We start from the raw sequence: 60,948 nt of genomic DNA, 5'->3' as shown, positions 1-60,948 counted from the left end.
CCCGTTATGTTTACCCTTGTTCTATCAGTTCATGTGCCCGCCCCGTCCTGTTTACCCTTGTTCAATCAATTCATGTGCCCACTCCGTCCTGTTTACCCTTGTTCTATCAGTTCCAGTGCCCACACCGTCCTGTTTACCTTTGTTCTATCAGTTCCTGTGCCCACCCCGTCCTGTTTACCCTTGTTCAATCAATTCATGTGCCCACTCCGTCCTGTTTACCCTTGTTCTATCAGTTCCAGTGCCCACCCCGTCCTGTTCACCTTTGTTCTATCAGTTCCTGTGCCCACCCCGTCCTGTTTACCCTTGTTCAATCAGTTCATGTGCCCACTCCGTCCTCTTTACCCTTGTTCTATCAATTCCAGTGCCCACCCCGTCCTGTTTACTCTTGTTCAATCAATTCATGTGCCCACTCCGCCCTAGTTACCCTTGTTCTATCAGTTCCAGTGCCTACCCGTCCTGTTTACCCTTGTTCAATCAATTCATGTGCCCACCCCGTCCTGTTTACCCTTGTACTATCAGTTCCAGTGCCCACCCGTCCTGTTTACCCTTGTTCTATCAGTTCCCATGATGTCTTTAATTCTCCTGTTCTATCAGTCTCAGCCGTTTGCAAACCGATTCATCGCAGACTAGCAATATGTAACATGTATGACGTTGTGTGAATATACGAGCAATGTACATGAGAATATGATCAAACTTTATGGGATACAACTGTCTTCATGTCGTGAGTGCGACATTACAGATTCTTGTACCGTTGTCAAAACAAGTTGTTATCCATAAAGTTTGCCTATATTGTAATTCCAAATTTCCAAAATGAGAATGCTGTAACACAATATTTACAGAAACATGCAGATGAAGTTATCCTAGACCCTGACCGCAGCCTCTGTCCTGTTTACAACCGCCGCCTGACATATAACGAATGTTGTAGTGGTGTTTCAAATAGAAGCGACAAAAGCTTTTCACTCCCCGAACAAGATCAGTTCTCGACTGTACAATTTCGACTAAAAGATGTGAATGCTATAATACGTTTGTCATGTAAATTAGTTCCTCTGATACGGGATTGACACCTGGGCCTAGATTTTCGAAGCTCTCTTAGCGCTAAGATAGTCGTAAGTTAATGTTAATGAATGGCACTTACGACTATCTTAGCGCTAAGAGAGCTTCGAGATCAATCTAGAACCAGTCCGTTCCTCAAAGCGATCGTAGCGCTACGACAGTCGTAACTCTATTTTAAAGTATGGGAGTTACGACTGTCGTAGCGCTACGATCGCTTTGAGGAACGGGGACCAGGACCCTAGTTCAAAACAGTGGTCATAGAGTTACGACTGTCGCAAGTCTGTTTTAAAGCGTGGGTGTTATGATCACTTAAGCGATCTGCAACGGGACCAACGTTTGTTTGTTAATAGTTACAATGATACTGTAACCATGGAGATGCAGGTAATATTGGATCTTCAGTAACCCATGCTTGTCGTAAGAGGCGACGAACTGGATCGGGTGGGCCAGGCGTGGTGGTTGACACATGTCATCGTATCCCCATCGCGTAGATCGATGCTCTTACTGTAGATCACTGGATTGTCTAGTCCAGACACGATTATTTACAGACCGCCGTCATATAGCTGGAATATTGCTGAGTGCGGCGTAAAACAATAACAAATAATTTAGTTTATAATAATATATGATACTCCTTTGTGTCGAGCTCGGTAATGGGTTCTGAATTATTGAATGTCTGCTGAGTACATTTTTTTGAGCTGCGGACAGTTTCAGTACAGAAAAATGAAAATACCTTGCCGGTATGTACATTCCAGCACTGAAGCGAGAGAGTGAGTACGATTTTTAAGCTGTCTTTTAGCAATATTCAAGCATTATCACGGCGGAGAACACCATAGATGGGCCTCACACATTGTACCCATGTAGGGAATCGAACCCGGGTCTTCGGCGTGACGAGCCAACACATAATCACCGGGCTACCCCACTGCTCCTCAGTTATAACGAACTCGAGGGGACCGCTGATATAAGTTCGTTAAAAGTATTTTAAATTAACATGCAACAAATGGCAGATCCCTTAAAAACAGTTCCATATATCCAGAGATTGTTATAAGTGTAGTGTATTGAATGTATGATGTAGTTCTTTGTTGCGAAAATTGTGAGAACGCACAAACGAATATAACATATATAGCTCTTTCATGAAGTATAAATAAACTTTCATTTATTACAAAATAATATTGACAAGTGTACAAGAGGCCGCTTGTGAGCAACACAAAGGCAGTAACTGGGATTGAAGGTAGAGTTGTTCATGACGTTTCGAAAAGTGTTGATGGCGTCACTTCTATAACTAACGGACTGGCAGTGTTGTCAAGGATTCTGGCTGTAGCCTCGTTTTCGGCCACCAATCAGGGGTTCTGTGCAGTGGGCAGTGAGATGGACGGAATAAGGAAACGAAATTATTACAAAGGAAAATCTACACCAGGTAATGTTTGTTATCTAAATCTTATAAAATGAAGGTCTTTTGTGTCGGCAGTGACGGTTTGAGATATAATTTTCTTCTTCTGTTGCCGTGCTAATTAGAACACCGAATCAAAGTTCCAGATAAGGCAATACGGCCTACTCCCTGAGCATAGACACAAACGCCTATGCTCCGTAAAACCGAAATCATTTCCCCATGCTGAGTTGCTTAGTCCCTGTTACAAACGGAGATTTAATTCCTTGATGATGTCATAATCCTATGAGCTTACGATCCAACGAAACAATGCAGCCTTCATATTTTTTTAGGACACTACCGACAAGCAGTGAATTGATGAAAGTTTTGCCAAAAGGTTTTAACCCCCCTAGAAATGCCTTTTCATGGCCAAATATTTCAATATATTCATCATGACCTTATCATCTTGCTTGCAAGCTGTCCACAGACTTCGGAGCAACACTTAAACGAACAGATCACTTTGAAAAGAAAGACACCTAAATCGAAATAACTGAAATTCTACGCCACATGTGAGGTCTGTGACGTCATTCCTTCATGATCATCCGCTTCTTGCCAAAGGTCATGCCCTTGGCAGAGGCACCCTTATTGGAGCCGTATTGAAGGTTGATGATAGTATTTCCAGCATTGAGAACCTCTTCTGAGAAATTCCTTGGGTTCGCTTCTGCTTTGCGGGGCCACCATCGCATGCCGGTGAAAGATGGGCGGGACTCGAACTGAAAATAACAAGCAAACAATTCATGAAAAAAATAATGTTTCTGTAAAATGAACAATCTGATGAGTGAGTGAGTGAGTTGGGTTTTAAGCCGCATTTAGCAATATCCAAGCAATATCACGACAGGGGACACCGGAAATGGGCTTCACACACTGTACCCATGTAGGGAATCGAACTCGGGTCTTCGGTGTGAGAAGCGAACGGTTTAACCACTAGGCTACCCCACCACCCCTTTTGTCTTTATGTGGCAAATGAACAATCTGATGAGTGAGTGAGTGAGTTGGGTTTTAAGCCGCATTTAGCAATATCCAAGCAATATCACGACAGGGGACACCGGAAATGGGCTTCACACACTGTACCCATGTGGGGAATAGAACTCGGGTCTTCGGTGTGAGAAGCGAACGGTTTAACCACTAGGCTACCCCACCGCCCCTCTTGTCTTTATGTGGCAATGTACTTAATATACAGTCGTATAATGGTGTTACAGTCATTTGTTTTTAAAATTCAGTACAGAGCAGTGATGTTACATTAAGCCTGGGAGTACAGCGTAATCGGGAAGTTTTTGGAAAATCAAGACTAGTTCGTGACTTATACTCCCTGTATTAGATTTGACAAAAAGAAATGTGTACCTCTGTTCCTAATGCCCTGATGCTGGCAGCCACCTGCCAAAGGTTGGTTCTCTCATAAAGGCAGTCCACTAAGAAGCAGTTGTCTGGTGAGACCCCGAAATCCTCCAGTTTTCTGTTAAATAGTTCAATTCTTTCCCTATCTCTTGCCGCTTGGAACTGAGGGTTCGCTGAAGGTCTAAACGTTGGTGCGTTGAAGTTGCACTTCAAATGATCAGGCACGACAACATTCAGTACCCTGGAAGAAATGAAAGAATTGGCTAAAAATTAAATACATACTTACTACAAATAATTTGGATATTCATGTGGCATCATTTAAATTGTTTTCCTTGGGCTAAGGTATTATGCGTGTTTTCATATCCACGTTAGAGTGTCCATACATGTATACCCTTGTCCCGAGAAGGAATAACAAGTCTCTGCTCGAAGACATAGGTTTGACCTTGAGGAAAGACCAAAATCAGCAAAGGTACATCGGCCATTAGCGCAGAGTATTAACAATTACAATCGATCTTGTACAGTTCAGTCACCTTTATCATCACCATACGGCAATACAATTGTCTTTCTCCGCGAATGTACGACAACATGGATTTGAGATTGGGATCTTAACTAAGGTGGAGGTACGAATTTCTTAAACTTGACTTCTGTCTATTTGTCTGCAAGCGCTCATAGCATGCTGCCCAAACCTACACACAGCACATATCTCCCTCCATCGTAACTAGCAAAGTCATGCAAATATTCTAAGGAAACGAAGATAGCATATATTTTGCTACATCGTAATTAGGAACCGTGCGTTTTATGCCGCAACCAGAGAAATACCGAACCCATGTTTAATGGAAATTTTGAAATACGAATATATACATGAATATATTTGGGTCTAGATTTTTTGACACTATAATTATGAAATTGAAAATACATGTATATGATATCAACGCTATTTCAGTTATAGCATAGCAAATAAATGTATGAATTGCCAATGGCTGTCAATAACAAATTTCAAGTGCCTTGTCATGTGTATTTGCCTGTTTGATGAATACTTGTATATATTTATAATCTATATAATAAAATCCCTCGTCTTTTGTCCACTTGTATGTACTAGATTGTGAAATACACAATGCCATATTAGAAAGTGGTTAAACGTAACGTATGTTATATTTGGGATTACACTTTCTTAGTAAAGTACGGATTCTAGTACTTTTGGGGGGGTTGAGTCCCATCCGGGATTCGAACCCACACCCTTAGAGTCAGGCACCTAATCGCCAGCACACAAAGTCAGACGCCTCGACCGCTCAGCCACCGCGGCTTCCACAAAAATGGAAGTCGGACAACTGGTAGTATAGACTGCGGACTTTATGTACATTTCCTTATTTTCTTAAACTACTAGAATCTGTACTTTACTAAGAAAGTGTAATCCCATAATACAACATACGTTACGTTTGACAACTTTCTAAAATGTCATTGTCTATTTCATAGCTTTCGGCCGTAGGAGCCGTGCCCATTAACACTTATCAGAGCAGGAGTGGTCACTCTTTGTTTTCCACCTCTGGGACAACTTGGCTCGATATGAAACGGGTATATCGATGTCATAATCGCGATATCGTGCTCTGGTTGATGTTGAAGTGTTTTGTGACGGCAGATCCGATCCGACGTGCTTCCATACGTCCAATGGCGGTATTTTGGTCAGTAGCATTCAATCTTGGCATACGTTATCTTCGTTTACGTCGTAAATTTCGTAATGAATTAATGAATGGTTTGGCCTTTTATAATCGATGTCCCTACTCATGTTTCCGTTACACTGCAAGTGCATTATGTGGAAAACTTTTTCTGCATGCACTTTTCATGTATTGTTTTTCTTTTTATGACAAACGTTTACAAACACATTTTGGGATGCGTTTGCGTGAAACACACAACTATCAGCACATGGCGAACGGGATTCATAGAAATTGTCTTAATAACGATTGCTGTCACAATATATCGAAATGAACTGCTGAAAACGCCTATGCGTTTCTTTCTTTTGAAGAGTTTATTTACATGATGCACATCGGAATCGGCCGTATGAATATCCCTTAATATTTATGTTTCAAACTCACGATTTACATTACATTATGTCTACAGTTGTCTGCAACTTTGTTTGTTTAATTTGTAGTTGTTTAACGCAGCACTCAGCACTAATTCCAGAAAAATGGCAGCGGTCTGTTATCAATCGCGTCAAGATCAGACCATGAGCATCTTGGGGGCTTCGATAGCAGCCGCAATATTCCAGCGCATTCTGAGTTTCACAAAAGGTAATTTTAGAACATAACTGTGAATTGTATTACATGTTTTTGTTTTTGTCAAATTTGTCTGGCTGATTTATAGTTTTAACAAGACATGATGGTTAATCTCGACACGGTGATATACATGACAGAAATTTGACTTTTAGTCTCTGATACCATTGACTTTGTGTACGCATTCGACCCGTGAAGATCCAGGTTAGAATTGATCTTCAGCAACCGATGCTTGTAGTAAGAGGCGACTAACGGGATCGGGTGGTCAGGCTCGCTGACTTGGTTGACACATGTCATCGTATCCCAGTTGCGTAGATCGATGCTCATGATGTGGATCACTGATTTGTCTAGTCCAGACTCAATTATTTACAGACCACCACCATATAGTTGGAATGTTGCTGAGTGCGGCGTTAAACAACAAACCAAGCTGTCATACAGTCAATGCAGTCATACAGATAGTAGTCCTGCAGTATTTAATTACATACTTGCAGAGTAAGAATCCATCGCGAAGCACTTTATAGAAGTTCTCCACTACTCTATATTTCTCGGGGCCCGCGTCTGTGACGAAATTCTCGCCAGTAAGTTCTCTGATCCACTCCAAACATTTCCTGCCTTCAACCGGGTCGAATGCGGCATCAATCTAAAACAGGAAGAATAAATGTTAAGGAACTTGATTTCAAGGTAAAATCATTCGACATCTACACCGTAGAATCGCCCTGTACATGTATGCCACGTGGCTTCTGAACTGCCGTAGATGACATCTGTTCTGCCTTATTATTAGACAAAGAAACAATCGTGCCTGCAAGAAATCGGTCGAATTAAGGTACAATGCTGAAAAATGAATATCCCTACGACTCCGATTATTTTTTTTGCTGATCTGTTTGAAAGCAAATATTCAGAAGACCGTGCCTTTTTGTCAGCCTGGTGGTGGTGACACCAAACTGATTTGAAAGTTTCTGGATATTTTGTAAACAGTGATCTCTAGTACCTAGGGGTCGGTGGGATAGACTTGTGGTTAAAGTGTTTGCTCGTCACAGCGAAGGTCCGGGTTCAATTCCCCACATGGGTACAATGTGAGAAACCTATCATGAGGAACATGGTTGGGCAAATGTGCCATCAACGGAATCTTTTCCAGATGTCCACGTGTAGTTTCATGATTAAATACGATTTAGTCAACTTTGTATTATAATAGAAATAGTTAATATCATAAGAGGATTTCACTTGAGCTCTGTTGCATCGCTCAGTCTTGTTTGCAGAAGGTTAACAGTCAAATCACAGTTCAGCCTGTTTGTGAATCTTTCTTTGTCAGCATGGTACACATGCTCGTGGTTTCCACTGTTAATATTACAACAAGGGTCAGTCCTTCATACCTCAATCCGCAGTGGTCCCAGATAAAGTGTTTAAAGTGGCCTACACAACAATCACACTACGTGACTCCATGTTCTAGAATTACCTACGTTAAATCTCCACAACTCGGTCAAAGATCAGACACCCGCGTGATGCGTGTCACAGAAAGTGAGTGAGTGAGTTTATTTTACGCCGCACTCAGCACTATTCCAGCTATATGGCGGCGGTCTGTAAATAATCGAGTGTGGACCAGAGATCCAGAGATCAACAGCATGAACATCGATCTACGCAACTGGGATACGATGACATGTATCAACCCAGTCAGCGAGCCCGACCACCCGATCTCGTTAGTCACCTCTTACTACAAGCATGGGTTACTGAAGATCAATTCTAAACCGGAACTTCACGGGTCATAAAGTTCATAAGGTTCATTTGATGCTATTCTGTTTCCTTAGCAAAATCTTCCAAATAACATACACCGCAACGAGACACATTCCTAAATGATAAGACCGGCAAGGAACCAAATCACAGACGAAATTTCACCAATAGTCTGTGGAAATATATAAACATAAACGACAAAGTCACTTCCCTAATCACAGGAAATCTGTCCAAAAAGAAGAGTTCATTACACGAGATCGGTTCATGAACGTATCTGTATAAATCACTATACTATGAATCACTGTGTCGAAAAATCATATTTCGATAATCATTATCGATATGCAGTTATGATTTCAGTTTTCCTAATCTGAAATTGCAATACCTCTGATACAACTTTCTTTGCTATCAGCGCCTCCTGTGGCGAAGCCGTTTTTTCTTTGACGTTAGGTAGCGCTCAGCAGAGTGGAGTCATTACCCATCACGTGATACTGTAAAACCCTAGACTTATCGTGAACGAGCTACTGCAGGGAAATTTGCGAGTTGGAAACATCGCTACAATTATCCGTTGCCTTCTAACACTTGAAAGAAAGAACGCATTCGAAAGGCAAGGAATCTTTAGTGCGAACAAACATTCCTTCCCATATAAAGCATGAGTGTCGCTAGTTAGTCTAGTCAAGTGACGTCAAGAGAATGATAGATAAAATATGTTCTAAAGTGGTTGGGATGAAGCAGAAATCACTAAAGCTGGCGAGAAGATGACTATGTTGTTGGATAATTAGCGAAAAAGCCGTGGCGGAATTGCCAGAGAATAAAGGTGTTTATTTTTGCTTTTGGCTTATTAGATCCGAAAGGTCTTTCTCTAGTCTCAACCCGACCATTTAACAACCATATGTTGCAGTGGCAGAATTTCAAGCGATTTCATGCAACGTCAGCAACTCTATCAGTCCTTTCAGAAGCTCAATGCACATTTCTGGGTACAATTACCAATGTAAAGACTTTGCTGAAAGTAGTTTCCAGGAAATATCATTTCCAGATGCAAACACAAGTAAGGAACATACAAAAGGAAGATGTTGATGTTTCGAGACTATGTTCCAGTTAAAGTCTTTACCTCCATGCTGATTCTTGTTGGTTGTTTTTTTGTTTAACGCCGCACTCAGCAATATTACAGCTATATGGCGGTTGTCTGTGAATAATCCAGCCTGGACCAGACAGTCCAGTGACAAACAGCATTATCATCAATATGGACGATATGTGCAAACCAACTCAGCCAGTCTGGATACCCGATCCCGTTAGTCGCCTTTTATAACAAGCATGGGTTGCTGAAGACCAATTCTAACTCGCGTCTTCATGGGTCCTATTTGTGTACACAGTAACGGTAAGGCCTGTCTACAGTCAGTAAGCACTGACAATAGATAGTAGGGACAGATACCAGGCAGTAAGGCCTGTCTACAGTCAGTAGGCACTGACAATAGACAGTAGGGACAGATACCAGGCAGTTAGGCCTGTCTACAGTCAGTAGGTACTGACGATAGATAGTAGGGACAGATACCAGGCAGTAAGGCCTGTCTACAGTCAGTAGGCACTGACAATAGACAGTAGGGATAGATACCAGGCATTAAGGCCTGTCTACAGTCAGTAGGCACTGACAAAAGACAGTAGGGACAGATACCAGGCATTAAGGCCTGTCTACAGTCAGTAGGCACTAACAATAGACAGTAGGGACAGATACCAGGCATTAAGGCCTGTCTACAGTCAGTAGGTAGGGATCGACAGAAAAGGACTGACACTGAACACGTTCCAGCTTGTAATTCTAGAACTGGGTACAATGACTGAAGCCTAAACTAAGGCTTAGTCTCTGAATATATATAATTTTGATAGTAACAAACAAGCCCATTTTAATTGAAAAGGAGACCTAGGTAGACCAGAGATTCAGAACCTGGGGAAATCTAGACTTGCTTTATTTGGGGCTTGAGCACTGCAGAGAGGGCTTGGCAGGGGGAAAAATAAAGTGGTTCAGGGACTGTGAGACAGACTAACTGAAGCCCATCGCTGGTGCCCAGGGACAGGAAAACGTTGAAAAACGCTAAACCAACTCAGCCAAGATAACCGTAAACATTTTGGGGTAATTAATGACAACTGCACATGTTGTGGTTTATACGTCAAGATACAGCATGATTAGATTACCTTCGCTACATGTATCGCAACAGGGTTCGCACAGTTGAAGCTTAAAGGTCTTCAACCGTTAACAACTAGATGGAATTTCTGTATATGATTGTACTACAATATGCTGATGGTACAATAATGGTTTTATAGGTGAAAACGAGCAAGCCTTGCACCAAGGATGTGCTGAATGATATGTTCTGGATGAATAATAGCGCCATTCCTATAGCAGGCAAGTCTACATCAGCGGGCAGTGCGCCAGTCTTTTCTAGGAACAACCTGATTTTTGTGTTTCTGTAGTGCACTAAGTATGATTTATACTAATTAATAATCATTGCTTTTGACACATTTCCAAGCCTGACGGAGAATCAGCTCATATATCTTTGTATACACGATTAACGTGACCTTATACTAACGCTTAGTCTCTGAATACATATAATTTTGGAAGTAAGAAATTATATTGAATTATTTATATTGAAAAGGAACCCCAGTGAGATATGAGATACAGAACCTGAGGAAATCTAGACTTGCTTCCTTTAGGGAGTTAGCATTGCAGGGAGGGCTAGGCATTAGGGAAAATATGGTCATCCAGGGACTATGAGACAGACTAATGTTACCTTGACGTTTCCGTTAATTTTAAACCGGAGTGTTGATATATCCGGCTTTGGTCCAGCTTTGGCCAATCCTGACAGATTTAACAGACACGAATTCCCTCTCCACCAAACACGCGCCTAGCGTGATACATCGCCCTAATCTAAGTGACATGCTGCTAGCCGGCAATCTGTTTATCACTTTTCAGTCTCAACCCATTACCTCCCAACATTCTGGCTTCATGAAAATACCTGCTGTCTACTAGGAATTTTCAAGCCTCATTTGCAAGAATGGACATAGAACTGACCCCTTGCTGATGGTCAAGAATCCCCGATGCGTGCAAGCATGACATCGCACTAATGGTATCCTCTGGTATCTATTAGCCACCTCGACTGTCTTTCATTAAATTGGATGAACAGCTGTCCACAGGCATTTTTAACACGGAGGAAAATACCGTTATAACGGAAACGGCATCACTGACTTATATATAGCATGTGGAGGATGCATATACAGCAAGAGAAAGGGACTACAAAATCCAGATCTACCCGTGAAAGTCCGGGTTAGAATATTGATCTTCAGTAACCGATGCTAGTCGTACGAGGCGAGTAACGGGATCGGGTGGTCAGGCTCGCTGACTTGGTTGACACATGTCACCGGTTCCCAATTGCGCAGATCGATGCTTATGCTGCTGAACACAGGATTGTCTGGTCCAGACTCGATTATTTACAGACCGCCGTCATATAGTTGGAATATTGCTGAGTGCGGCGTACAACTAAACTCACTCACTCACAAAGTCCAGTACGTTAAAAACGTAGTTTAACTCAACCCATTTATCATCCTGCTTCTTGGATTGGTCTTCAGCAACTCATGCTCGTTGTAAAGGGCGAATGCCGATTAAGCTGACACATTGCGCAGGCTGATGCTCATGATGTCACTTGTTTATGAGGTCCAGACTCGATTATTTACAGACTACGGTCATAAAGTTGGAATATTGCTGATGCAACGTTACAAAACAAAAAAAATCCCCACGATAGTTAAGAGATTAAGAGTTACATACAACCTGGAGAAAATTTCGATTCCTATGTAGGAGTGGATTTTGTTGCGATATTAGTTTTAATCTTTTGCACTCTTTAACAAATAACAGTATACGATATTTCTTTGTAAATGAATATTTTACGTGGACTTGCTATACACTTAATTGTATTGATCGCCACTTATCGTAATGAGCAAGGTTTAGTTGACTTAGAAAATGTTGCTTGATTCATATCAAATGTATTTTAGCTTTTTGTAGCCTATTTGTGAATGGCATTCTTGTGACGACAATGGACTTTTAAACTCTCTCTGACATGTAGTATAAAGACACACCCCGTAATATCGAGGCCAGCGACACAGCAGTATAATTTGGAGATATCGGGACATTTACATGTATTTCTTCAAATATGGAGATGCATCCTCTCCTACTAAATCCATTAACTAAAGCCATGAATACTCATGTCCTCTGCAACAAAATATCGACCGTCAGCTAGAAACAAATTCCACTACTTTACTTTCCTATATAATTTTTCTGAATACTACGGTTATGACGAACTCAATGGTTTACTAATTGTACATCGTTATACCCGTAGCTAGTGCATTTGTTCCCTGATACGCTCTTGAAATGATTTTGATGTACAATGCAAGTGGGCACTTACATCACTTCAAATAAAATGTCGGTAATATAGTTTAGCCTCCAGCCTGGTACCTGTTCTCACATGTTGCTAACATGTTATCCAAATATGTAAACAACTGACTCAACCAAGTTTCATCAAAACATATGAGTCACGGACGACGACTTTCATTAAATAGTCAAGGGTATCATTTGACTTGCAAATGAAACTACAAAGTATCCAGGGTAATACTATTAATGAATGAATCACTTATGTCCTAAAGACTAACGTTCTTAGAATGGTGCTGAAATGTATTCTAAGACTTAAATACAAACTTAGTATACACACGTCAATATCAACACTGACTCACATCTTTCTTTAGAGATAAGCTGGCTTCTGTGGTGGTGACGTGTCTGATTAACACTGCTATCTTTTATTCTTGATGCCTACTTCAAAGGTTGGTTAGTTCAAGGTTGCCCTTAACTGTCAGAGTGAGGTCAGTATCTATCCAGTTGTCATGGCAACACACCGTTATTTGGAATGGAGTTTGTTACATGATAGGGGCATATCAGTGAAGTCAACGGAAACTTCCAGATACCAAGGAAGCGTCACTCAGATTCTCAAGGAAACTTTCTCCTCCCGAGATTTTACATTTACCTTCAATACAATATTTGTTGATTTAACAACGTAATACACCCGAAGCTTACATTACTAAACGACATTTGGAATCGGAATATGAATATTTTGTCATTTACTGATGAGCCTGAGCAGAAAGGACTACGCGACGTAACACCATCTCTCATTGTATTTGTTTCGATGCTGATGAGCCGCATTTTGCAGCGTCAGTGTCTTGCTTACAATCTTTTAAGACAACTTGTAAACAGGTGCTTGCGATGCTCTGATATGTCATGCATCACCTGTCATGTAATTCCATGATACTTGAACGCTCTGGAATGTGACAAATGCATGTTACATTGGAACTCTGCAATTTCAATCATAGAGTTCAATCCATTTACTGCAATTTACTGAGTTGGGTTTACTTTTAGTGAGTATGATTTTACTCTGATTTTAGCAACATTCCAGGAATGTCTCGGAGGGGGACACCATAAATAGGCTTTTCACGTTTACCCATGTGCGGAATCGAACCAGGGTCTTCGGCTTGACGAGCAAACGCTTTAACCACTAGGCTTCACAAGTGCCCATTGAGAAGTTGAAAGCTGACAAATGTTACTGTAATACCTAAACCAGTAGACGACCACTCAGCCTTTCCATAACAAATCATGACTGACATTTAGACACACTATTCGTCAATAATATAAGACATAGTTTTTCTAATATGTTTCTTGCCAAAGGCCTTTTCATCCCAATATAACTATTTGGTAATCTGCAACCGTATAATGTATGTCAATTAGTATGGTTGAAAACAAATCTGATCCAGATTTCCCTGGCCACCGTAGGGAAAGATGAACCTCAAGAAGCTGCTTCAGGTCTCCCTATGCACTGTGTATCAACAACAAGCACAAGCTAGATATTTTCCAGTTGACATTTAGAGTGGTCCAGGAACAGCCTTGAATCTATCTCACACAAACGCCCCGTTTCCTCATCCTTTAACTGCCCCCACACGTTCTGGAAGGGCAGAACTCGCGGCAAAGGTAAGCAAGGCTCGCCGCTTGTTTTGGAACATGATCTGGAAACTGAGAATCTACAGGTATTAACAACTAGCTGAGTAAACAGCTTCATGTCTTCTTAGATCCACCGAGCGTGTGGCGTTCTTTGAACACGGGAAAGGAACGGTTAGGAAGGACAATTTCTTTTTTAAGAATGATGTTTTGTCAGTAAATTGTAGTTATCAAACTGCGTCATTATTCCATGAGCGGATTCAGGTTGCCAAAGGAAAAGCTGACACGTATTTCTTCTTATCAGTGCACCCCATGTTACATGTATGTCTAGGAGAGCTCGTCGTGTGTATGCCTACCCAAATATAGGTGTTGCGTTATGGGATGTCATTGCAAGAAATACTTCTCATTTTATATTACAATGTCATGATGATCTCGATAACACACATACTTTGTGTTTGTATTGTTCTGAAATTATATCACAGTGTTTTAATTCCTCTTAAAGTTGTCATTTTTGGATGGAAACAAAACGATTTCATTGTTCTCGCAATAATTATGTGTCAGGTTCATAAAACTCATCACTGCAATTGCCATACTCTGACATCACTCAGGAGCACCAGTCGCACGACTTCAGCAGTTAAAGCAATTGGTCCTTTTAAGATTTTGAACAGTTGCTCAACGCATCGCAACAGCTGGGTCTGGACAGTTGCCTCTGCGTACTTTCGTTATAATATTATAATTAGACACATGCCGGGAATGTTATTTGGAAATAGTGTTGATCCACGCCATCTTACTTTGGCAGTTGCCATACTTAACGTCCCCAAAACACCTCTCGTTTATATAAACACTGCCATCGTTGTGAGGTTATGTTGGCTTGGGACTCCTTAACCCGTACCATATGTGTAAATACACCAAGATATACAAACAGCATCGGTGGCCTTCATCCTCTCATGCAAGATGAGTAAAGCTTTCTTGCCGAACCAGCATCGAACCATGACGCATAGGTGCCACATTTGGTCATTTGGTCTTAGACAGCTCAGCTTGCTTGACAGAGTTGCGTCCCTTACCTGTCAGGATCCACAGTTTTGGTTCGAAGGCATATTTCATTGTCATCCATGAACTGTCAACAAATACACATTTCAACTGCATCAATTCATGGACTCATTCCAGCGTTTATATTCTAACGTTTACATTGATTTTCTATTCATTGGATCCACTGTGATCTATTGAGAGATCTAACGGAATGCATCTTCTGTTTGTGAAGAAGCTATAGACTTGCATAACTCTATAAGGTCATAATTAATAGTTTAAATGATAATTTCTAATATATATATATGTATCCCTCTCACAGACTGGCGTCCTTAGATGTACTGTCCGCCTATCTGGATTTGCCTCTTTAAAGGACAGAATTACTGTACATCCATGGGCTTAGCCTTCAGTACAGCCTTGGAGCAAGGCTAAAGAAGCTATTACCCCTTCGTATGAACACTGTCGGACATGTACATTTACACGTACAGTGGAAGTACATTTACAAGACATTTCATCAAACATATAGAAACGTTTCACACAATTAATACAATGTACTCACATTTCAAAATATGTTACCCAATTTCTGTGTAGAAAACATACAACTTGTAAAAAAAATAAACTGAAGGAACCCATTTAGGAGAATTCAGGCGGAGTAAAGATGGACTTGTGCTCATGCTGATGATCAATGGCCGACACAACGTTATGCGTTATTATCCATAACTGTACATGCACATACATGTTTATATTTTCACAATATAAGTAAAATACATCTCATGTTCGGTCATTACGCAAGCTAATATTGACTATTCTTCACCTTTCAATATAATTAATTTAAGTTCAATATTAATATTTCAAGTATAAATATTGCTTAAGAACACACATTTTAGAAATGAGGTATGTATGATTGCTAATATAAATAACAACCCTTTAGTTCATATGTTCCCTGATATCGCTTCACGTAATAGAATCTGAGCGTTACATTTCCATTAATTTCCTTTTCAACAAATCATGCTTCCTTTATCTCTGAAACTGCTCACCAACAACTAGTCTGGAATATAAATCACCGCTGGCGACCTCGCCTTGGCTGCAGAGTGATTTCAACATAGATGTACAGTCTATTTTAAGAAGCGTGTTTGTTAATGTGCGCAAAGACAGCGGGAGTCCCTGCCTATGATAAGCCGCGCCGCCTGTCGGTCCAGCAGCTGTCGGCGATGCTGCATGCCATCCTTCAAAGTACATCGAAATATCAGATTTCATGAAGTAAAAACATTGTATGAAAGCATTGTAAACATGCATTTTGTTGAAAATAATATGCTCCTGGAAGTTATTTTAAGCTTCACGTACGCTCAGGTCCTTACCAGAGGTCTTAAAGATTATACGTCCAAGGGCATACATTATGTATAATTCTTAATATGGAACCTCAGATTATTATCAAACCGCCTGTTAGAAATGTATTTATAACGTGAAACTATAATGTCGCGAATAAACATACTAAAGCGATATTGCAAATGACTCTAAAGTAGTTTATCCTGTCTGATTACGAATTTGGATAGTGGAATGATTTGAAAATATGATTTTGTCAGGAAGTATAATGGTTACCGGCCAGAATGTTCAAATGGCAACGGTGGCCAACAATTATAACAATTCTCGTTCTTAATAATGCATGCTATAACAATGTAAGTAATGTGCAAGCCTGAACAAATTGAGACATCGTCAAATATTTGAAAGAAAGTAAGATCATGAGCCTTAATTATTCCGTGAAAATGTGCTTAAATTTAAACTTTAATTTAACCGGTGCAAATTCTTCTGTTAATCCTCACAAAAAACTATCAACCTGTCACCAGTTACGACTGGCTCAAAATTAGTTCACCTTGAAATGGAAACTCGACAATATGGCTCTTTGCCAAACAAGATCGTAAGAATTTAAAACATTCCTAGGTTTTGTTCTTCAACAAACCGGATCGGGTTCCAGACAGTTACCTGGTGCTCTCGGTTAATGGAAGGCAGTCGCTACACTCAAAATACTCGAGGAGGCTGCGAAACTTTAACCAGTTTAGTCTTACTTGGGACTCTTCCAAGGTTACGTGAGATGCTGAAATGCGATTTCAATTCGCCTTGCGTCAGCAAAGCTCCTTTTGAGGATACAGACAGAGTGTACTACAATGGTCCTTCGTAAGACGTTTTGAGCTAAGTTTAAAACGGGTGTTTTTTTACAAATTGTGCAGATCTGTATGGATCAATCTGAAGGTGCTTCTTATCAAAACAATATTCAGAAACTTCAATGTGTTATCATTCTTCATAAAATTAACGATGGATTACAAAATAAGCAACACTGATATCTACACAATCTTGGACGATATTTATTTTCAGCTGTCCATGGTTTTGATTAAACACCAACTTTATTAATTATACACATCACGTGCGCATCTTGATGGCATTAAAGTAGGTTGAAGAAAACATGTAAGAGTTTCTGAAAGTAGCAGTCGCCATGACTACCGTTTTTATTAATTTTTACAACCACAGAGCGCCGTTGGTGGGCGTTTGGGGTTTGTTGGAGGCATACAGATATACAGTATCACATATCTTCCTCTCGTGCGGGTTATCATGATAATCCAGCGCACCCAGGCAATCCTTCACGTACACCATCCCGCCAGTATCATATTACAGCAACGAACATCTGTATTTGGTGAAAGTTTTTTACAGGACTCGCAAATATACAGTTACCTTCGTCGTAAACGAGTTATTACATCTCACCTCGTATCCTGATGAGACCACGGAAGGGAATCGTGATAACTTTCATATAGGCACGGACTCGTGTTAATCTGTGTCTAGCCTTGCTCCAGGCTGTACTGAATGCTGAGCTCATGAATATATATAATTCCATCCCTCGAAGAGGCAAGTCTAGATAAGCGGACAGTACATCTTAGGACTCCAGGCTGATATTTATTATTGTTTAGAAATTATTATACAAACTATTAACTTTTACCTTAGAGACTTTTGCAAGTCTAATCTGTCATGAAAACTTCCGGGAAAATAACTGACATATATTTACATCACTATACCACAAATATATTATGGATTTATATACGTATGCATAGCGTATACGTACGTATTTGCACTATTTGGAAATTGGTTTAATGAATCCTAATTTGCATATGTAGGAGAACTGATGAAGACGAGGACAATAGGCTCTATGGCTGTGTGTAGTACCTGTAATTCACATTCACGGTGTATTAGTTTCAGCAGCTGATGCCTAAGCACCTATGTAACCCGATGCAAATCTACATGAGAGTAATCTTTAAAAAAACAATTAATGCAACATCTGCACATAATTCTCTTTTCATTCGCAAAGAAACGAAAACGATAAAGGTGATCAAAACATCAACAGGTTATTGAAAACAATTCATAACATCTTCACAACGCACATAATTATTGCAAAACATATAGGCGCTGTATCCGCTAGAGTTGAAAGAAACGTTCATCACGCGTTGAGAGGCGCCATGCCATGATCGACCTCACAATAAACACCATCATCAACATTTTTGGTAACAGCTTAATGTACGCTTCATTATATGACACCCTCGGTGGTAAGCATACAAGAAATGCCTGTCATCCATATCGTGCATACCCTGACAGTCGGGGTGGCATCTGTGTGATGGGAGTCAGCGAACGTGAAGATTAATCGCCTCAAACAACATGGCTGCTTGCTGCTGATAAAGATGAAGACGAGGCACAGACTGGCTCTAATTGTCTCCGCGCTGTCGTGAATGAGGATACTGTCTACATGGAGTGGATGAATGAAACATTACTGTAACGTTGATGGTAAATGCACACATATGAGCAGACAAAGAACAGGGACGATTAAATCTATTTGTGGTTACATTGGATTTGCATTTCATTTGGTTCCTTCAGTTTGGGAGTGGATAAAGAAGTATAAATGAAAAGTCTGTATCTTAGGGCTACGGAGTTTGGCAAGCTACAAGAGCGAAATACGAAACGATCAATGTATATGAATGACATCCCTTTACCTAATACACCTTTTACAACGTTCGGAATTATCCTGGAAAGGAAGAAGTTAGTCTTCGGTTGAAATTCAATTGGACATGTTATACTTTCTATAGTCTACTCTAAGAGTTATGAGTGAGATAAATTGAACCTCTCATGGACAGTATTTAAGCCATATCGTGTTTGTAGAGCTTTTTTATTAATCCCGCAAATAGTTATACGACATAAAAGTCTGTTTGTAAAGATCAGTAAAATGACTAGAACATCACAGACATATAGAACTATTATGGGACTAAATCGATGATGGCTCTATGCATGATTATGTATAAATTGACATAGACAATGGTTCACCATTAAACAATATTCGGCCATCTCACTGGGGAACAAACCCGTGAAGATCCGGGATAGAAATGATATTCAGTAACCCATGCTTGTCGTAAGAGGCGACGAACGGGACGGGCGACGGGTGGTCAGGTTCGCTGACTTGGTTGCCACAATTGTATCCCATTTGCATAGATCGATGTTCATGCTGTTGGTCACTGGATTATCTGGTCCAGACTCGATAATTTACAAACCGCCACCATATAGCTGGAATATTGCTGAGTACGGCGTAAAACTAAACTCATTCACACTCTAGGGAACGCATAGTACATTTACTACTTTCATTTCTCAGCAGGATTTACCCCATCCCGCTGGTTGCTGGCGATTATCAGGAAGTTCAGCAAAATCAAAACTCGCAATTATACTACGATTAGGAAAGGAGGAATAAACGTGCTTTGAACGGATTGCTCTCAGGTTGAGAATCATTATCCGTTTCTTTAAGCCTATTTAACTATAACGACTATGAGTACCAATAAATGGTTTCTAAACGTATAATCATCAGTATTTTTACATGCATTATTAGTGAAGAAAAGACAAAACCGGTCACAGTGAAGATGGGGAACAACACCTCCACTGTGGATCGCCTGTTGTATCGTTTCAGTCAGCTTCTTGACACGGAAATCTAAACCTCCGCCTGTACAACCTTGCGAAACCATTATCTCCTTCCAAACCAAATAATTGCTATAACCTATGCGTCCCGAGTCCATTAAATACATTTGAATGTGGAGTACTACGTGATTAGTTCTGCACATTGCCCAAACATCAGAGAGTCATGTTCGACATTTCTGGATGGACGTACTGGATGTCCAGTGTCAAGTCGGACCATGGTCAATGGAGGTGCATTGACCCGTGCCATGGCAGTTATTGAAGTGATTTATGTTTGACCGCTTGATTTCAAATATAGCTAGGTGCAGCAAGCTAAACACGAATCTGCTTCCAAGCGTGTATGCATTCTCTTATGACATACTGCGAAAAGACATTATACAGCTATTTCTGTAATTTGTCTGTCAGCCTGTCCGTATGTTTGTCCCTCTTTGTCCACTTTGTCCACCTCTATGTGCTATATTAGTATCAAACTGTCTTTCCGATCACATTCTCTCAACCTCTCTTTCTTTTTTGTCTTCCTGTTTCTCTCTATGGGACTCTCCCTCTCTCTCTCCCCCTATCTCTCTGTGAGTCTTGTCGCTCAAGAATTTACCTATCTCCCCTCCTCTCGCTCTGTAACACACTCTCGTTTTATACCCCATTAATATATCGTTCTATATGACACTTTCTTTGTTTTGCTACCTAGAATATTCCATTCTCTTGCCCCCATCCCAATTCTTTCTCTGTCCATACCTCTCTCGTATAGCACAGGCGATGAAAGTAGTTCATGTACATCTGGCTAGGCAGGGATTGATAAAACAGAAATGTGATATAATATCTACCTATTTCTTTACCAATTCCACAGAAGAATCGATGTTTGAAATGCTTACCATTTTAAACACACATTTAGTTTGTCGATGAGCAAGACCGAACATTTATTGACGTCACATGTAACCTGCAGCCAGTAAATCAGTGTCATAGTAGTTAGTTCATGCCCAAATATACACGTAACCGGTGGCGGCACGTGACTCGTGACGTCATTCAACTTCTAAGGCATTCCGACATTGCGGAAATGTTCACGTAAACACATTATGAAATGGAGAACAAAACTGTATGATAAGCAGTTTTTTTTCTCACGAACCATCTTCCTCTAGTTAGTTGTAATCAGTACACTCTCCGCGATTAAGATAACAAGATCTTGACACTGGTTCATGTATGTACAATGGAAGTTACTGATACGTTGTTTCTTCAAATTAATGGGTTTTGCAAACAGTACAACTTTCAAAAGTAGTGGTTATACTTCTAGGTGTGTATAATAAAAACAAACTATCAACAAAAACGACAAAAAGATCCCATTTCCACAAAACCGCATTTCCTATGGAATCAAAATGTTATCTCTATAGATTAATTATCGCAGATAAAACGTGATAATCACCCGTTTGAGCCAAGATGGTTTATCACTTCAACGTACGGTTACTCTAACCTTCTCAGTACTCCCTAGAAACCTTATCTAGAAGTAGCGAAGCCACTTTTCCGATCCCCCTACTTAATGCAATTCAACTTTCTAACACGACAGATTCATTCCTTCAATAACCTATCTTCAAATAAAAGCACATAGCAAAGAAACACTGGCATTTTGAATCTAATTAACTTCCCGACCAAAAATCGATTTATTCTGCCATGTCTTACACAAACAGCTGAGTAGGTGAGAAATGGGATAGTCGTGCTTGTCTTGCAAATTTCCGGATTCTTAAACGTGAAATAAAACATATGGAAAGAGAGGTCCGCTTTAAAGTTGCTTTATACATTGAGAAAGTTAAATTGCACTTACTCTCATTTGTGCATCCCTGGCACAGCCAGCTCTAGGTGCTCGGAGTCCCGACATCGTTAGTTTAAATCCAGCTGAGGGAATATACTGACTAGCTTTTAACAGAGCACAGACCCCTATGCTGTCGCTCCTTTAGATCTCCCACCGATTGCCCATATCAAATTACGCCTCAGTCAAACGAGTGCCGTAATTTGCATACCACGTGACGCGTTCAAATGATGTGATTGGCTGCATCGTGATTCACCATTCCTTGTGGCTCTGGGACTATACTTCCCTAAAGCATCTCCAAGTTTGGTAAGCCCCAACACATACTATGCTCTCCGAGCGGCACAAAACAGTACATTCTTTTGTGTAGAATGCCCAAGCGAAAAAGCCGGCTTCAAATTAGAACATCTCTTTAATCTATTTCCAGCACAAGCTGAAACGTTTACGTCTATGAGTTCAGGCTTGTAAGCGCACTTGGTTCAACGGGCCAGTTAGCAAAGTTTCATCTCGCCTCTGACTACTTCCGTATTGAGACAGGGAAATGCTGAGTTAAGACTTCGAGGTCAGATTTGCTTATACCAGGCTGTGAAATCCCTGGATGTATATTCCGTGGTTTCCTTCTTCAGCAGCCTACAGTGAAAGAATGCGGAAATGGTAGCCGCAAATGTGTAGGGGAGAAGTTCAAAACTACATCCGATAAAAGCTTAGCAAAGCGACTTTGTTCATGAAGAAACGTCCGATTAAATATCACTAGTGGTTATATATACTTTATGAATCATCGTGTTTGAACAGTGGTTTTGCGGTAAACAAGAGGAAATATACAGATGCAAGTTAATGTATCACTGGGCGATTGTATTCATATCTCGTAGCATTGTTAGAAAATGAATTAGTGAAGATAGTTGATAATGTATACATGATAAGACTACGAGACTGTAGAACTTTGCGCATGCACTTGGGGATGCTCAACAAGAAATTCAATGTAACTTGATACGTGAAGATTGCATCACGAACGTAATAGCCTTGCAGCTAGCAAATGAAAACGCTATACACATTTGCTGCTTGTTGATAAGATTGTAGCCTGTAATGGTATGGACATATCTTCAACGCACGCTGTATTCTCAGGTGAGAGGATACGTTATAAACTGTCAATTGCAGAGTAATGGACTGACAGCTACTCTGTGAAATATAGATATCAAAAAGAGATTTCATTGAGAAATGGAAACTTATTTCAACAGATGTTTGATTTAACATTGCAGGGTGAGTTTTTAAGTCATCATGATACGGTTGAGTCACAACTGGTCGTGATGTTTTGATTAAGACGTCGTCTGTGCATCATGTTTCATGAAGATGATTTTGAATGCAGTTTTATATTTTACATAAGAAGAAACAGGTGCCAACAGGTAAATTTCATCACTTCCATCACATTCCGCAGGCAAGTACGTGCACGGGTGTAACATTATTCCGTCTGGCCTCGGCGTATCTCGGGGTAACTTAAATATGGACAATTGAACAACCAGCCCAATACAAACCATCCACATCACAGAAAACCTGCGGGTAAGAATAGGTCTTCAGTACCATTCGTGGCGACTCATTGAATAGAGTGGTCTAGGCTCAATCATCTATATAGCTGGAGTACTGTTGGTGCGGCGGTGTACAACTAATACATCACCTACATGACATATGTACCAGAAGTAAACAATCTCTTGTCACGTCGCAGTCCCGGGTTCGATTCCCAACAAGGGTACATTGCGTGCAGCTCATTCACGTCGTCCCCGCCGTAATATTAATATTGCTGGAATAGTGCTACGAGCGACGTAAAACCACATTCACGCACAGTAAGGAATGTAATGAATAGCTCCGGTCCATTAACATTAAAAACTGTCCAGTCGGGACTCATTCTAAATTTAAAGCAAATAATTAGTAATAAGAATACACACATCTGTTCATGTATTGCTTATTATATTTAAAAATGTACAGCCAAAAGACGTAATAAGCCAGATCCTGGGAGGCAAAACCTATGGTTTATTGTGCAAATACAGCACTATCTGTTGCAAACATTTGAAACCCTGATGGAAACAAAGATATCATGGAAAACAACGAACGTTATAAAAAACAAGATATTGTATTTGAGTACACATGTGTGAACAGTTTACATGATATGTTTATTTGTGTGAGAGGCATTCTAGAAGTTGTAAGTGATAGGAATGACAAGTGTTTATGGATGATCAACTACAATAGCGACGTTTCGGTATAGATACTTTTACCGTTTTCAAGCATGTGGTTGTAAATACATACAGCAATATATATGTTTACCGTATGGAGAACGTTTTTCTTTGTAATAGCGTGTTTGGTATAGCTTGCCTTGTACAAACGCAAGAAAGTAAATTCAGGACCATTATTTAGGTTTTAAGTTGCCTTTTGTTGCATGAGTGAGTATACCTTTACGACTCTTTAAGCAATATTCCAAAAATATAGCAGGAGTTTATACTAGAAATATGCTTCACACATTCTAACAATACTGAGATTTGAACTTGGGGCTTCGTGGTAATGGGCGAACACTTTTACCATTGACTAATTGAGCTACTCCACCGCCATTTATTTTCGTTGGTAAAGACCAACAGTTTTATATTAGAGCATCTGTGAATCTATTGATGCATCGTAATATCTCAAATGGCATATATACATACACGATCACGTTTCTGGCGTTCTCAGAGGATGCAACTCTGAAACTATGACCCAAAGCAGCCGCAGAACAAACAGATCTTCTGTTAGCCTGGCCTCGGGATACAATAAGGCTTATATGACTCGGCATCCTCCTTTCGTACAGTGTGTATCGAGACACGGATACACATAGAACATGAGGTTACCCTATAAATGTGAATGAAAGTGTAACTGCATGAACAAAGCCTCTCCAACAGACCGCAGTCAGGTTGAAGTACAACCATAGAACCGGAAGTTGATGATAAGCCACTTAAGATTATATTGGCCATGACTTCGCTACGCAAGTTCAACGCTCCCGACATTATTACCTTGGTCAACGGATGAGTAATATATATTCAAATGGCATTTTCAAAGAAAGAAGACAGAGCATATAACACCTGTTCTGATGACATTGCACTGGTTACCCATCCGACAACGTATCCATTACAAAATATTGGTATTGATGTTCAAAGCCTTGCACAACACGGCACCAGTTTATCTCTCAGACCTTGTGCAAGAATATCAACCAACACGCCATCTGAGGTCATCACAACAACACATGTGCCGGACTGTAGTCAGCCGGACCAAGACATTTCGTGAAAGGTCTTTTCAGGTTATCGGCCCAGCTTTGTGCAACAAATTACCCTCTCTCTTCGATCAGTACAGACATTCAGTACTTTCAAATCCAGATTAAAAACTCCTTTGTTCAGCATTGCATACGGAGTTCAGCAGCGCTCTTGAGCAGTCTTCTCAAGACTGGATATTAGCGCTATATAAATGTATATCAATGTAATGTAATGTAATTTTCAGCTTCGTGAGGAGTATGGACTTACCAGTAAGTCGCTAGAAGGTATTGTTTTGTTCGTGGAGATATCACTTGTCCCAGTTAATGTTACATTTACGCTTACTTCGTCGAGAGATTGTCGGTCTTACTTAATGGTCGTTAATTATTGGTACATATATTATGTCAGAGGATTTGTTTTGCATGCTTAGCCTTTTCGCCATCACCTGGTTTACCCTTATCTACGCTGGTCCATTCATATGATTTTCACATCTATTTTGACATTTACGCCAAATAGAATCTTGGATTGCCAAGTCTGGTTATTCATCTGCATTAACTTTTTATATTTAGCTATTAGTTACTGTTACGTTCAAGATGAATTTTCGCGAAGAGGTTGACCCGTAAAATCCGGGTTAGAACTGATCTTCAGCATCCCATGCTTGTTGTAAGAGGCGACTAACGGGATCGGGTGGCCAGGCTCGCTGACTTGGTTGACACCTGTCATCCAATCCTAATTGCGAAGATCGATGATGATGCTGTTGATCACTGGATGGTCTGGTCGTGACTCGATTATTTACAGACCGCCGCCATATAGCTGGGATATTGCTGAGTGCGGCGTAAAACAACAGACCAACAATACAGAAACATCATGACGTGAAACAATCTTTTAGCTTAGCAATTGTTTCAGATATTTGGGTCGAACGCTTCAAAGTGTCGGACACATACAAAACCATCTGATATAATAGAATAGTATTAAACGGCAGAATATTTTAAGAACTCACTGTCGGTCTTTTTCAGGTTCATCACTAAAGTCATCTCTATATATGTACAGACACATAGCACAATACACGCTGTTAGGTATGCTGACTGACTGCACTAAGCTATCCCCCAGGGCCACTCAGTGATCAACAACCTCCATCTCGTAGAGACTTGGGCTAACTTTATGGCGTTTGTCTAACAGGTACTGGAACAATACTTATCTCGGAGCTCCAGATAAACACGTTCATGATATATCACCTTGCTGAACTAGCAGCTTATTTTGACGAAGATGTATTTGTTCATAGGGTTATGTTTTTGTTGTAAGTACAGGGAAAGAATAAGTGAGCGACTGAGGCTATATCACTCCGGGAGAAAAAAAACGAGCTTCACACATACCGCCCATGTGGGGAAGCGAACACGGGTCATCAGCATGACGAGCGGACACTTCATCCACTGGCCGACCCAACCGCCCATCTTACCAAGACTAATGTTCTGTATGCCTGAACAAAATGTTCCACTTTTGGATAACCCTGAAGCAGATTGGATATCTAAGTCAGATTGAGAGAGGTGAGATTCTGAGGTAGATAGAGAATGAGGGAGAGAGAAGGAAAGAGTGGGGGAGGGTGACGGACTGACATACAGAGAGAGGTGATTTCTAGGGGAGATCGACTCCGGAAACAGAAATATCTCCGACTGTGTGATGTCGCATGGCAGAATATCTCAAAACAACACATACACGCTTGGCACCAAATTCCTATTCAGTTTGGTTTTGTCTATTTCTACAAGGCTGTCAGTGGTATAAACGTATCGGGTCACACAATGTTTTATGCAGCACATCCCACCATGTGTCCTTCAGAAACATGAGTGATCTCATAGCCCTCGCTAATGATATCACCAATGTTCGGACGAGACATGGGCGCCTGTGGACTTCAGCGGAAGATGAACCCACGAACACAGGAAAAACGAAACACGAATGACCCCGACCCCAACTTCAAAGATGCCGGACCAGTAGGTAACAATCAATTCCCTACACTGGATGCAGGAAACAACGTTTAAAGAGCAATGGATCGCGTACTGATGCACGTTTCCACAATCTTAAAGACAGATGGAAATGAGACTCGATGCATGCTTTGGTGTTTTGGAAGCATGCTTAATGTTACGGCTTTGTATTTTTGTGTTACGTCGATGGCGAAAGCAGTAGACGGTGATATTTAGCACGTTTGAAGTTACCAACAACGAGGTTAAAATATCGCGGTTTTTATCCACGTTAGTGTTATGGAAGGTAACGAGGTTTTCCTTGCTATTGTAAGGGAAGCTGGATGATGATATGTTCAATATGCGGAGGGAGAAATCATATATAATTATCTCTATCAATGAATCTTTACACTGTCGTGTTCGTGGGTACATGTAACCTGGCTGAATCATCTAGCACTTTTTGGAACATTTCATAGAGTTGCAACAGGTCAAATTATGTCTGAAGTTCGGATACAAAGTCAATGTTGCGTGAAAAGAGGCATATTTCGAGCACGCACACACGCACGCACGCTTTGTCTACGTGGCAACTGAGGTAAACCTCGGCATCAAGTTGAGGATGTAATCTGTGGGTTGACCCCATGCCAAGCTTCATGAAAAATAAGAAGCTAGAATTGCTTTTAGTGTTCTCACTATGCCCTGACCTTTGTTACTGTCAAACGTCATGAAACAGGCATGTCATAAAACATATTATTGTATATTTCTACGTTCTTAAATCGAATATGTGCTTGAAGTGTGCAGGAAGTCGGTGTTTACATATTGGTCTCAAGTCATCTTTTCACAAGCAGATAAGACTCACGTAATATCGAATAAAAAAGGTTCTACTCGGCCTCTTTGTGCACTCAAATTGATGCCAAATTTGGTAATTGTATTGATTCGTTTACTGAAACGCGTCGCATGGTTATTGTGAAGACATTTGACGTTTCAGCACGTTTGAAGTCATCGACGGCGTGAAAACGTCGCGGTTTGCTTCAACGTTGTGATAAGTTCTGGCAATTTCAAAGCTGCAATATTTAAGTGCACATAACGCAAGGGTATAACAATATTCTTCACCCATGCTCATGACGTTAATAATTGGATTGTTTACATGCCGCCGTCATATAGGAAAAACATGTCTATGTGCGGAGGAAAAAAAAAGTATTCTTCAGTAAGAAAATTCCGCAACAACAATTGAAATTTTACGAGACCTTCAATTACTTACTGCCCATTACCGCTCATTAACCAAACATCCCTTCTGTCCCGCTTTCAATACTCTTGTGCTCAGAATTCGTAGAGCTCACGAAATCAGTTGGTCACAGAGTATTGTAACCGTAGACAAATCTTCTGTTCAACTGACTATTACCATCTCAGTGTACATCATCTATTGTATAAACTCATTCTGCATATTGTTTTAATCACTATCACTCTGTACATCAACTTACTCTGCTCAAATCACTAATTCGCAATCCAATGTATATCAACCAATGTATATACTCACCATGCAGCTATGTATATATTCTCCATGTTACAACTCTTTGTATCACGTGCTTAATAACGGTGTTAGTGCCTACACCGAAACGTCGCACTCATTGCAATAAAGAAGTTGACTATCCATAGAACTTGGATTTCCTAAATTTTCTGTTATAGCTGAGAGGGGAAGAGAACGGGAAAAATGGTGAGAGGTAACAAAATGTAAGGGGAAGCCAAGACGATGTGTGGCGTGATTTATATACAGGGACAAGAGGAACACGAGGTGAGCGTGAGTGGTCGGAGAAAGGTGTTAACAGTACTTCCGAAGTCGTTAAGGGCAGGCTGAGAGTAGGAGATCAGATGGAGTATCGGGAGAGGCTGAGGTACAAAGTTAGGTATAGAGGTGGGTGTGGGTTTGAATCCCGGATGGGACTCAACCCAAAAAGTACTAGAATCCCAAATCTAACATACGTTACATTTGACCACTTTTTAAAATGGCATTGTGTATTTCAGAGGTGGGGAAGTTTGTTTTGGAAGTTTGGAGAAGAAGGGACAAGGTGACAAAATGCATTTTGTGATTTCAATGGAAAGATGCCCATAGGCTTTCTTCATTGCCTGAAACTGATAATCTAGACTTGCCACATATTCTAGACTTGTCTGGGCTTTCTTGGGTATATTTGTTGCAAGGTAATATATGTATGACAGACTAGGTGAGCGAGTGTTTTGGTTTCAGAGCTAATTTAATGCGGACAGCATTTCGATTTCATAATAGCGTAACACTATACATTTGTTTAGGGGAAGACACAACAACTTTTTCCGCTTTGGTAAACACAGAATCGCAGTGGAGCAGTCGTTTAACATAGTGGATAGAGCGTTCGCTCGCAACTCCGAAAACACAGGTTTATTTCCCCTCTTGGCTGCCATGTATAAAGCCCACTTGTGAAGGCGTAATTAAGCCACTCCTCACTCACTCCCTCAGGATGAAAGTTTCAGCTTGTTGGTGTCGAATCCTTCATCAGCCCTCGACAACTGGGGCACACTCGCCCACAGGGTGATTTAGAAACTTGTCACTGTGTATGAAGATGATGTTCGAACATAAGAAGGGTAGAAGATACCACAGAGTGCCATGAAAACATTTTGAAGGGAATTTAAAACAATGGGAGCGGGATCAGGGAATGCATTGCAAACACATGAGATTCTCAAGAATACGTAAAACGACAAGAACGTCGGGTTAAGGTAAAGAAGGAGGTGAGGTGAGGTGAGGTGAGGTGAAATTGGGTTTTACGTCGTGCTTGAGAATATTTCGCTCATATGACGACGTGCATACGTGTGTATGTGTATGTGCGGCTGCTTGTACTAGCCCAGACTTAAGCTGGTTTTATAGTGCTAGCCCACTGAGATACCATGCCGCAGTGAAGCATGAATACCCCACTCAGACACATTATAATGACTCCGAGCCAACCAGTCCTTGTTGTACCCAGTAATGCCGAGTGCCAGGCAGGGACCAACAAGTACCATATTTTAACGTGTTTTGGTATGACACGGTCGGGGATCGAACCCGTGACCTTCCGCTCTCCAGGCGGGCGCTCTAACCACTACACCACGGAGGCGGTCAGGTAAAGAAGGAAGGTATATACCAAAAATGAAACAACAAATAGAACGGAATGTGATGCATGAAGAGCACTGATTGAGGAAACGGCATGTGAGAAATACATCGAGGTATTGGGCATCCAGTTGCTGACAATATAAGAATCGAAGACCATAGTAGAGCCGGACTTCTGTCGACTACATTGGAAGATTTCATTTGGTTTTGACCAACTTACTTGTTCAGCTCTCGACAGCATTTGATCATCTATTTCCAGATTTGGTTTGCAGGTATGATAAAGCAGGAACCAATTTTAACTTGGAAAAACGGAAAGGAGAAAGTAAGAGCGAAAAAAGAACATCTTGGAAGAGGAATGAAAGCTCAGCAAAACAGTTCAAGGTATACAGATTACTTGCAGCTGGCAATGAAGTCGTAAACAACAATAACTGGAGAGTCTGTTCCACACCTGGAGGAGTAGATAGCGTAAACAATTTGATGAACTGCTTTATAACTAGCCAACGTATTAGAAATTGCTGAGTCATGCGGAAAATATGAGGAGTGAGTGAGTTTAGTTTTAAGCCGCACTCAGCATTATTACAGTCGGTCTGTAAATAATTGAGTGTGGACCAGGCAATCCAGTGATCAACAGCATGAGCATCGATCTGCGCAATTGGGAACCGGAATTGGGAACCGATGACATGTGTCAACCAAGTCAGCGAGCCTGACCACCCGACCCCGTTAGTCGCCTCTTACGACAAGCATGGGTTACTGAAGATCAATATTCTAACCCGGATCTTCACGGGTCGGAAAGTATGAAGAATGCACATGATCACAAACTGTGGTAATTATGTTTGGTTAAGTTTTCGTATCAAACTTATTTTGTTTACGTCCTGTAACCATTTCTGAACGGATGTGATCGGATTAGGTTTTACCTGTGTGTACAGGTGTAATTACAATAGGGCCTGTAAGTCTCGCGAGGCGCTACTCTCCGGTTCCCTTTGCGATATATGCCCATGTTTGCCAACTTTCGACGGGCCTAGCTTACTTCTGGTACCAGATTTCCGGTGACAAGCGTGTATTCAAGAACCAGTCCTGGTTCCAAATTGCGCGAAAGCTAAATATGACTTTACTAGACCGGGCCAAGTGTATGTTGTTGTCACCGGGAATACTAAGGTCTCGCGAAGTGCCGTGACCTACTTACGGGCCCTGTAGCTAATAATCGTTATGGAAATCAGTCTAATATACATAATAATTACTATAGTACTACTACCACGGTAAATATCAGTCGGAATATCGTCACATCGTCATAGTATACTAGGGCTACATAAACTGAGATTAACCACCCTCTATTATGCGGCCGAGTATCCCATAGTTTGTGAGCGAGTGAGCATAGTTTTATGCCGCTTTTATGACTATTCCAGCAATAACACGGTATCAAAATCGGATCATACGCTTAACGGGACGGTGGGGTAGCCTAGTGGTTAAAGCGTTCGCTCGTCACGCTGGAGACCCGCGTTCGATTCCCCACATGGGTACAATGTGTGAAGCCCATTTCTGGTGTCTCCCGCCGTGATATTGCTGGAATATTGCTAAAAAAACCAAACTCACTCACTCATACGTCTTTACAGCAAAACTGTCCCAATCCGGAAGCAAGTCTTGTGTTCCTATTACGTTTTGAATCTCGCATGTACCTGGGGTTCCGTTTCAATTTAAAAGATCTTTTTGTTTCTATAAAATCACATATATTCTAACTAAGCGTTAGTCTACAAGGTGTTCGCAGACAGGTGAGCCTACCCAACCCAACCACTGGCAATCGTCACAAAGGCAAGTCAGTTGTTAACCTGTAAAAACACCTGACCAAAAGGTACGAGTCAAAATATGGAACGGCCTGATAAAGTCCCCTGCTTAGTAAACACCGTTAAGTGGATCGCGGTCACGTACGAGGATCCGTGTAACGTGACATGCGGGACAGCGGAAATACTGTTAAACCGGAGTCACTCATTCATTCACTCACTCACTCAAAACATAGACGTGGAATCATATTCCCTGACATAATATTCTTTAGTAACTCCAGACCCGCCGGGAACGTTGTGTCAGATCAAATTACCCCACACTTGCAGAGTGAGGAAAGTTTCAGGTACCCCATAATATTTCAACCTCAACTGAACTGTTCCATCTGGGGTTATTTTGGATACAATGAAAACAGTTCTCCGTGTAACTACCTTAGGTGCTTCACAAATAATTGCTCGTCAATCCCGGTTCACACAGTGGTGTCAACTGACCCGTGGAGCCGAATTGTTTAACACCTGTCTATCTTGGGCTGAAGTACTGCAAACCAGTACCGTTAAGTTACTAAGTCCTGTACACACCTTGCCAGTAATAACATTCACCCAGATTTGTACTCGGTTAAAACAGCCACGTTTGTACAACGTAACAGACCAAGGTATTCCCAAAATAGCTGCGGGGAAAGCAGTTTCATGACATAACTATTGGTTTACAAATTGTGCAACATGACTAATAAAAACAACGCGGAGGATTCAAATAAACAAGCGAAGTGAGCAAACACCATACTTGCTTATCCTACAGCGTGTGGAGAACTATAGCTTTGGCTTCCTCAGCGCAACAGGCGCCATGGCAGCTAAACATTCCATTCTAAATGCTTTCAGGTGCAAAGGAAATCAGAAAGATGGTGTTATTATAAATATTAATCATGGTTCCGATAGTATCAGTGCATCATTAAATATAAGGTTCATTTACATAATTTTGTTTGAAGATTTAAGCGGTTTCAGTTGTATTTATCAAACCAACATAGATATACGAGCTAGTGCATGAGTTTCCTCACCATAATGCGATGGGGTGTGACATTTGTGAACTGAGGATGATTGTATAACCTAATTTGAAGAACGCATGAGTCAGCAACTTCATCAATCCCTTGTAGAGTTGAGCTGTGGATCAGCTGCCCAGCAGAAAGTACACTACTGTTCAAAGCAAACATCCCCTCTGTCGAGACCAAGGCATTGTTCAATTGTTTAAAAATACATAATATTTATGATTGCACGTGATTGTGATATGGAAACGTAATGACATCGCAAACTGCAGTAACTTTTCGAATTATTATATCTGCAGTCTTTCGAGGATATAGGAAGATGAGATATATAATAGAACACCTCAACCAATGGAGTAACCAGATTCATTTGGGCCTACAAGGTAAAATAGCGGTGACTGGACCATTGAAAATTGAAATGAGAAAGCAGACCCTACCCTACTGATGCCATATGCCACCGCTTAAAAAGTAAGTGAGTTTTGGTTCTACGCCGCTTTTAGCAATATTCCAGCAACATTATGGTACACCAGAAAAGGGCTTCACACATTGTACCCATGTGGGGACTCAAACCCGGGTCTTCAGCGTGACGAGGGAACATTTTAACCACTTTGGCTACCCAACGCTCCCGTAAGAAGAGACATACGAGCTCGTATGCCCATAATAATGTCTTACTATACCTCTACACGTTACTGTCCAATGTTGCTTACCTTGTTTATACCAGCATTCGGTGATTTGCGTTTGTCCTTAATCTTTCATGTCAGATTTCCGCTTTCCCTGACATTTAGCTGACATGTTGAATCACATAATGCAACTTCTATAGCCCTGGTACTGCAGCTGCAATTGCCGCTACTATGTCTATCAACGATCAATGTATAGCGTAGTGAACATTATTATATAGACTAATGCTTAGTCTCTGAATATATATAATTTTGATAGTAACAAACAAGCGCATTTAAATTGAAAAGGAGCCCCAGGGAGACCAGAGATTCAGAACCTGAGGAAATCTAGACTTGCTTTATTCAGGGCTTTAGCACTGCAGAGAGGGCTTGGCAGTGGGGAAAATAATGTGGTTCAGGGACTGTGAGACAGACTAATTATTATACCCAACTGTCTATAGCGACGTACACGACATGAGATACGGATGTAGTCATTCCAAGTGAAGAGGTTGTATCGTAGCTGCTCAAATACATAATTAAAATGGTCGGTCGTTTAGTTACACCTCCATTACTAATTGGAAACAAACTGCTGGTATGCACTGAGACGTCGCCATAAGGTTCTCTACCACAGTGGTCTCTCGATAGTTGTAACCTTGCTGCTTGTGTTTACTGCTGTGATATTCACGGGACTGTTTATTACTTCCTTGATATTGCCCCAAACACTTGAAAATGCGGTGCGGGTCAACTTAAACGTCATTTACATATTGCGTCAATCTGTATATACCACTGCACCACTTCACGCACATACATGAGGTGTTTGCCACTTCACAATTCTTAATTTAGCAATTATTATACATGGAAAGTATTTTAGATGTCGATGAACTGTCTTTCCAATCACTGAAGAAAGCACTTGTTGTTTATGCAGACACGCAACGTTTATGGGCAACTTCTTGTTTATCGTGTGGAACGATGTTTCTGGACTATAACATGTGGCTGGTAGCTGAAGGTCAGATGGACAGCAACAGCATTGTGCTGTGTTATCTCTGTGTAGACATGCTTGTAGACATGAGTTTGTTTGAACTCTTCTTGGAACAAGATTTAATGTCGGAGTGTCAGCTGATGTGGGGGAAAATTCTGAAGTTACTCAGGTCATGTACTGTTACCGCAACCACGAGCATTGACATGGCGCTGACAAAACTGGATTTATTATCGGGTGAGTTTGAATTCGAACCCATGATCATAGTGAATGAATGAGTTGTGTTTCTTTTGGAGTGTATACTTTTAGCAGTATTCCAGCAATATCAAAGCGGGGACACCAGAAAATGGATTCACAAATTGCATACATGTGTGGAATCGAACCTGGACCTTAGCTGTGTTCAGCGAACCCGGGCTACCCCGTCACAACCGATGATATAGGATTATCACAGGGCAAAAAGGCATATTTATACAGACTGTTTTATCCGAATAGATGAATAGATACAATAGTTAATTGATGACTGGGTAACCTCAGCGGGGGAATATTGTTGTATCATACCAACAGTATTTCTCCAGGAGAAACCAAATAATTGATATGTGAAGATATAGGCAAAATGAACATAAGTCTGATGAACGCCACACAGACCACCATTATTCAACACGTGTCCCATATGAAACAAATGACCTGATGAAAGTACACCTATTCACTTAAGAACTATGAACTGAATGTTCGACCCTTGATGATCCCCTCATTCCGTTTCCAGAAATACACAAATGACATATTCTCCCGACTTATCTATCTTCATAGGTTTTCGAGACATAACCAGGAATGCCCTCTCAGCTTCAGAGGGCACTTACATTAAAACGTACTCCCCACTCAACAAAATAGCTTCAAAATATTCCACTGTGTAAAGGGAAACACGTGTTAACAGACTTCATATTTGCCCAGAGCTAACGGAACACACCTGAAGATTGCCAACTTCCAGTGACTCATGATTCTCATCAGCAACTTCTAGCAGCTCAGAATTTTGGTTATGTTGCAGTTTGAGGGGCAACACGTAGCCTCTCTGAACGATGTGTCAGCACAACTGGCTTGCCTCTTTTCTTGTTCGTGAAGAAACATCATGATAGCGTCTGTCAGTTTGAGCATATGAAATGTAGCAGTTTCATCGCTGGTGTGAAATTATCAGACAGTAAGACAAATGTTATATTTTGGATTACACTTGTCTTAGTAACGCGCAAATTCTAGTATTTTCAACATTAATTTATGAGCATGTGCTCAGTCCCATCCAGATTTCGAATACAAACAAAAGAAGTATATTTCTAAATATATAATTTGTTACATTTGACTGTATTTGAAAAAAGAATCAGTAGATGTAATATGGTATGATTAAAAATACTTGATCACAATTTTAAACGCAGTTATTCATTGCATTATTGCATTTAATAATTGTGATTGCAGCCAACTATTGTGCCTATGATAGAAATAGTTTGCGTGTTTAGACTTAAAAGGTCCGCCGTTAACATTCTAATATTTACAGACATATATTCTCCAAAATTGAAATATGTTTCTTATTGTGTCAGGATCAGAATCAACGTTTTGACTTAGATCTCCCGTCGAAAATGATCTTCCACATAAAATACTACCTGGTACCCATGTACTGCTCGGTTAGTATGTCAAGAATATACAGCAAGGTAATGCGGCTCCTGAGCAAGACAGGACAGGATAGTACTTTCCCTCTAAAGCTGAACACTGACATAATTTTAATTTAAATTTGACATAAAGGAGTACGATTGTAACATATCAGCCAAACTTTCACAATGTAATAAATAGTGTAAAGCCTTTATCAAAAGCAGATTTGACGTGGCATTTCAAAACAAACAGAAATGTAACCTTCAAGGAACCCTTTTATCAGAATGCTTATTCAAGTCCTAATGAATTCCTTCTCGAAAAACTTCCACCAGGTCTTATTTTTTAGTGTTGAAAGTTGGCACAGGACCACCGGCTTGGCTATTTGTGTTGGAAGGAGAATGTGCTTAACGATAGAAACACACTTGAGAAGACGTTGGTTCTAGGTTTTAGACACTGTCTAAATCCTCGGTATTGTTTGTGTTTAGTTATTTGCAGGAGGATGGGAGCTGTTTTTCCCGTTGCCAGCCTGGGGAAATATATGTATGTACAGATAAAACTGGTCAGTAACATATGAAATTTGCGAAATATACATGTCTGTAAACAGATACAGATATTTAGTTAGGTTAAATAACAACATAATAAGTCACAAATGAAGGGGCCGTTTGTGCGCTTATGCTTTTATATTATTCACTATTTTACGTTATAATACGTCATCAAAGATCCTTGTTAGAATGCCTCTTGAGCAACCTATGCTTGTCGTAAGAGACGAGTAACGGCCTCCGTCCTGATTCATTCGTACCGCTGCGACATTCGTAAGCCCATATGAGACACTATAGAGTTACGACAGTTTTTTAACGTTAAGAACGCTTTGTGGATCGGTACCCGGACTCGTTGCATTCGTTGAGGCATGTCTTCGTATCCCAGTTGAGAGGATCTATGCTCATAACTTCAATCACTGGACTGTTTCCCCGGACTCTGGACTAGAGTATTTTACAGACCGCGTCATGTTGATGGACTTTTGTGCTCAACAGCAAACAAACGAACGTGCAGAAATTCACCTTCTGGGTAAAGTGACACAATCTGCCGTTGAAAGTCTTTGGAAGACAATTTTGGCCATAACCTTTACTTCAAACACAACAGGGCGTACGTGCTGTTTTATTCCAGATGTAACGGTGAAAATATGCGTGCATGCCTTGTCGCATTCAATAAACAGCGAAATATCAACAGACAGGCGTTAGAGGAAGGAAAACATCAGAGAACAGACTTTCAGGTAAAAGGAAATATCGTCAGTGATTTCGGCTCAGCGTTTTAAGGCATTTCAGCTTGTGTGAGGAAAGCTGACGAAGTAGTTCCTGTGTGTGAATACTTCTGTGAAACCAGATAACAAAGTTGTCTTGACAACCGCCGTATCATACTCATGTACTCGAACACATTGCCATCGCATCCTGGCACTCCTAAGGGAGATAACCCTGCAATGTTAATTACAGCACCTAGGAAGACATAGCGTCGTCCCCTGAGGAAGATGGTTATCAGATTATCAAGTAATATACAGTAAATCTTTTATCAGAGACGCTATAACAGAAGTCTATATCCTGTATGTTACTGGGCAAGTCCTAGCCAAGCCATTACTTCAATATAAGAGACGAGAAAGACGAAAACAAGTGCATGTTACATTACGGCGCAGTTACCTGAAATAGTCATAAATAGCGTGTAAATTCTTTAGTTCACCGTCACCACCACGCTCCCATTCTAGATCATTCTTACAATTAAAATGTACATATAGGCATTGGGTATTCCCGCCGAGTAGCCTAGTAGACCAGGCGTTTGCTCGTCACCCCGAAGGCCTTGGTTCGATTCCCAACATGGGTACAAAGTGTGATGTCCCTTGTGGCGATATTTCGGTAGTTCCCATGTGAATACAATGCGTAAAGTCTATTTCTGGTATCCCCCGTCTGTTATTGTTGTCATTCTAGACAGGTATTTAGAGCAGAATAAGCACTTGTTTTGCACATCAGTCTGGTAGTATAATCGTTATTAATCCGGAATTTCAAAATTCGACACATCTGACACTTTGTATTACGATGGGCCAGCGGCTATATTCATAGTTATTAGATATGTATTAATAAAAACGACATTCATGCCCGACATGTGACTGATCGATTTTTTTTAATACTGCAAACACAAATTGTAGATTTAAGTAGCTAAGTAAACCGACAACGCACGGCCAATGTTGTTTTAATTGTAATTATCTCGTAGAGGAAGCATGGCTGCAGCATCTTTTCCCGCTCGTTTACATTAAGATGTTATCGCTCACGGAGCCTCCAGACCCGCTAGCATCTGCTGAACCAACATCCAACTGATTGATACCTTTTGGTACTCAATATAACTCCTTCAGGGCAATGTGGGATCTGGTAGGTATGGACAAGACAACCGGGACTTGTTCATATACTCTTCAAAAGAAGTTACGGAACGCACGCATTACTATAGTCATGTTACTATAGTCATTCACTCCTCTCATGACAGTTTAACAATGATGTGTATATACTTCTCAAGAGAAGTTAAGAATAATCCCTTGTTTCATATAACTTTAGATCCATAGCGCCACAGTGTTCTGTAACGTTGAAGCATTCGCTTGACAAGACGGTTTGATTCCCCATATGAGTACAATTTGTGAAGCTGGAGTATTAGTCGAAAAGGGCGTAAATCAATACTCACTCTGTAATGTTTGATAGTACAGGAAATTAGGATTCTCTGTGCACGTAGTCAATGTTTTAAGGCGTGGCCATAACGCATAATCCCGCTGTGTCCATGTGTGCGTGAAATAGATATTAACACCATCGTTAGTTTAGTTGTTGGCAGGTTGACCCTTCACAGGGGCTCTGATTTTACAACCCCAGGACATGTTCCGCATTCACTTGCTGAACACCTTCGTGTTCAAATGTGTTCTGGACCAGGTTCCTAAAAACGACCTTAGCGCTTCGAAGGTCGAAAGCCCATGTTAAAGTATGTGAGTTACGATCTCTTTAGCACTAATTGCGCTTCATGGAACGGTTCAAGGGACATTAAACATTGCACACTAAGAACAATGTATAAAACTTGGAAATGCCGTGCTCGAGAAAAACGATACACTCTTCCTTGCTGCAACATTGGGCCTCAACATCATATACGGTTCAATCCAAAGGGCTATATAGAGTGCGCTACTGCATCAGGCAAGTATGATACAATCTAAGCACATGTCGTCAAGTAGAAACATTAAACCAAATATATGTATTGCTTTTAAATCGTTTTAACATTTCTTTTTCAGTTTGATTTTCTGCTTTTTTATTTTTGTGTTTTTTTTTTTTAAAACAAAAATTGGTTGCTTGATGTTTTAATACATATCATTAAGCAGAATATCCTGGCATTTCATAAAAACATCTATATATTGAAGACATTTTTTTGCATCGTAAATATAAACATTTGCAGTAGGCCTACTTATATTTATGATAGTTCAACTTCAATTGATATGTTGGACGCAAATAGACCCTACATGTACTTCTGGTCCAAGTCGCCATAAAACTATATCACCACCACCATAACAACGTATTAGGGGCGTATGGCAACCTTTCTCAATCGTGGATGTATGGCAAACCTCAGCCCAGAACACAAACATGATACCCCTATCACATAGACCACTGTCGAACAACTGCTCTATTTTAATACTATCCAATATGGATAAAACATAAACCAGGATGTATATTTTACATTTGCCTGGCTCTTATTAATACGTGTCTATTTCGACTCTCAAGGCCAACCAAGAACTTACATCCAGCTAATTCTGGCTCATTTCGTTTCACTTCCTGCAAAGTGCTTGGGTCTGGCTCATATTATGGTAGGGGTGTTTGGTCTACGAGCATAAGCGTAATGTGTTTGGATCATTCCACTCGAGTAAACATAAAATCCATGAACTGAATGTTTAATATAATGTGAATCTCGAACAATATTTCTCATGACGTAGCACAGATGGTGTTCATTTGGTAAATGGGCTCATTATTCTAGGCAAAGTGTCAAGGTACAAATCCCTACAGAGGTTAATATGTGAAGTTGGTTTCTGACGTCCTCGGCCGTGATGTGCCTGAGATATTGTTGAAAGCGGGTAAAGCAATATTCTGTATTGAGAAAACACATACGTGATGAAGTATGGTTGTTGTATAGTGGCACTAAAGTGTGGTCTGTCAGTACCGGACCGATGTAAAATTCCATCATTGTATTGCTTGTGGTAAAAGGTGACAAATTTGGAGCAGTGGTGAGGGTCTGTGTTTTGTGTGATTAGGTCATATTGCAGTCTGAACATCGGTGATGTTTTTAATATATTGCTAACTGGTTTGCCTAGTCTAGACAACGTTACCCGTGTAGATCAGCTTAGAATTGGTCTTCAGCAGCTCATGCTTGTCGGAAGAAGCAACCAATGGCATTGGGTGGTCAGACCTGGTTGACACACAGGCTAACTGTAGCGCAAACAGGGTTGCGCAACAAAGAGAAAATGACCAGCGTTCGTATATGCGCTTCGCTCGCATATACGAAGACTGGTCATTTTCTCTTTGTTGCGAAACCCTGTTTGCGCTACAGTTTGCCTGTGGTTGACACATGTCACCGTATCCCATTGCAAAGATTGATGCTCATGATCATGCTGATGATCACTCGATTGTGCGGTCCAGACTTGATTATTTACGGACCGCTGCCTTATAGCTAAGACATGGCGTTAAACAAAAACAAATTATTTTAGACTAAGTTATGTAACCCTGTGTTGTGTGTATTGGCAATATATTCCGATACAGGCATCTGTACTACGATACATATTGCGATATATTGATAGCTAAAGTGTTTCCCAGTGAGTGCATGACACATGCAGATCCTTTTGCTACATACCCAATGGCAGCAACACCAAATGATATGGTGCTGACAACACCATACTCAAAATTACGTTGGATAGTTAGGGATTCTTTCTTTTTTACACAATATTTAGTTTGTAAAGGATACCGTTTTGAAACTAATTACGAGTCTGGGTCTCGACTAGACAATCCAGTGATCAACATCATGAACATCGATCTACACAATTGAGATAAGATGGCATGTGACAACCAATATAAGTCAGCGAGCCCGAAAGGCTGATCCCGTCAGTCGCCTCTTACGACAAGCATGTGTTGCTGAAGACCAGTTCTAACACGGATCTTTACGGGTAAATCAGAAAGGTATGAAAGTACATGCAGAATGTAACTTAGAGATAACTGACTTCTTATATGTTTTACCCAATATTTTGGTTCAAAGAAACAAAATTTGAATAGGTAGTTTGAACAGCGTATTACAGTAAACCGGTAATACTGTGCAGTTGTAGTAAACATCATCCTGAGATGCGTGGAATGGTGCTGACAAACAAGCAAGCAAACAAACAAACAAGCAAACACACGAGTGTGTAGCTAAAACTTTTGAATTGGTTTGAATGCAACATATTTTGAAAACGTGATAAGCATACATTTCTTCGTTTGGTGCCAAATGTGGTGGCTCTGATCATACCCGGGCTGATTCTGGGATTTGAACCAACTGATAGCGTGCATTGCCACTATAATACTAAGACACTGGGAATGTGTTTCTTCCGTCAAAATATCACAGCGTGCAGGATAGGAAAGGATACATTTGCTATCACAAATATTCCATGTTAGATTAGAATTTTTGTTATTGTGACCTTCGGACCAGAAAATATTGTAGTCATTAGATAACTTAACAGGTTTGTTGTAGACAAAATGATCCATACAATGAGACCACAGACACTCACACCTGGTTGTGAGTACTTCTTCACAATAGCTTAGACAACATGATCCATACATTGAGACCACAGACGCTCACACCTGGATGTGAGTACTTCTTCACAATAGCTTAGACAACATGATCCATACAATGAGACCACAGACACTCACACCTGGTTGTGAGTACTTCTTCACAATAGCTTAGACAACATGATCCATACAATGAGACCACAGACACTCACACCTGGTTGTGAGTACTTCTTCACAATAGCTAAGACAACATGATCCATACAATGAGACCACAGACACTCACACCTGGTTGTTAGTACTTCTTCACAATAGCTTAGACAACATGATCCATACAATGAGACCACATACACTCACACCTGGTTGTTAGTACTTCTTCACAATAGCTTAGACAACTTGATCCATACAATGAGACCACAGACACTCACACCTGGTTGTGAGTACTTCTTCACAATAGCTTAGACAACATGATCCATACAATGAGACCACAGACACTCACACCTGGTTCTGAGTACTTTCATCCATTCTTCACAATAGCTTCACAGAGACTCTGGCACTAATTCTTGCAGCATTCCAGTGTTCGGTGGTATTTAAAATTCATCTAATTAAACAAAACCAGGCATTATCTTGGTAAGTACCCCGACACCGCGAGACAGCGGCAGTGACGTAAGGTGCCTTAAAAAGGCTACGATTCCTGGCTCCCAGTTCAACTACACTGCGCTCTCACTTTTCAAATTCCCAATTCGGCTCGAGGCGAAGTCAGACTCGTGAGGTTAAAATACACATGTCAGCATTTTTACAGCTGGCTCCTGTTTCGCAAATTAATTGAAGCGGCTGAGGAATAATTTACTTTAATCCTTCACTTTAACAGACACCTTTGAGGTGATGTTATTTGTTTAAAGTCATTATTACGTGAAAAATCCAGGTAATTCAACTGACATCATGTCAACGTCTTTCAGTCGTTGTGTGTGTTTAGAAGATAAGGCTTGGCTTTTCATCGCGGATGGCTAATTTCGCTGTGACTTTTCCTCAGAAAGACTCCACCTGCAGCGTATTGCTGACCCTGGTTGAAAGGATGTTGATGTGCTTATTCTACTTTTTGGGAAAAGAGAAGACTAATATCAACGGAAAAAACACGCCCACGTGCTCTTGAGGAAAAGTGGCGATGGGAAGCGATTCTTTTATTGCCGCTTCAAGGGATTTTAACTTAAACGCTTTCTTACATCATTTTGACCTCTGTGTCGGTTTATCTGAGTTTTCTGTTAGCCCTGTGGTGAATACTTCAAAATATGACGAACTAGTGACCAAAATGATGCTCCAGTCGCTGAGGTATAACAAGTCGATTCATACTGAACACTTCCAAATCTTACGCATTAGTGACAAAGATGATGCTTCAATCGTTGAGGTATAACAAGTCGATTCATACTGAACACTTCCAAATCTGACGCATTAGTGACAAAGATGATGCTTCAATCGTTGAGGTATAACAAGTCGATTCATACTGAACACTTCCAAATCTGACGCATTAGTGCCAAAATGATGCTTCAATCGTTGAGGTATTAACAAGTCGATTTATACTGAACACTTCCAATCTGACACATTAGTGACAAAAATGATGCTTCAATCGTTGAGGTATTAACATGTCAATCATACATGTCGTATCCATTTCTGTTTGATAGTCGAATCATTATCAATCGATTTCAGTATTCTGGCCCCGAGGCCCTATACTGTAATAAATCTGTCTGTCGGATAGACAAGTCATGCCACGGGTTCTATAATCATTTTGGTTTTGTCACATAGATTCTGGTGCGTGATGTTCAGCAATGTCTGGCTACTGCTACGTATTGATTCCCACGTTCAAAGTATAACGTTAACCGGGAATGAGTCCGCCAAAGATCCATGTGTGAATACCAGATATAACAGCAAAGAAATAAGCTGAAAGTAACAACTGTATTCTAATTTGATAAAGTTCACACATAGATAGGGGTGGGTATTGCAGAGAATTTTCATATTGTGATATATTGTGATGTATTGTGATACAATACAGATGTGAATGATATTTGGCACAAAATAAAACAAGGAAATATTCGAAGATTTCCGAGTGTTACGAAGTTTGCCGAATGCAAGTCAAAATACCGGTTTTCGATCAGCGTATCGCAATACGTATCGTTATTATGTCTGAACAGAGACCATATTATATGGTCAAAAAATGATGCTTCAATCGTTGAGACCATATTATATGGTCTCTGGTCTGAACCGGTAAATACCGGTAAACCGGTTATATTGCGCAGCCCTACAATAGAGTAGCAGTACAGAGGCAGTAGCAATAAAGAAAAGGTACTAGAATCTGTACTTCACTGAGAAAGTGTGATCACAAATATAACATATGTTACAACAGCAATAAAGACAATTAAGGCAATATTCTCCTCTCAGTAAAGGTAATCCGAAGTATAACTGTATAGGCATAAGCATGGTATATAATAATCATGAAAAATGCTGGCCTTCTGATAACGTGAGATGTAATGCTAGATGAGAGGATATAGGTGGCATCCCTTATATGCACAAAAATAAGTTACCCGTGAAGGTCCGGGTTAGAACATTGATCTTCAGTAGACCCATGCATGTCGTAAGAGGCGATTAACGGGATTGGGTGGTCAGGCTCGCTGACTTAGTTGATACATGTCATCGGTTCCCAATTGCGCATATCGATGTTCATGCTGTTGATCACTGGAGTGTCTGGACCAGACTCTATTATTTACAGACCGCCGCCATATAGCTCTAATATTGCTGAGTGCGGCGTAAAACTAAACTCACTCACACACAAGTTGCAAGAAAAATTATATGTATAATATTATGTGGGTTAGAACACGGTGAAAGTCTCTTGATGTCTGAATACAGCGCAAGTGTCCATATAACACACCATTGTCCCTTACTGAATCCACAAGTACGAAGTATAACATTTGAAACACTGTTGCACAACGTCTAACACTCTTTCATAACACCATACAACATTCTCAGAATCGTACATTCATCATAATATCCCGGACCACCTTTGGGACAGATGCAGGCTTCCGGATTTGGCATGGCCCAAATCAACCGCCTCCCAGGAATGTCCAAAACATCGTCAATGGGATTGTGGTCCGGAGATCTTGAAGCCCACAGGGGCGATATCATTGGCTTGAAGGGAAGTCATAAGCCTTGGACAAGGGTTTTCATCCATTAAGATGAAGTTGGAAGTTAGTGAACGCCGCCCAGAAGTAATTGGGACAGTGCTATCTTGACAGAGGACCCACGACTAGTGTGATGAATTCGTCCCATTAACGTATACCTGCAATGACAACCCTTACAACGACAATGTCAGTTCGATATCCCACCTGGATAACACTCCCAAAACTACCCAGTTCCGCAATGGTACAGTTGGCATCTCGTTCACCCCTATTTCTCCACACCACCAAGAAAGTCCAAACAGTATCTTGACTCTGTGAAGAGGACGCTGCACCAATGAATGACCCTCCAGTTGCGGTGCATTGTTGCAGTTCTTGGGTGAATCTATTTCATTCAGACTTATTCTTGTTGCTTACCACTGTCTTAAGAGTATATATACTGAGAGAAACAAATAAAGGAACATAGGAATACTCAAGCGTTTCTTTAATATTTTCCAGTTTTCATCACCAGCTTTGAATAGCGCTGTTGGAAGAAATCTGAGAACAAATAAAGGAACACTGCCATGAAGTAGTGTTCCATTATTTGTTTCCCTCAGTATATATTAGATTTTGTATACGAAGGCTAGTTAATAAACTTGATGTAGGTGGAACATCAGTTTGGTTATTTGATTTCAGAATTGAAGGAAAATGGTCGCACGCGTTTTTATGGACCGCCCATATAAATTAGAGTACGAGACTTACCTCTGAAACTGAGATTTCTAATGTGAAGAGGTTCCAGAAGCTGGCTGTATATATAACCGTGATCCGTCAACTTGATCTGTGTATCCGAATCTACAGGACACGCCGCTCATTACAGTGGAGAATACGCTGTTATCTGTAAAAGTGTTAGGTTCTATATCGTTTGTCCACGAGCTGTGGAACGGATTGTCATACACTTTCAGAAAATGACATCTATAGGCAAGCCACAAAGCATTGTTTTTTCAATCCAAAAATGTTACATCTATGGTTAATAGATGAAAAAAAATACCTTATGTTGGCAGGAGGTGGGGCCGGGTTGTTTGGCAAACTGTGGCACAAGCCTAAAGGTAATTTAACCGTCACACGTCCGCCCCTATTATAGATGGATATTGCGTGATGAACTCAAACACAACAGGGAGTGTCTCTTAAAGCATGTCACCTCGTTCAAAGATGCATCTGATTTTGTTTTTAACGCCTCAGGGAGCGGATAATTGATTCAAGTGCACGCTGATGACGAGACCATTGAAATGATAATGCAGCGTAAAAACACTTCATTTTTGTCTATTTCCTGTTTTGACGTATCACTTACAACATCAAAGTTTGTTCATTACATAACATAACTGATTTTGTTTCATCATTTTGTGTTATCAAATTAATATCCACCTTGTGGTAATAGTGCTACATTCTTATCGGTTTATTGCTCAAGTTTATTTTTGATTAAAATTCATATAAATGCGCAGTATAAATTATGTTTTGTCGTCGTTCAACAATACTTTGATGTTTGTTTTCAATTATATATGTATTATATACCTTGCCTTCATTAACATGTTCAGCCTAAATGTTAATAACTACACTGACTGGTATTTCGTGTGTAATCAACTGAACTCTTTTCCCACTTCCCCGCCGTTTTTATGCTGTTCCATTGTCTATGCCCCACTGTGAAGTCGCTCTTTTCTCTTTAAATGGTCGTTATTGTAACAACCCCGTTGCTTAAAGAACATGTTCGTTTTCGAAATGAAAAGTGAGTGAGTGTAACGTCACATCGGCAATATTTCAGACGAGAACTATATAAAGTATTTTCCCTACAATCCCATATAATGCGTCACGCCGATTCCCCACATGGGTACAACATTTGAAGCCGATTTCTGGTGTCCCCCGCCCTGATATTGCTGGAATATTGTTGAAACGGCGTAAAACCCAACTCACTCACTTTGCTTAAGACACTTATGGCAAAGTGCCACAGAAAACAACAGGGAGAAAAACCAAAAACAAAGGAGATGCTACGATTGCATGGCGTGTGCAAGATCATCCTGAAAAATAGCGCCTTGTGTGAAGGTCAGATTCCTGTTTTCCCCAAATCGAACAACAGATATGTTCACAGACTCTGCGGGCTTCCAAGATCTGACATGATAAACATCAAAGAAAAACGTTCATGGAGCCAGAATTAAGTTTCAAAGGGTTCAAAGTAAGGTATTTCTTTACATTTATCCCTCAAGATAATAGAGGGATATGTACTAAACATCTGATCTGATCGTTTATGTTGCCAGTGAAGTGCAGTTGATAATGCATACATTTGTTCTGAGATTGAGATGTGAAAAAAGCTCTCTAAAGTTAATGACAGTTATAGCACAGGAATCAAAGAAGCAATTTTAACATGCTCCTATATCCATCATTATAAGAGGTCCACCTGTGCAGTCATGCACTCCAAGTACACTAATGTCAAACTTGGGCATATAGTATCAGAGGAACAAAAACCATGAACTCAGACGGGGTTTAATGCATATATTAATGTAAATGGCTTTCTGCTTAATACAATGCACGGGGTACTTCCCTTCCATGTAAATAATCACCACAAAACCATTTCAATAATCATGATGAAAACAAAGCCCATTGTGAGATATAAGCTAATGATGATATCAAGTGTCCTAAAAGTCGTATCCTGTCCCAACAGTGACAAGCCATCGCAAACACACGTGACATCAGATCTGTTCTTCATCGGAAACTAAACACCAAACATATGATAAGTCAAAATAATGTATTGCATCATTTGGACTCATCGAATTTCGACATGACTTAAACCTCATCTGAGCGAAAGGAAAGAGAAGAGTATTCGAGTGTACCTAAAAAGTAGGGCCATGTTAACGTGCCAATCCGAATTGAAAATCCAGTTCATATCAATATAGAAAGAGATCTGCAAGAAGGGGAGCACAACTGGTACCCTCGGGAATGCCTGCTTCATGTAAAAAGGCCACACATCTGTATTTTTCATGAACACATATAAAAAAGGGAGTAGAGGGGTTACAGTATTTAATATATCAGGTGAAGACTGGTCGAATTTCCCGTATGCAGAGATAATCATTCATAATATATGTCTTAGTGTTTGGGAATTATTTTACACCAACTGCCACACAGGGACTTCATATAAGTTATTCATGTTATTCACAAAGGTTTCTTGGATAAATAAATATATATATATATATTAATCTACAACCTACTATCATGTTGGTTTTCTAGAAATGCCTTGGCATGGTAATGTCTCATAACTGAATTGCTTAATTCGTTTGCACCTCAGAATATTGATCTTGACGTGGCGAAGGTTTTCCAAACGAGATGGCATCAGCTAATGTTTCTGGTATCTGTTTGTCACGTGTTTCCGGTAACATGATGGCCATCATTCCAGCCGCTATTGAGAGGGAACCAAACACTAAAAGTGGCAAAACTTCTTGTAGAGGTCCTTTGGTGAGGATGCCCTGCAAACAGGAAAAGAAAGGCATTATCATCCAAAAACATATTGATAACCTAGTTAACGAATTTATGTTATATTATATACCGTAGTGCTTATATTTCGTGTTTCGAAAGTGACGTGATTTTGATTTCTCATTTCAATGAAGGTTTAATTTTTTTAACAGTTTTCTGAACATCATCTTCCCGAAATAAGGGGACCTATACTGTATCTCTTCTGGCTAAAATTGATTTTGGAATGTGTGTCAAATAACATGAGCGCGACTATTTTAGAATTTGATAAGCAAAACGTTTTTTTAATATTTTTTATTTTTAAAGCATTTTACTGCATTTTCATAAAATTCAACATACGACATTCCAGTGCGGACATAAAACAAAGGACATAAGCAAAACGTGTCTCACATTAATTTACCTCTACCCCCGTTAACAATACACCCCTCATTCAAACATAATAACAATACATAAGGAGATCGAACTTCGTATGAAGAGCATGCTTTGTTTTCGTTGAACAGGAACAACAGAACCTACTAGACACAGAATAAACATATTTGTTTTATCTGATGTATTTTGAAACTGTACTTTCTTCCATAACCAACTTAAAATGAGAAATACATGTTCTATATGACGTCAGTCACACTATTTATGCCTATAAACACTGCATGTGTACATATTCTTACCAGGTCAGCAATGTATGGTGCAACCATGCCAGCCACCCCTTCAAACAAGGAACAGGACCCCATAGCGGACTGTCGCAACGTTGTAGGAAACAGCTCCGCAGAGAAGATGTAGATGACAGTAAACGCTGTAGTCGCTCCAAGTTTACCAGCCATGGTGATTGCTATCAGAATCCATCCTGTTGCTTCAGGTCAAAAAAGGAGAAAAAGTAATGTGTATCGTCTTAATATCGAAATAGTATGTTGTGCTACCAGAATATGTCTTCCTATTGAATGATAAAATTGAATATTAAAACATGGAAGTCACAATAGGCTTTGGAATGCAAAGGGCCAAATTGACAAGATTATGAACATGCGCGCATGTGTATTTAGTTAATTATCATTAAACCATGTTTTGGAAATACATAATATTATCATACCAGTCACGCTTGAAACACTTATTTAATGCCCTCATGTAATATACGCAACGTGCTCATCTTAACAGCCATAAAATGGAAGAATGTCTTACAAGAGTTGCCATAAATCAGCGGGAACAAAGAAGATATGCACGTTAAGCCTCCGAGGACCATGGAGGAACAGAGCACTGTCTTCCTGCCAACTTTATTCATTAGAACATGGCACAATATAATTCCAAGTAGTTCCATCAGGCTGGATATGAAGAAGTTGAGATAGATATCACCGCTCAGGTTGCCCACATTGAGGCTTAGGCCGTAGTAGACGATGTTGATGGCAAACCTGAAATTACAACATTGCATTTAACAAACCCACATACAACATTAATGTGGTTGAGTGTAATTATGTACATAGCGATTGTGTTTTATCATTTTACTTCTGTTTTACTTCAGCATGTTGTAAATAATATTGTTTGCATCTTTCAGATAATGCAGGAACTAATAACTGTTTACAGTATTAATTTCAGATATATAAATCAAAAACGGTTATGTCTCATTTCAGGCGGCAAAAACTTTTTAAGCAGTTGTAAGCGAAGTAACATCATTAAAACTTTTCTCTTTTGCTTATTTAGTCAATGTAGGATAGATAGAAAAACAACAGAACTGAAGATAAATAACCTACAGGTGTGGTACTTGGAAATAAACAATCTAATGAGGAAATTTAATATCTCAAGTAATGAGAGCTGTTTTTACCTATGAGGATCTGATGTCAAAATCATGAGTTTTACTAATACCTTAAGATAGATATGCGAAATAAGGGTTTTCATCAATTGCCTAATGTGCAAGTAATTTCAGTGAAATCAAACCGTATATACACCAGATACCGACGATGGGAATCATAGTATGTCAATATGAGTTTCAACTGTCAAGTATTTGGAAAAAAGACATATTTTTCATTACATTCCAAACCATCTTCAATAAACTATCACCGACAGATGTCAGTTTATAGGACTTATTAATGTATACTATGTTGCTAAATGTATAGGATCATAAACGATGGAGGAATATATGTACCAGTTGAAGAACACGATGGCAGATCTCAGTAGAAGAACTGGACTTGAAAATATTCTCCACAGCCGTGTTTGTTGGACGTCTTCCTCAAACGAGAGGTCGGACATTATAGTTTCACTCAAAGTTGCTTTGTTGGACGTTGCAATCTTCTGTATTATGGTTTTAGCTTCTTCTGTGCGCCCACGAGACATGAGCCATCTTGGTGACTCTGGTATAAACCTGTAAATGTGTGGAAGATATACAGGCATGTTAATAAGGGATTAACCACTGGTTCGGATCAAAGATGAGAGGTTTGTTTTCATTTGTAAGTTTACAGCAGTGATGGACAAAACAGCCTCACCACCAATATGTCACAAACAGGATTGGAGGTATGCCCAAAGCCAATCGAAGATGTCGCCACTGCCGGATGAGATATGCCAGCCCTGTAAGTAGGAACAACCCCACGGTCCAGAAGTATTCGACCACCACCCCGGCAAATGTCCTCCTAGAAGGTCCAACAAATTCCATTGCTGTAAATGACAAACAAGTAGAAAGTCTAAATTTGTCACGAAATTGAAAAAAATATATGTTGTTTCCGAGCACATACAGAAATCAACACTTCAAATAATGAAGTTCTAAAACATTAACAACAACCTGAAGAAACAGTATAACATTAACAATGGTAACAAAATTCATGAGGTTCACAAATAAATACAAATTGCTTGAAAGCAATGGCTGCACAAGACACTGTGGTAGTAGAAATTCAGAGGCAGCAGTGAATGAGTGGGTTTGGCTTTACGCCGCACTCAGCAATATTCCAGCTATATGGTGGCGGTCTGTAAATAATCGAGTCTGGACTAGACAATCTAGTGATAAACAACGTGAGCAGCGATATACGCAATTGGGAACCGATGACATGTGTCAACCAAGTCAGCGAGCCTGACCACCCGACCCCGTTAGTCGCCTCTTACGACAAGCATGGGGTATTGAAGATCAATTCTAACCCGGATCACTGGATTGTCTGGTCTAGACTCGAATATTTACAGACCGCTGGAATATTTAATTTGCTGAGTGCAGCCTTAGACAACAACAAAACACAAAATCCAAAGTAGGATCAGGCTATGAAGCCGCTTGTCTTGATATAATGTGAGAGGCATGCGTTTCTATGTGATATGAACTTACTAAAGAGTTTTACAATAGACAACACTGCCCTGTAACAATGTGTAGATCTAAAGCTGTTAACGTCAAATGTAATACGGAAACCTCTTACCTAGGACAAATGTTAGCATAAACATTGCCATGCCAGTAAATCCAATCATGAAGTTGAGCACAGCGAATACTACAAAGTCTGTGGTCAGGGCAATGGCAACGTTGACTACAGAGTTCATTACGACAGTCCAAATCAACACTTTCTTTCTTCCGAACCTAAACAAGCAAATATACTCTTAGTACCATCAAGAACATGAAAGTATTACCAGTGCCAAATTCCACATAATCTTAATTTGTAGAAGTCTGAAAATAGCTTTGAAGAAGGTTACATACTCATTGATCTATTACATAAGGTCTAGGGTGTAAGAAGTATGGTTGTGTACATAATGGATTTTAATTCTTACATGTCCCCTAAACGTCCACAGACAAGGGCCCCAACCATTGCCCCTGCAAAGTCGATCATGTTGCTGTGGGAACGTAGAATCTCATTCTCGCAGACCATGTTAAACTGTGAACAAAACAAGGTGTGAACAAACGACATTGTTGTGTACTGTGGATACTGTTGTGGTTTGCACACAGGACAGTTCTGTGTGCAAGGAAACTTGGACAAGACTTCAACCATTTAATAAACCATTGTGGTGTTAAACGATTGAATGTCCGATGAAGGATCAGAATGAGTAGGCAACCAAGTACATATAGCGTTCACTTGTCATATGTAAAGACCCGGCTGAAAGGATCACACTGGTACAACGTTGGACACCCATTTCTGGTGTGCCCCGTTGTCATATGCCAGAATGTTACTTGAGGCTTCGTTAAACTATACCTACTCACACATCCACGAAACAGGTCAACTTTGTCATCTGGTAAAACTAAAGATACAAATAAATCATATACAACTACATCATCCTTGCAAATATGAAAATATGCAGAAGGTAATGGAGATTATGTACAGTGTTGCATAAAGTATAAGCTGCTGGGCAAAGAAAGGGCCCCAACCATTGCCCCTGCGAAGTTGATCATTTCGGTGTGGAAACGTAGAATCTCATTTTTATTGTAGGTATCATATTACATTTACCATATTACATTTATCATATAGTAGACTTTTATCAATCTATATTCGTGTATAATATTTTGGCTGAATCAAATTTTCTAGTGTAAACATTCTATTACCTGACACGTTATGTAATGGACATTTCATCCAAAAGATCATGACATGCAGGTGTACATATATGTGAAATGTTATCATAAGGTAAATATCACAGCAACTTACATCTGTAGGACCTGAGGATTGTATAACCGATTTGTCGTATACCCAGGCATCACAGGTGTACTGGGTGTTGTTACCATCACCACGAGAACTGTTGTTGTGGACGTCGTTCAGAGTGCACTTGGAATAGGAGTCTCCGACTTTGGGGATAAACATTTCAATGAGCTGCTCGTGATGGTCATCCTGAACTGCATAGGTGTCATTCCCAAGAAATGGAATTTTGCATCTGCAAATTCAAGTGAAAAATTGAACATTAGGCACATGGGAAGAGCCTTTGGTTACAGCGTTTGCTCGTCAAGGATTGCAGTTCCGGTATGTGTACAATTTATGAAGCTCATTTCTTGTATCATCTTCCGTGATACTGCTGGAATATTGAGAAAAGCGGCGTAAAATCCTACTCACTCACTCCTCAAAGTCACCATACCACCAAATTGGAGTGGACTTCATCCTAAATGTAGAAATTTTAAAATGGTACACTGTGTACTGCCACGTCTGCCACTTTTTGACATCAGGACTCCCTTGAAACTAGTCCCAGACAGAACAGTATCCTGGCATGACAAGCTGCCAACTTCAACATGCAGTTTGTGAGATTATTTGGGATGTATGGTCAGAGCAAGGCGCCTTCCTTTACATAATGTCCAAGAACTGACCCAGGATTTGCTTAAGGAATGGCATAGAAACCTCTAAGTTGTGAATCAAGTGTGTAATTCAGAGCCCGAGGAGAGGTCTTGCGGATGTGATCCATGTACGAGGTGGCTACACCAAATACTATCTTTAATTACTGACCACTTGCGTCAATACAACGTTACTACAACACGTCCGTGTTGATTTGTATATCTCATTCCTGACAGAAACCATACTAAAATGCCTGTATTTATTCCTTATCAGAGTCCTTGCGAACCCTGGCGAATAGAATTTCCATTTTCTTTCCAAATACTCATTTGTCCTGTTAATTCTAGTAACATAAACATCCACTATTCTCTTTGAATGCCATACATTCCGAAACATACAGTTGTCACATGGAATGGGTGGATGCCAAAGAGCTCTGAGTTATTAATATTTTCAGGAAATTCAGACATGCCACATCGTTCTAAACTTGACTTAGACTTTATTTTAGCTAGGGTCTGAGAGACAGGTTATCATAATTATGAACCCTATATATAGGTTCTTGTTCTTAAGTTATTAGATGTTTCTGATTAGGGAATACTCGTTTCAAGATCATTTCACTTACATAGCTAGACGTACTCTGAAGATGACAAAACAAATACGAGGCGCAATTTAAAATGCGACACAGATAGTTAACATCCATGTATGATGGTGGCTACAAATTGAACCAATACGAAATGATATTGGATGGTGCTCCGACAACGTTTTGTATCTTTTTGGTTAAATCCAAAAGCCAAAAGCATACTTCTTTTTCTTATATCTAGCGGCTGTAACTCACCTATAATTAGTTATCTCCAAGAAAAAGACAGGTGACATCGCCTGGTAAGCCCCAACTATGGCAGTTAAGCACACCAGGAAGTATATCCGCTTTTGGTAGGGACCAAATTCCCCGATTTCCTCCAGGAGTTCGTCAAATTTCATACTTCTAAATCAGGTGGCTGGTGAACACCTATTCTGAAAGCATAACAACTGCAGTGGTCTTTTTAGTCTTACATATGAGGATGTTCGTTATTCCTTGCACGCAGTGTTTGTCCACGATAAACCAACTCACGTCCGATTTGTTCTGTCATCGACCGATTTGTCCTCAGATATATTCCATGTATCTAGGATGATACCTGCATTAATTAATACGGTATTCATAGAGTAAACATCGTTGTCGAACAGCTGGCGCTTTTAAAGTATCATCATTGAATGCATGATGACACTAATGCGTGCTAGTAATTAAAATGCGTGCTAGTATCTGCATGTCTCATGGAAAGTTGTACCCATTATCATGCCAGTAACGGGAGAATGAGGTGCATGACAAAGATTACACACTGATGGATAGGGGGTTGGATTGGGGGTGGGGTCGGTGTGTTTGAATCACAAAGATCGGTGAAAGGATGCTGGGTGTGAAAACGTAACATAGGTCTATATCTCCCATAACATAATTATACATGTACAAGGTAACATAACTTGGCGTCCTATGATTCATTGAGGGGAAGGGAGCGATCAAACGTACACGCACAATGGTTTTAGTATTTCAGAGGGACATATAAGGAAGGAGGGTTCGGATGTGTGGAAAACTGTTATACAGTCCGGAGATCATTCCAGAGCCCAACCAACACCTCCATATTCTAAATGATTTGCCACTGATGCATACTGTCTGCATAGGCAGGTGGCTCTGGCTCCTAGTCCTGCATACTGCGGGTCAGGGCCCCGTTTCACAAAGCTCTCGTAACGCTACGACTATCGTAAGTCAATGTTACAGTATAGGATGTACGAAAGCTACGAGAAAAGTTACGAGATCTTAGGCTTACGAGAGCTTTGTGAAGCGGGGACCTGAACTTTAAGGCCTCAGTCCAATTATTTATTATATACCCATGTAAACTTTGGATAGTAATACAGGGGTGCAATACTGATGACGCGGTCAAATTCCGTATTGCACCCCAGATTCCGTATTGAACCCCTGCCGGTTCTACTTTCTCCAAAGCTCGGCACTTTCCGGGATTTCCCGTACCCACTAAATTTAGACTTAATATGTAGGTCATTGGTTTACCAGCTAACGAGAGGTGATATGATTTTTAGGTTGTATTCGATTAGTTTGGAAAATAAAAAAAATATCGTACTTGTTGATTACATTAAAAGATTGAAAGAAAGTTGTCTTTTTTTACGTGACATATATCGCCTGCTCGTTGTCAAAATGTCGGCAAACAATAACATCGATGGTACTATCGATCAAGACTTATTTGACATGTTATTTGACGAGAATTTTGGTACGTTTGAACTGGAATACTCTATGATTACTTTGGAATCATCACCAGTGCCTCTCGTAACAAAGAACATCAAAGATCTCAAGGCATACATCGAGACCAAGAAAAGTGTCAGCACATTAAAGAAAACAAACAGTGTTGTTTCTATATTCAACCATTGTTTATTGGAAAACAATGTGAAAACAAGACATGCTGACCCCCCCTCCTCAAGAACTGGATGATCTTATTGGATCCTACATTCTTTCTCTGGAGAAGGACAATGGTGAACCCTACGAACCTGACACATTAACATCCCACCTTCGCGCCATTGATCCCCACCTTCGTGACAATGATTACCCCTTTAACATTGTGCGAGATGCGGTATTCCGCACCAGTAGAAAAGTTCTTGAAGCCAAAAGGAAAGAACTAAAACACCAAGGTAAAAGGAATCTGCCCAATAAATCCGAGTCTATGTCAGTCGAAGATGAGGAACGGTTGTGGGAAAAGGGCGAATTTGGGAGTCATTCACCTCGGTCAAATGTGAACACTTTATGGTACTATTTTACTAAAATGATTGGATTGCGTGGGCGGGATGAAAGCTGAAAATTAAAATGGGGTGACGTTCAACTTAAAACAGATTCTGATGGCCAGGCATATCTTGAGTTTTGGGAAAGGGAGACTAAAACAAGGGGCGGAAATTCCACTCACCATTGCATGTTCAATCCTAAAGAAAACTCTCTTGTTCCTGTTGACAATTCGTCTAAAGCCAACTCTCTCCAACAACGCATGGCACTGTTAAAATCGTTTGAATGTAGGCCTAACAGCAGTCAGGTAAACCAAAACACTAATGCACACCACGGAATGACATCCGGATTATTCAACAACAGTAACATTTACGGCGGCACCTTCAATATCAATTTTAACGTGTCATCTCAAACAAACTGCACGAGCCTCGAAACTCACCGAAAGCGTAGACGTGTGATCTTCGACAGTGACTCCGATTAAATGATGACATAAACGTGTTTGAAAATTGAAAATGACCTTGAACTTTCTGAAATGTTTATTACTTGACAGATCGATTTAAAAGTCGAATAGATTGTTCGTTCCTTCATACAAGTTTGTATGCATTAAAATATGAATGAATTTCATTAGAATGGTGTCAGTATTTTGCCTATGGTAAGTTGTGAAAGTGGGACTTGATTCATGACGTCATGTGGAGGAATGTATGATCTAGGTCATACTTAATGTCAAACTAACCTGAATGCACATCACGCCCATACTGATGAAACTGCACTGGCTACCTGTTGATGTACGTGTTCAGTATAAAGTGCTTGCACTGGCTTATCAGTGTTATCACCAATCAGCACCTTCCTACCTGTCTGAACTCACACAAGTCTACCACCCATCTAGAGTCCTCCGATCTGCCCAACAACATCTCTTCTCTGTTCCAACCCCACGTCTGAGACGATTTGGTCAGAGATCATTTACTTACAATGCCACCACTCTCTGGAATAAACTCCCAGATTATCTTAAAGGAATCCCTACTCTGCAAATGTTCAAAGACAGTCTTAAAACATTAATCTTCACTCAGTTCTATAGACTCTAATAATTTCTAACCGCGATCTCTTAACCTGTTGATGTCAGAATCTCTTATGTAGCGCTATGAGCATACACTTTGTGTCTGGATTGGCGCATTATAAATGTACTTATTATTATTATTATTATTAATGCAGAAGACAATATGTATCGCTACGCTATGATTTGTTTTATTAAGTAACAGATTAATGCAAGATAAGAGAGTATATTTTTTTATAAAAGATAAAACCATGATAAAAGGTTCTAGTGTTTGGCGCCAGTTTGATGTGTGAGTAGATAGTTATTCAAACATGAGGTAACTTCATTGCTACCTCGTTTAGCTTAATATTCGGGCCACATGCACATCGTACAGCTGATGTGCTCGTGTCATGGATACCAAAGTTATAAACTCACAACTGACGACAGTAGAAAATATCTGAGTGGCTCAGGACAGGTAAGGGGAGATTCTGCTGTAAATCAAACTGAAGGTATCGCTGGCATCGATGGTGAAAGCATCTTTGTCAAAAGATCTCTCCACTCCTACCCAAAAGTTTTAGAAACATCCTGTTTGCTTCTGAGAACATCATATCCTTTGTCCGCTTTTGGTTGATTTAATGCAAGCTTCAGTTTAGACTAAGGCTTAGTGTCTGAATATATACAATTTTGATAGTAACAAACAAGCCCATTTATATTGAAAAGGAGCCCTAGGGAGACCAGAGATTCAGAACCTGAGGAAATCTAGACTTGCTTCATTTAGGGCTTTAGCACTGCAGAGAGAGCTTGGCAGTAGGGAAAATAATGTGGTTCAGGGACTGTGAGACAGACTAGCTTCAGTTCTGCATCTTTCAATTCCTTCTCAACCTCATTACAACCTAGATCACTAGTGCCTCCATTTGTAAGAGTCTCCCTGCATGCATCAATTTCTATTTTACCAGCATCACATGTTGAACATGTATCCGAACGTGGTTGACCAAAGTAGATTTTAAACTCTATGTTGAATATATCTCGGTATATAGGACCAGAGTAATCCCATCTGCCATCTTCTCCTCATAATGCTCTGGTTGATACTTCTGAACAAACATCATCCACATTCGTCTTACAGAAAGATCTTCAGAGAGGTATTTTCTGGAGGAATCTTGAATGCGATTCAAGTGCAGGAAAGCTTTTTATCTGGTCTCTTACCCACAGGCCCTCGTGTCTTTGCGAGGATTAAAGATTTTATAAATTATATGCAAAAATTTGAGATGACCCCCGAATCGAAATGCTTCACAGTATAATACAAATTCTACCATGGCTACGTGAAATGCTCGAATTTGATTGGTCAAGCCATAAAATCAGACGGTATCAATTTGGATTGAAAATGCCTCTGATTTCACGGCGCTTCACTGCGCCATACAAATCAGACGGTATCAATTTGGAAATGCTTGAAAATTTATTCTGATTTCACGGCGCTTCATCTATCGCATAAGAATATTTAAACTCAATACAACACTGCCGCACTACATATTCAGCTATTTGTGGTTCCACCAACCATGTACTGGGAAATATCAGGCGAAACACAAAAACATGACGTGCATCTTTCAAAATGTCAAAAACTGAAATGCAGTTCTCTGCCACCTTCCACGAAGGGTGGAGGTTCACACTTTACGTGGAATCCATCATGATCGAACAATGTTCCAAGGCCGGTCATAAAAACTGTCACTCTTCCTCGCAGTCTTTGATGAGTTACAGGTTATAGGTCGATCAGAAAAGGATCTATTCTTCGACTCTGCAGGGTTCAGGTTCGACAGTCAGTCAAGTATTTTCCACTGTCACTTCGAATTTCAACCTTTCGCAAAATGTAAACACTGGCTCGTCCGCCATTTCAAACTGTTGCGTGACTGTCTACTTCCAAGAAAATAAGTAGGTCAGACGATTCCATTATACTGTGGCCAGGGGGGTACAGTAATACTGCACACAAAACAATAGGCTGGTTTCGGTCTTGTGGAGTTATGATTATAAAAACCAAGCTCTTGAGTGTTACATTATTGCATTGAATAAACAGTAGATGTTTTCTTTGGACAGAATATTTTTTATGTTGCAATGTTAAAAAAAATACGAACGGAACCTACCACTCCTTTATCAGACGAGTTCAATTCGCCTCTCATCCCATGCCGGATTACGCAGTGTCTTCCGCAGGACGAGGAAGTTCGATGTTAAATCGGTTATGGTAGAATGGAGATAAACATACTGTGTTTAGAAATTAGATGAATGTTAGACCGAATTGATAGTCTCTAAATTAATCATTTGAAACCTCACGCTACGCGTTCGGCTTCAAAAAAATTTAGAGACTATCAATTCGGTCTAACATTCATCTAATTTCCCACAGTACGTTTATCTCCTAATCGACAAAGCCGGACACTTCTGTGCACCCCACCCGACTACTTTGCCGATCGCTACGCTACCATCTCATGCAATCGATTAAAACTTAATGTAAACATAATCATGGATGGTTGGCCTATCGAGCACCACTCATGACACCTACCAGTTCTTTATTGTTATTTCTGCAAGTCGATTGAAACCCAATATTGACCCTCAGCTAAACGATCTTGACACAAATGGCTGACGATATATCTGCACAAAACGGGGGTGTGGTCGAAGCAAGCCCTCGTGTTGGTTGATGTTTATTAAAGAGTCATTTACAAATGATGTTTTCTTTTGAGAAGCCATTGCTGGAAAGAATCTTACATTTCTTCCAAGTCAAGCAGTCGATGAAAATAAAAAATTCCGAGAATTTATAAAGAATGTGCATATTTAGCAGCGTTGACCAACGAGGCGGCTTGCTTCGACCACACCCCTGTTTTGTGCGGGCAGTCCCCTATCATACAATAAAAGCGACAGAAGCATTTGCATGATTATGCTAAAAGCACATTGTGAGATTTAGATAGTTGTCACCGTTGCAAATGTCTGTATCGAATAACAACTCCCACGGTTCCAACACAGCAAACTTTTATTCTGTGTTTTATCTGTGTACACTGTTTTCTGCTACTTCTGCTGTTGCCGGTTGAAAATCCGTATTGCAAGACTGAACTCTACACTGAAACTGTACAACATTGCATGCCTCTGTTACAAAGTTATCTCCCCCTTTTTACCCTAGATCACATGATCTCAATCTAAATATAGCTAAAGCATTTGACCGCAACAATAGTGATGATACCAGGTGTCCTCATAGTTCCATGAGCCTATCCTGCCCAACCCGTGGCATCCCTCTCAAGCATGTGTCCCTTGTAGAGTCAGATGTTCGCCTGAAAATAAAAGCAAAAACTAATCGTATCAGTGCACATAGGGTAGTGTATCGAAGATCATTTGGATCAGATGCTTGATCATTTTAGAAGAGATTTGATGAACCTGGGTTACATCCTTTTTATTCT

General features: G+C 40.2%; 2 protein-coding genes across 2 annotated transcripts; both read right to left on the bottom strand.

Annotated features, from left to right (window-relative positions):
• Positions 1-2,172: 2,172 nt before the first annotated feature.
• On the bottom strand, positions 2,173-21,802 carry LOC124289586 (myophilin-like). Its single transcript, XM_046726158.1, has 4 exons — positions 21,645-21,802; positions 6,561-6,715; positions 3,815-4,049; positions 2,173-3,186 (listed from the first exon to the last, which is right to left on the bottom strand). The coding sequence occupies exons 1-4, from the start codon at positions 21,696-21,698 to the stop codon at positions 2,998-3,000; spliced, it is 633 nt and encodes a 210-aa protein (XP_046582114.1). The 5' UTR covers positions 21,699-21,802; the 3' UTR covers positions 2,173-2,997.
• Positions 21,803-48,007: 26,205 nt separating this feature from the next.
• Positions 48,008-54,755, bottom strand: LOC124289587 (organic cation transporter protein-like). Its single transcript, XM_046726159.1, has 9 exons — positions 54,511-54,755; positions 53,070-53,292; positions 52,204-52,307; positions 51,861-52,015; positions 50,952-51,120; positions 50,615-50,830; positions 49,657-49,883; positions 49,152-49,333; positions 48,008-48,482 (listed from the first exon to the last, which is right to left on the bottom strand). The coding sequence occupies exons 1-9, from the start codon at positions 54,651-54,653 to the stop codon at positions 48,285-48,287; spliced, it is 1,617 nt and encodes a 538-aa protein (XP_046582115.1). The 5' UTR covers positions 54,654-54,755; the 3' UTR covers positions 48,008-48,284.
• Positions 54,756-60,948: the final 6,193 nt, after the last annotated feature.

This window comes from Haliotis rubra, unplaced genomic scaffold (genome assembly GCF_003918875.1).
Source record: "Haliotis rubra isolate DU_JTF1 unplaced genomic scaffold, ASM391887v1 Scf443, whole genome shotgun sequence".
In the NCBI taxonomy this organism is placed as follows: domain Eukaryota; kingdom Metazoa; phylum Mollusca; class Gastropoda; order Lepetellida; family Haliotidae; genus Haliotis; species Haliotis rubra.
This window is presented reverse-complemented; position numbering and strand designations above follow the sequence as displayed.

Bases quoted from the DNA above. Each gene is read 5' to 3' on its own strand.
- LOC124289587 (XM_046726159.1), bottom strand. From the start codon at position 54,653: ATGAAATTTGACGAACTCCTGGAGGAAATCGGGGAATTTGGTCCCTAC. The intron at 53,293-54,510 runs GTGAGTTACAGC...TTGAATTTGCAG, and splicing joins TTGGAGATAACTAATTATAG to ATGCAAAATTCCATTTCTTG. The intron at 52,016-52,203 runs GTAAGAATTAAA...TTGCTTGTTTAG, and splicing joins TGTGGACGTTTAGGGGACAT to GTTCGGAAGAAAGAAAGTGT.
- LOC124289586 (XM_046726158.1), bottom strand. From the start codon at position 21,698: ATGTCGGGACTCCGAGCACCTAGAGCTGGCTGTGCCAGGGATGCACAA. The intron at 4,050-6,560 runs GTATGTAATTAA...CATTTCTTCCAG, and splicing joins GATGGATTCTTACTCTGCAA to GGTACTGAATGTTGTCGTGC. The intron at 3,187-3,814 runs GTACACATTTCT...TGTTATTTTCAG, and splicing joins TCAGGGCATTAGGAACAGAG to TTCGAGTCCCGCCCATCTTT.